At 37.0% G+C, this 61,966-nt stretch overlaps 3 protein-coding genes across 5 annotated transcripts; 1 reads left to right on the forward strand and 2 right to left on the reverse strand.

The window, feature by feature from the left end:
- Positions 1–5,195: 5,195 nt before the first annotated feature.
- Positions 5,196–11,277, reverse strand: LOC111811383 (protein decapping 5-like). Of its 3 annotated transcripts, XM_023698236.1 has the most exons (8): positions 10,978–11,277; positions 10,185–10,285; positions 9,757–9,828; positions 8,684–9,619; positions 7,714–7,779; positions 5,925–6,128; positions 5,704–5,814; positions 5,196–5,630 (listed from the first exon to the last, which is right to left on the reverse strand). In XM_023698236.1, the coding sequence occupies exons 1-8, from the start codon at positions 11,123–11,125 to the stop codon at positions 5,460–5,462; spliced, it is 1,809 nt and encodes a 602-aa protein (XP_023554004.1). In that variant the 5' UTR covers positions 11,126–11,277; the 3' UTR covers positions 5,196–5,459. The 3 variants fall into 3 exon arrangements, with proteins under 3 accessions (XP_023554004.1, XP_023554085.1, XP_023554162.1); XM_023698317.1 differs by lacking the exon at positions 10,185–10,285 and having other exon boundaries at positions 10,978–11,057; XM_023698394.1 differs by lacking the exons at positions 10,185–10,285; positions 10,978–11,277 and adding an exon at positions 9,991–10,152.
- A 3,686-nt stretch (positions 11,278–14,963) lies between these two features.
- Positions 14,964–15,839, reverse strand: LOC111796012 (transcription factor TCP18-like). The gene has a single exon (XM_023678732.1). It carries the CDS (start codon positions 15,837–15,839, stop codon positions 14,964–14,966), a length of 876 nt encoding a protein of 291 aa, XP_023534500.1.
- A 4,686-nt stretch (positions 15,840–20,525) lies between these two features.
- On the forward strand, positions 20,526–22,087 carry LOC111808145 (aspartic proteinase nepenthesin-2-like). Its single transcript, XM_023693963.1, has one exon. The coding sequence runs from the start codon at positions 20,546–20,548 to the stop codon at positions 21,935–21,937; it is 1,392 nt and encodes a 463-aa protein (XP_023549731.1). The 5' UTR covers positions 20,526–20,545; the 3' UTR covers positions 21,938–22,087.
- Positions 22,088–61,966: the final 39,879 nt, after the last annotated feature.

Here is a 61,966-nt window from a genome sequence, read left to right on the forward strand (position 1 = left end):
AATCAGCAGATTCCTGTAGATCTTGAAGAAGAACAAACTGAAGCCCCTATTCAGCCTCACTATGAGCATGGAGAGAGCTCATCACAAGCTCAACAAGAAGAACCAGTAGAAGAAGATCATGATCATAATCAAAGACATCCAAGAACAAGAAAGAGACCAAACTGGATGATTGATTATGAGATGGACTATGAATCAAGTGATAGTGGTTATTTTGCATTCTTTATGGATAGTGATCCAATTGTCTATGAAGAAGCAGTAAAGGAGAAGAAATGGAAGGAAGCTATGGACAGTGAAATCAAATCCATAGAGAAGAACAAGACGTGGGAGCTCACTGATCTTCCTAGAGGGCAGAAAACAATCGGAGTAAAATGGGTTTTCAAAACCAAGTTGAATGAAAACGGTGAGGTGGATAAGTACAAGGCGCGACTTGTTGCAAAAGGATACAAGCAAAAGTATGGAATTGATTATAAGGAGGTATTTGCACCAGTGGCACGTCAAGACACTATCAGGCTCATAATTTCTATTGCAGCACAGAAATCTTGGCATATTTATCAACTTGATGTGAAATCGGTCTTCTTACATGGAGAGCTTCAAGAAGAGGTATATGTGAGCAACCAGAAGGTTTTGTTCAAAAAGGCAAATAGGAACAAGTATACAAGTTGAAGAAAGCTTTGTACGGTTTGAAGCAAGCTCCAAGGGCATGGTACAGTCGCATTGATTCTCATTTTGAAAAGATGGGATTCACTAAATGCCCGTATGAACATACGTTGTATGTGAAAACTGAAAAGGGAGGTAACATTATCATTATTTGCTTATACGTTGATGATTTAATATTTACTGGCAATAATGAAGAAATGTTTGAATTTTTTAAGAAGAGCATGATGAAGGAATTTGAAATGACAGATCTTGGCTTGATGAGATATTTTCTTGGAGTAGAAGTTACTCAAACTCCCGCAGGTAACTTTATCTGTCAGAAGAAGTATGCTCAAGAATTACTTGAAAGGTTTAAATTGGATGAGCGCACATTTGGAACTCCATCAGAATTGGGTTTAAAGTTGCACAAGGATATTGACGGGCGAGAGGTTGATAATAGGTACTTCAAACAAATTGTGGGAAGTTTGATGTACCTAACTTCAACCAGACCAGACATCATGTATGCGGTTAGTATGATAAGTCGTTACATGGAGCATCCAACGGAAAAACATCTCAATGCAGCAAGAAGGATACTTCGTTATGTGAGAGGAACCTTTGATTTGGGGGTATTCTACAAGAAAGGAGATGATTCGAAGATGGTTGGCTATACAGATAGTGACTATGCAGGTGATATAGACGATCGTAAAAGTACTTCAGGAAGTATTTTCATGATGAGTTCAGGAGCTATTTGCTGGTCTTCAAAGAAGCAACCTATTGTAACACTCTCAACTACAGAAGCAGAATTTGTGGCAGCAGCAGCATGCTCGTGCCAAGCAATTTGGTTAAGAAAAATGCTTGAAATTCTTAATCATAAGCAACCAGGTACGACGGTTATATATTGTGATAATATGTCAACTATTAAGTTGTCTAAAAATCCTGTGTTGCATGGAAGGAGCAAGCACATCGATGTTCGATTTCATTTCTTGCGTGATTTGTGTAAAGAAGGCATTATTGAACTCAACTTTTGCCGAAGTGATGAACAAATCGCAGACCTATTCACAAAGCCCTTGAAACAACCATTGTTCGAGAAGCTTAGAAGAAAGATGGGGATGTGCAGAATCCAAGATGTATACCAAGAAGATGAAGTGAAGTCCTAAACTGATTTCCGCAGAATTCAAGGAGGGTGTTGAAGCTAATAATAGAAGTTTGAATTAGTTACTACAGAAGAGAAGGAGGAGGTGAATTCAATTTCATCCACAAAAATCCCAACCAACTCCGGGAATCCCCCTATAAAAGGACCTCCCTCCTCATCATTCAAATCACTCCTCCTCTCAATCTCACTTCAATTTTATGTTGTCACCAACAAACTCAGATAGGTATACATATGCTTCGAGTTATGAGACTATCATGAGACAATGAGTGTCCCAATAGGGCTAGGATACTATGGGATGAGAGTAGCAGTCCAGTAAGGACCTTAATAAGGCCAAACACTCAAGAGATTGAGAGTTAGAGGATGCACTGCCCTACAAAGCTCGCCTGGATAGCCAATGACATAATCACTTAGTCTTTAGCTATAACAAAAATCAATTAGAGGTGTACCCGTACGCTATTTATTGAATATTTATACTCACGCTACTTTCCTTTTTTTAGATAGATCGTGACGTAGCAGTACAAGAGCTATATGGCCATAAGTAGGTCAGTAGATTTAAGTTGTACTTAGTCTCTCTGGTTGAAAAACCTACCCGCGCATGAGCTTCTCTATGTGGTTGCACACGTGGAAATGCCTCCAGCCGCATGTTAGGATGTGTGGGGCACATGGGGAAGTTTTTTTTCACTCATTTCAACTCAAATTCAACTATTTTACCTCTTGATTTTATACCATACTTAACTTCACTTGAATTAGGATCTACTAGTTAATTTTTTTCAGAAAATTTGGAGCTTCCAATGAGCGGAAAATCAAGTTCGAAAAGGTATGTTTTATCTCGGTAATTAGCCATACGGACTTTTTAAAGTAATACTTGTAGAGATCAGTAGGACGTTAAAATATGCATAAACGATTAGAATATGTTTTTTGTGCTTTAGGTGATTGATAGAAATATCTTCCAAGTAAAGCATGCATGAGTAAACTAAGTTAAGATTAAGGCACTAGAGCTAGAGTGATTTTCACGTTAACCGAGAATAATACATTTCTACTAGACCGAGTACCTTAGGATTGTGAGCGGTGATCACAGTTCTAGACTTAGATGCACCCAGCGAATTGGCCTAGCCCCAAGGAGCTAATATTGAGAGACCTGAAAATACGAGATGGGATCTAAATTGCCTAGACGCCTTAAGAACCTAGTAAACCTCCACGACAAGGATGACTTAGAAGCCTAATAGGCTTAGTAGTAGTAAGAACAGTGTTACTTGAACCTCTAAGGTGATTAGATTTATTATTATTGTGTCAGGACGAATCATGGCTGAAGCTGCGATTCTGTAAATCAATACTAAGGAGGGGACTTGGGACCAACGGGTAGCTAGCTCTTTTATTGCATGTTGAAGAGGGATTTGGGACTACACAAGTAGTTAGTTATCTTAAGGTGAATGTTTCTATTGCGTGAGAAACTGATCAAAGTTGTCGTCGCGATTCTATAAACCGGTCTTGAATAGGGACTTGGGACTACTCAAGTAGGTAGCTGTCTCAAGGTGAATGTTTCCATTGACTACTCAAGTAAGTAGCTATCTCAAAGTGAATGTTTCCATTGTTTGTATGAATGGGTTAAGGCTGACGTCCCAATTTTGTAAACCAATTTTAAAAATGAGACTTGGGTCTACATGGGTAGTTATTAGGATGAGTATTTCTATTGCATGTAGAAATAAGTTGAAGGTTGAGGCTGCGATCTCATAAACGGATCTTAAAGAGGGACTTGGGACTATACAGATAGTTGACTCATGATAGTTCTTGGAACTTTGAAACCTACGCAGAAGCTCACATAGGTGTGGAGGCCCAAACTTCCTTGAGCCTAGAAAAAAACTCGTGGAAACCTACTCGGAATTGGATGTGATAAAAGCCTACAAGTAGGTTGATTATGGAGTNTTTTTTTTTTTTTTTTTTTTTTTTTTTTTTTTTTTTTTTTTTTTTTTTTTTTTTTTTTTTTTTTTTTTTGAGGTGTGGGAGTGCTTGGGAGATGTGGTGTCGTAGATAGATGTCGACCCAAGTATCATTCTAATTTGTATTTTTTTGGGTTGTAATTTGTATACTTTTAATCCCATTCTTGTTCCCCATTTGTAAATAACTTGAATAACACCTATATTGAATTTTTTTCGTTTTGGATTTTTTGATTGTCGTATGATTTTAATTTGCTCGAATTTTTACTGTATTTTTCAGTTTTTTTTTTTTTTTTTAGTTGTCTTCTTAGTCCCGGTGGGATGAAAATTAAATCAAGTGTGACAAAAAAAAAAGTAACATAAAAGATGTTATAGTATATAGATAAAGTTTGGTACATTAACATGGTAACATTTTTCATAGAGTCTACCTTATAATTGCTACACATGATTTTGATTCAAATATTTTGTGTGAAAACATGTGAGTAGGGTATTGAATGAGTGGGTGTAAAACTGGATCATAAAATATTTAATATTTAATATCTTTTTATAAATCTATTTAATCCATCCTTTGAGTAAAATATATGTATGTGTTGCATTTGATTCTAGTTATTTGAGTTTTCATTGTTTTAAGAGATAAATTTTATCATTTTTTCATAATACCCAATGTAACGACCCTAAATTTCTACATACTCAGAGTCGTTACTAACGTCTCATGTTGTTCTCTTAAATGCGGAATATAACTCTAAAATGTTCATCTCTTAATTAATGTAAAATTTAAAAACATTCAGAACACTTCAAACTTCTAGAAAACATTGTCAGTCTTACGTGTTTCAAAACATAACGTTGGAATTTAAAATTAAAGCAAACAAAAAAAATTATAAATGAAATAATTAAAATAATGAAATGCAAACGTCCTAATCTAACCTATGACTAGAAATTTAAACGTGCAACTACCCTGTGCAAGTGCCGGTCTCTATTTGTGATGTCGCAGTCATCCGTACATGGGCGCTTTGCATTTCCCTGTAAATGATATGGCACACAATCATCCGTACATGGGCGCTTTGCATTTCCCTGTAAATGATATGGCACACGGCCTGAGTATTTCTAAATGATATGGCACACGGCCTGAGTATTTGGAAAAATACTCCATAAGTGATTTTACTATAACATAGGCTAGAATTGTTTACTATAAAAAGTAGTCTTATCTTTTGTTTTTGGAATCTTATAGTTTTAATTATGATGTTATTTAAATGTAAGATTTTTTTTTTTTTATAGTCTTTCAAAGGTTGATGTAGTCTTTGGCTTTATGTTTTGATAAATTGAATAATGCTCTATTAATTCTATTCATGTGTTCATGTGCTTAATATATTTAATCTGATTACTCTAGATTCACAACAAAAAGATAGTGCCTTACACCACAACTTTCTTAGTTCTAATATGACAATGATTAAGACTTCATTTAACATTTTAAAAAAAGATCTTAAAGTCGTGTATATTATTAAAATCCAACTTGGTTTACAATTAAATCTTCCACCACAAACCAAATTCTTTGTTAAACCAACAACTCTTAAACAAGGTAAACGGGGCAATGATCAAAATGGGGAGAAAAAAGAACAATCTAATTATTTTGGAACAAACCGGGAGAGAGGTGCACTCTATAAAAGAACATATCCTTTCTCGATTCAATCAAAACGGGGCCATTTATACCATATGAGCCCGACCGATACACACTGGTTGGACTACGTATGATTAAATGATCGCCCCCGCCCTCGCCCTCGCCCCCGTCCCCGCCCCCAACCCCTGCCATTATAGCCATATCCTCTTCCATGGTAACCTCCACGGAAATACCCTCCACGTCCAGGACCTCGGCCACCTCGGCCCCCCCGATACCTCGAAAAGTGGCCAAAAGTCTGCAATAACAGTCAGGAAAACATAAAATGCAGCAATTTTAAATGTAAGAGGCACAACAACCAGAAAAGTTACCTCTGTGTCTATCTTTACTTGCTCTGAATATCTAGTCCGACCATTTTGAGGATCATTATCCATAGCGTTATAAGAGAGTGAATCAAAGAAGTCATCCTTGTTATACAAGGGCTGCAGACAAAGAACAACAACTAATATGTCATGGTTTAAAAATATTTGAATCCATCATTTGATTACACCTAAATTTCAATTACTCAACAGACTTAAAAGGATGTTCTCACCTTGATCCCAGCCTGTGAGAGTTCACCCTCGTCTTCTTCCCGAGTGTCATCCTCATCACTAACCGTTCCATCCACATCCTTATCCTTGAGATAAGATTTACTCCCTTTACCTAGACTTCCCCAAACTTCATCCTTGTTGAATTTCTCGTTCATTGCTATGAAATCAAAATCTTCTGTAAATTTGGTCACAGGACGGGAACTCTTCTGCAATGTAAAAAATGTGAAAATGTTGAACTCTAGGATCATTTGGATGTCCAACTTCAAACATAAATACAACTTACACCTACAAATTAACCCAACAATGATGTATTTTCAGGTTATGTATCCAACAAAATGAATACATTAATCATTAATCAATAACCTCAGCTCAATTATTTTTAATATTCAGCATGTTATTTATATTTTTCCTTGATCAGACAAATTTCTAAGTTCAAATGGCAATCTATGATGTTTCAATTCAAATTCTAGCAAACCAATCTAATTCCAGTCCAAATCTTATTCACACTCAAAATGAATGAGAAATTAAAGCACACAAATAAATTTATTCACATAACCAAGCTTTCATCGAGAAATATGAAAGCATATACAAGGGCATACCAAAAAAAAACAGCCAAACAAAAGGAGCCCAACATACTAGAAAAAGATGCTCCAATGCAAAAGAACAAAGTCTAACTGATAAGTATAGAAAATTGTTGCCAAGGCCCAAACAAAGGCATTAAACCTAAGTCTAACTGATAAGTATAGAAAATTGTTGCCAAGGCCCAAACAAAGGCATTAAACCTAATGACCTCCCAACAACTCCCCCTCTCTCTAAAAAAAATTTATGATTCCTCTGTCAAAATCCCCAAATAACAGTCAAAAGCAAGCCTGCAATAGCAATTTGCCCATCTCCCAACAAAGAAGAAACAAAAAGAACTCCCCCATCATAGCAGCCCTGCAATCCCTCTTCCGCACTAGAGAGACTTCAAAAGTTTCCAAGAAAATGGGTCCAAATCTATTGAGCAAACTAGAGCTCCAAAGAACAAGGCTTTGAGGGCCTCTGACGTACCTCTACAAATGGAACTAAGGCCCCAAAAAGAAACTGTCTCCACCCGGTCTATAGTATTACCTTTCCCACGAAGACCTATCATGCAAAGAACTTTATGTTCCTAAGAATCTTAACCTTCTAGAGTAAGGAAAACACAAGGGGAGAGCAAAAGAAGAGATGAAAAAGAAGAGATGAAGGTGAGAGAAAAGTAACACACAAGGTGAAAACATGAGCTAAGAAAAACCCTGGTAAGGGTGAAGGTCTGGAACACAGGCCCCTCCTTTCTGACCAGCAAGAACATTCCACAAAAGCAGAAGTAGAAATCTCCAACAATTCCCCATCCGTAGAGGGATGGAACCCAAAGATAATAGAAGACTCACCCAAATGCCGCATGAAATAGGCCATTGACTACCACCTCATATCTAAAGGGTGGCACAGATGGGGGAATGATACAAAGGAGTTTCTCCCTCACCCAACAACCCTACCAAAAATAGGTGTCTAAGCCATCACCTATGGAGTATTTATAAAAAAACTGGAAGAGATAGTTTTCCATGAGCTTTTAGATCTCATCAGCCTACATCCAGAGATCCACCAAAGAGGGTGTGGGTAGTATTTACTCAAATGACTATGCTACAAAGCCCTTGGTTGCCAAAAGAAAAAGATGTTAACATCAAGTAATTCATTGTTAAACTCTGATTAGAACTGATCAGTGATGTCTACACCAATTATTACTTTATTATTTAAAAAAACCGTACACATTACCCCAGAGCCTCTTCCTCTTTCACGTCCTCGGTAAAAATGCCGAGCCTGAAAATGAGCACCATTTGACTGATACCCAGTAAAGGGGAAAAAACATCAGTGTCTCCATAACATAAACTAACAAGGGCAAAAAAAAAAAAGGCAGCCATTGAGACATCAATTTGTATTTCCACTTATCTAAAACTATGGTTGTGTAATTGAACATACGAATAATGAAGCCCGGATAAAGGTATAAAGAAAATATGATACTAATCAGATACGATAACATACAACTGTTCACGAAATGGAAAAGATTTAAGTAGCAGTTCCAGCTGTAAACTAAAAAACCAGAAATAAGCAATGGTAAATATATCACTCACTATCTGATGCAATAATTAATATGTTCAGTAATCTCCTAAAACACAGACTTTCACTACGAAGGCCTCTAGAAGAAAATTTAAGTGATAGGATGACCAAATCCCTGTCGGTAAATATATAACTAACTCACTATGTGATGCAATAATTATAAGTGGTTAGTCTCTCCTAAAACAGACTTTGACTAAGAAGACCTCTACAAGAAAACCCAAGTGATAGTATGACCAAATCCCTGTTGGTAAGTATATAACTAATTCACTATGTAATGCAATAATTTGAAATGTTTTGTAGCCTCTTTCCTGGGGTGGGGACCCCTTGTCCTTTTGCCCTTTACGTTGTCACTTTTGATCACTTCATTCAAATGTAATCTCCTAAAACATAGACTTCGACAGAAGAGGCCTCTGAAAGACAATCCTTATCATACCTAGAACTCCAATTTGGCTATCAAAATTAAACGTGAAATCAATCATAAGTTCAACAACAATCTTCAAAGAGCCTATCGTGCACAAAGGTACACTTAGAGGAGGAAAATTAAAGAGACAACAGAAAACTAACAAATCAGACACAAAAAAAAAAATTAATAAAATAACAATTTGCATTTTATGAACTAGTAAAACACCTTCTGGACAGGCCTTGACTGTACAGGTAGTGGTAATATTGGTGGCTGAGTCTCTGTTGTCACTGGCATAGAAGGTTTTAATGATGATGACTGGACCACTTCCACATCCTTATGCACTGTATGTGAAGATTGGGATGGAACCACAGCAGTGGGCGCAGACTGCAATAGTTGCCCAGGGGTAACTAGAGAAGGTATAGAAGATTCTGTGCGAGAGTTAGATATTCCAACTACAGATGAAGTTGACTGGGACGCACTTTGATACTGTAATGAAGGACCAGAAACTGCATTGGGTTCATTAGTGATTGGTGGTATGGCAGAACTGACATCCGCACTTGAAGTAGAAAATGAAGACAGTATCGGACCTACTGGCAAACTAACACTGACAGGGGCTCCGGGAAGGGTAGCAACATTTGTCTTATTAGCAACTGAACTTGGTATCGTTTCAGAAATAGAAACAAAGGGGAACGTTGGCAAAGCTGTTGAAAAAGTTGGAGGAGGCAGAGCAGTGGAGGTCAAGTTAGGAGAACTATTACTAGCAGGGGGCAAGGGAGACGGAGCTTCTGGTTGTTTTGAAGATCCAATGGGTAAAGATGCATTAATGTCCAGATACTGCATTGACTGTTGCATGGATGAAGGTATTGATAGACCAGGAGGACGTATTATCGACTGCTGGTGTAACTGAGGAAGCCCATTTGGTGGGCCATAATACCCTTGCCAATACAAGGGCATGGCAAGTCCACTGCCATCTGAACTAGGAGGAGGCGGAGGAGAAGCTCCCCATGACCCCAAGTTGCCTCCAGGTTGATACGGAGGCAAACCACCTTGAAAATTAGACGGAGGGAATCCAAATGCCGTGTGGGAAGTATGATCAGGTAATGACCCACTGGCAACAGAATGCATGCTGGTAGATGGGGAAACTGAGGCGGGGTAGTGAGACTGCATAAGCCACAAATAAGAATAAGGTCAACATCCTTTCGAAAATAAAAATAATCATAATAAAAGCTAACACGCCTTAATATACTAAAAAATTAGAAAAAAAAATACAATCTTCTTTAAAAAAGAAAAACACGCACTTGAATAATTGCTGGATCATTATTTATAGGTGCTGTCGGCTGAACAGGTGGAGAACATTTAACCTGCAAATCCTGCCAAGAGCACAAAAGAGCTTCTTATTGATCAAAGCATTGGAAAGGAAATGAATCCAGGTCCCATCTCGACTCTTCAGCATACAATATCAAAAGAAAATGAAAAAATGAAAGCAGTAAGAAATCCGTAAAAATAAATAAGCATGCACAAAACAGAAGTACCACATTGAGCCAGCAGGCTCACATAATCGGATATTCAAGTGGTAATCAGCAAGAGACAGAAACTCCAATCGTGATATCTGCCATTCACTCTAAACAACAGGGAATTTACCGATCCTATCTTAAAAAAAAAAAAAAAAAACAAAACTAGAGGACCAAAGTATCATATCAAACATAATTTTCAATGCATTCGATACCTTGATATCACTCCCACGGAATAAGATGTACTCAAAAAATTTATCGCTTGGAGGGACTTGGGGACCATCCTTCTTTCTTCCTTCTGTTCCAAAGGATCTCACTACCCCAAATAAAATAAATAGTAAATTAGCTTGGTGTTTGATGTATAGATGTGAAAACAGTAGAGAAAACCTTTTAGATGCCAGAAATTTTCATTCTGGTGGTACATGGTTCTCAAGAATTCCAATTCAAGACCTATATGAGGAACAATCTACTCCCCAAAGGAAGTAATAATAACTCGCACTCAATGCTTGCAAAGACAACAAAATATTGCCCGCAAACAAAGATACAGAAAACCGTGGTTTACAATCTTGCCCGCACTAATCAACCGAGAACAAGAAAGCATTTCGAAAGAGAAGATTAAATCAGTGGTACGATAAATGATAAATTTACACATAAATAAAGCACAAACAACTTTTTACTTTCGACCAGGCTATTGGGCTAATAGAATACTGTGTAGAAAAAGAAAATTAAGAACAAGGGTAATTTGTGCATTATCGGATATCAAAGTCAGTTCAAGCCACAAATGTTAACCCTCAATTACCTACTCAAAGCCTCGTTATTATGAAACCAAAACGAAATTTCATAAATAAAAAAAAAATAAAAAAAAAAATCTCATTCTCTAGCCATAAAGAAATGGAAATGTCCATGCATTGACAAAATCAGGAAAGTTAAAACCCAAAAAGAAAAGCGGTAAGCGACACGGCCCCAAATCTTGAGAAGGACTGCGGAAAAAATAATGTAAAAAAATACCGTTTCTCAGTCCAATACTCGACTCTTCCGTGTTGATGTTGTACAGAACGCCTTCGTATCTAATTTCACTCTTGGAAGTCAAAGTTATGAAGCTTCCAAGGTAGGAATCGGCAGCAGAAGTCGCCTTCGAACCAGCATCTGAAGCCATATCTATGAAACTCGAACATAAACTAACACAATGAGGAGCGAGACAGTAGAGTTGTAGGTTTTTAGAGGCGAGACCTTTGGCCTCGGATTCTCAATTCTTTTTTCGGAAGAGGGAAAGAACCCAATCTGTCGAGACTACTTTGTTTGGGTAATCGGTCAAAAATGCCCTAAAATTAGTTTTTAAAAATGTTTAGATTCACATTAACAGCCCAACTTAATTCGATTTGAACGGACTACTTGCTTATTGTTAGTAAACAAATCATAAGATAATGATATTGCACTAATCAAAAGGTATAATACGCGCGGATTTGTTCATTCCACGAACCACCCATGCCAATTAAACATGAAGTAGTTGCATGCGACTCAGGCGCAGGGTGGGTGTTGGTTGCATGCCATTTAAACGTTATTCTCATTTCTCTTATGTAACTTCTTCTAATTGTTGTCAACCAACTCAATTGTGTTGGGAGCATCCTAATTAAGTCTTAATCTACCATACTTTAACATCTTCTTTACTTCTTCTTCGATCCTCGACTAATTTATTAGGTTCATCGGCTTTACTTGCACCCCTACAATAATAACCTACTTTTCAAGAGATTTGTGCTATGAACTACCATGTACCGGCGTAAAGTGTTTAAAAGACTCGATAAAATATTTTTCATTTTTAAAGTAGAAAGAAAAGCAAGGATTTCATAATCCCAATTTTGCCTATGGTTGCTACGACATTCTCTACTTCCCCACGACACGATTTGGGTTCTAACATCCTACAAGGATATTTAGATCGACCATTCCATTACAGTGAAGAAAATATATGATCCCAATTTATCACATATCAAGAGGTAAAAATTGACTTAGGGCATAAGGGAGTCTGAATAGAGTGGTATCTAGTAGTCTGCCTGTCCTAATAGACGACTTAGGGCTTGGATGGTGCATTTATGGAAACCAACCTACTTAGCTCGGCTCTTTAACCTAGAGCATAGATGATGGTTCATAAGCTTATAGTTCTAGCTCTAAGGGTCCATTATAAAAATTTTAAAAGGCATAACCTCATCTCATCAACCCTTTATAAATTCATGCTAAAATCATACATAATGCCATTATTCATGGGTGTCATTAGAACCATAAATTCTCGTAAAATGTTCATTGAAGACATTTTTGTCATTTTCTACTTTAACGTTGATTTATGACTTAAACATAGTTTTATGATTGCACAATCATTTATATACTTAAAAATAGGTTTCATAAAATTTCAAGTGATTTAGGATCTATTTAAACCATGAAACATCCTAAAGACAGTATAGATATTTGGGTCATTTTACCCCGATAATTGGTTTGTCTTAAAGGTGCTCTTATACTCTTTCAATTCATCATGTAACATTATTCCATGATATTAGGTGATAATTTAAAATTTCATGTAATGGGATGTCATTAAGAGGGTTATTTCCTTAAATTACTCCGTATTGGGTCGTAATAGGTAAATCCCGATTAAAACGTCCATTTTAGGTTCTTTAAGTATGGTTCTTAGTCTAATCTCTTCCTATTCCCTTAACTATGAGAAATATTAACTCTCTAGGTAAATTTCAAGTGATTCCTTTAAGTAATTCTTATGAAAAGACCAAAGTGATTACTTACTTGTTTGGGTGTGCTAGGGGATCGGCTCAAGTCCTTCCCAAAGTTACTTTCCCTCAAATTCTCTTTGGGAGGTCCCTTAGTGAATCAACTCATTAAGAGGGTTAATTTTGAGAAAAATTAATTAAGATCGTGTCATATAAACCATGGTGAGACTAGTTCAGTTGAAATCACCCTCGTCATCATCTTCTTCATTTAACTAGAAGAAGTTGTTGCCGACGCTTACCTCTACCACAACTTACAATCATCAACCTTCTATTAGTGGTTATTTAGGGTTGATTTCTTCATGAAACTTGTAGTCTTATCAATCATCGAGCATAGGAATTGGTTCCACATAAAATGATGCATGATAGCTTGAGATATCGAGTGGGGAAGAAGGTTACCAACCTCGGTTCATTTTTCAAAATTTTCTTTCCTTGTCGTCTCTGCTTGAAGGCTAGAGAGCTCTTATCGTCACAACCTGATTTTCAAGTCATGTCGTGATGACTTTGTAAAAATTTAAAGGTAAAAGACATAAATAATAAAGAACGATAAAAAATTTCGTGTTTAAAACAAAACATAAACACATTTCATTTGCAAAGCCAAATTAAAGTTTGAGTACATTGGACCTCCGATTAACAAAACAACTTAAAACATTAAAATAGTTGAAGCACAGTGTGGCTCTATATAACACCTACTCCAGATTTACGTCCATTCTCGACCAACTTTTTCTTGCCGCCTAAAAACCATGAGAGAATAGAAATGAGCACAAAGATTCAGTAAATAGTCTACTTGTAGGCTATTAATCGTGTCCTTAAAGTGTGCCAGGGTGCTACACTTTTTCTTATCATGTGCTTGTTTCTGTCTTGAAAATTTAAGGCCCTTAAATTCTGGTCTTGAGTTCTAAGTTCTTGTCATGATCTAGCCCAACGACCTTGATCTTGGATTTTGAGTTCTTAAACTTGGTTTTGATCCAAGGACCTTAGTTTTGAGGTTATGGATTCTTAGTCTTGAGAACTTAGAATCTTGGTTTTAGCCTTAATTTTTGTTTTTGTTCTTCTTTTATTCCTTAAGACACTCACACGTGTGGGTCCATACTCACACATGTAGACCATATGTAGAACCGTAAATACAGATCCAATTAGCCCATTTAGGATAGCCGCCTAAGTAAAATAAACTATTATTACAGGTTCCATTCATGACATTGCATGCGTTTGCATTTAACCCAATAATTAGATCAGTTACTAACTATCTCTTAAAATACTCAAGCTACTTTTATTTCAAGTAAAGGCAAGACATTGTCACAACCTACTAAGCAAGCCTGGTAAAGGAACTCTATCAAAATTTCGACTCCAAAGGACGGTTTCGAGTAGATTTCAACTTTCTCCCTCTACAAAACCGAAAACCCCTCTTTTATTTTCTCTATTTTCCTTTTTCCTTTTTCTTTTTTCCTCTTTCTTTTCATTTCTTCCTCTCCAATGACTAGGGTTCTTTGAGACCCCTAATTAGGAAAGGTGGGTCAAAAAGACCAATTTACCTTTGACTGATATTCCCCATTTTTCATTATTTTCTTTTATATTATTCTCTTCTACCTCATTTTCAAATTCGGTCTCTAATAAAGACGGGCTAATCATGAACTAAAATATAATTTTTAATCGTTGTTAAATTATAAAAACAAAACTGAGACAAAATTAAATCAACAAATGAATGAAATGAAAAAAAGTTGATGTAAAAGGAAGATTTTAGAAAGAAAAGTGTAAAACATAGATCTATATTAATGAATAAATGAAAATTTAAAATTGGAGTTCCCACATGAGTATAAGGTTTGATTGCAATGAAAATTAAGTATCAACCCTATGTCTCAGGGCTAAGATTTGAGTATTCTTTTCCCATTTTGTGCTGTTTCGCTGCAATTGAAGTAGAACGAACATACATCAAAGCCCAGACACCGCAAGCCATATGCTGCATCATACTTTTCAGATAAACTTTGAATTTTATAGAATACAACAGCTTTGTACACAATTTGATGAACCAAAATGAAAGAAATCCACTTTAATTAAACAAGTGTTGGCTTATGATGATGATGATGATGATATGAAACAGATGGAAGAAGGTAGATCTGGATCATGATATCACACCCTTTGAATTAGGGTTATTTATTTAAGATTGGGGCAATTAGGGCAAGCAAGTGTTGAAGAAGAATCAGGGTTTTGCGATGGGGAATTATGATTACCTCACAAAATACTTCGGATTGATGCAAAATCCGAGAGATCATCAACAACTGAGCTTACATCTTGGAGATTGGAAATGGGTTGTTCTGTTTTTTTCAACATTGTTCTTTGCCTTGCCCTAGCTCTTGCCCTATCCCTCGACTCTCTGCCCACCCTACGTAATGCCCTGCTCTGTTTGTGTTTGGGAGTGCCCATAAAAGCACCTTCTTTTGCAGCTCCGCCACCACCATTATTACCCCTAATCATCTCTGACACGCCCTCGGTCGACCCACAACACACACTGCCACCATACCTATGCCCGCTGTTGTTGTTGCTGTTGTTGGCTAAGCTGTGTTGGAGATCCTTAATTGCGGAGGTTGAGTTAGAGAGAAGCCATTCGATGGTGTTGCTAGCTTTGTCAAAGCCTAGCATGTCTTGAAGGTCGAAGAATTTCCTCGCAATTTGAAGGGACAGCCTCATTCTACGGTCTCTTGGGCCCTGTGCTGTGTAGATCTTACTATGTCTGTCCTTCTTCCCTGTTTTCTTTCCGGAGCTTCCATTTTTTCTATTACCACTGCATTTCTTCTTCTTCTGCTTCACTACTTCAATCCTTGGCTTCTCCGAATTTTGCTTGGTCTGATCATGGTCTTGGTCTTGTTCTTGTTCTTGTTCTTGTTCTCGTTCTTGTTCTCGTTCTTGTTCTCGTTCTCGTTCTCCCCAACAATCCGCACCAATGAAGAACTGTTGGGACGACAAAATGTGGGTTAAAAACAGGTCATCGTGGTCGAGAAAAGGATGTGGGAAATGTAGATACAAATTCTGCTCATGTTGTTCCTGATGTTGTAAAGCAATGTGATTAGTTTGGGTGGTGTTGTTAGAACCAAACATGTTTGGGTTCATGATGGGAGATGAGCCCTGAGAGGGTATTGGGAGATGGGGGCAGGGGAGAGGGAGAGGAGACTGTGGGAGTGAGTGGATAGGAATGATAGGAAGGCATAGGGCGTGTGGGTGCAGCATTTGCAGTGAATGCGAGAGAGAAAGAAAGGGAAGTAAATTGGTGAGTGAATAGGGAAACAAAAGTAAGCATAAAAGTGCAGCAGCAGCAGCAGCAGCATCTGAGTGGTGACACTTCACGTGGGTTCAGGTCCGACAGGTTTCTCACATTTTTTAACCTTTTTTAACCTATCACTACTACTACTACTACTGTTCTTTCTTTTTCAACACAATCATAGAGATAGGGATAGAGATAGAGATAGAGACAGCGCTTTCTTTGACTGTAAGACCAACTCTCCCTACTGTTAATTCACTCTCTTATTTACACTTCCCTTCATTCTATATACTTCTTCTACAATTCTATATACTTTTGATGTACTAATACCACTTGTTGTACCTAAATGTGACAACTTAGTGCTTTGATACCCAATTGTTGTAGCGGAAGTGGGAGTAAGATCGATCGCATTCATACACCCACAAACAAAAAGTAAACAGAGAGATACAAAAATTTACGTGGTTTTGGAGAGAAGAAATTCATCTACATCCACGGGTGGTAGCCAATCACGGTAACTAAAGTGTTTACAAGTGTATCTGTCACACTCTCACACTACAAAGTTTCTCTTACAAAGTTTCTCTCAATTGACTTTAGTCAAATACAAAATGAAAATGACTCAACACCTCAAACCATCAAACAATACTAGATAAGTCTTTGTATAGGTACAACAAGAGAGTTAATAACCAAAATAAATGAGAACATAAAAAAAAAAAAAAGGTTATGAACTAGATGAGAGTTAGTAAAATTTGAACCAATTAACTAAAGGAAAGTTAGGACAATACATACTAACCCTCTAATGATAAATGTACTTATCATCAAATCCCATGCTTAAAAGTTTGGTTTGTTCAAAATTTTCCCAGAAGCCTATCAAGTTGCACATCCCCATGAAACCTGACGAAATAGGGAGAAAACTATAAATAATCAATCAAGGGAATCAAGGGAAATCTGGACAGAAAAGGAAGTGAAGGCATTAATTTAGGAGAGAATGAAAAAGGAAGAGGCGTAGCTGACACTAATCTAAAGCAAAGAGTTAGGTTTGTTAATGGCGGAGGCCTTGTTTCTGAGCAATCAAACACAACCAAATTGAAGCCTCAGCTTTGCCTTTGTGGGGCACTTCAATCTACTGGAAAATCTTGGCCTCCCACCAACCTCCCTACTTATTTTCTACACTAAGTTTGGTTCAATTTTGTTTATAATTATTGGCTAACCTCGAAAGACAAGGATGACAAGGATAGTAATATTTTGTGAGGTTCCACATTGTTTATAAGAGTGTGGAAAACCTCTCCTTAGCACACGTTTTAGCCCACGTTTTAAAAATCTTGAGAGGAATCTCGAAATAAAAAACCTAAACAAAATAAATATAGTTTAGTAATAGTTTAGTGGTTGATATTTATTGGAGGGGTTTGCAAATGAGAGAGGAACACAAAAATGCAGTTGATAAGCACTCCAGAAAATGCATGTGCGGACCCCTCCCATGAAAACCATCTGATCAGAACGAGTGTGACAACTGATTAGCCAACAGTGGAAAGTTGGTTTGGAAATGATGAAACCAAAATAACAAGTTTTGTTCTCTCTTTCTTCCTAGATTACTTTTTTTTTTCATATGATTTTTTAATGTCTAATGTCTAAATAATCAAATCGAAGTGGAAACATAAGAAAAAAAGCACGCTAATCTTTTAACTTAAATCGAATTTGGATTGTCTCATTCTATATTCTTCTATGCAATAATGAACTTAGCAAATTTGAACTTAAGAAGCTTCTTAGTTTGACTCATCGGAATGATTTTTGTTCTCCTAAGTTAAACAATTATCTAGGTGAGATTTAAAATCGTGAATAGTAGGGATGTCCTTCTTCTGTCTGTGGAAGACATTTTGAAAGACAAATAACAACAATAAAAATCTTACATTTCGGATTCTTATGGCCAACACTATTCAAGGATGCTACTAAATGAACCATTGTGAAATACTAATAAAAGCGATCAACTACCTAACCGGAAGCGAACTTCAACGACAGCTAGAACAACTTTCGAAGAACGGAAGCTAACGTAAATTAATTTAGAGGGGGTGATCATGGAGACCCTTACCCTCTTCTTATTTAGTTAAGTATGTTGCGGGTAAGTGATGCAGATGACATTTTTATTTATACAAATAATTGGCAATAACTCCTCTCATACTTTTATACATTCAATGTGTTTTCCTCCTTAAAATTACCTAATTTAATTTTCCACACCCTAATTTTTAATTAACCAAACTAAAGCCCTAAAGAATTTTAAGCACCAACCTCTAATTTTATTATTTCTCTAGTCGACCTCTCGTGAGCGTGTCCCTTGTCCATGTCATCCTTATCCAATTTAATCCCCTTATCTTTTGATCCGAATCAAAATAAAAGTAATGGAATCCCCAAAAAAAAAAAAATCATGTAAATACTTTATTCAAGTAGAAAGTGAGAATATTTGTTGAAACTACCCCATCTAAATAGTCGATAAAAGTTCTCTATTTGCGGTTGAGAAGTTGAAGAGCGATTTTGGAGAAGTTGAGAAATACTTTCATCATGTAAATACTTCATAACTGCAGAGAAGTTAAATACCGATTTAAGAGAGGAAGGATCAGTAGAGTACGAGAGACAAGTCTATGGAACCATTTTTGGAGGAGAATAGCTCAGAAGCCTCGACCAAGAATCACGAATCCGCAAGTAAAAAATGCAACTTTTGAGCTTGAATTTACTCGTTGGGATGAATCTAAACTTGTTGTTTTTGTTGCATCAACTTTGTAGGAGTCAAAGATAGGTAAGATAGGTACGATTTCGTGTGTTCATCAAATCGATCCAAACTGTCTATTTCACGCATTTTGTCCATCTTGTAAGACCTATTTGAGCAGTTTGGCAAATTTTGAAATTTTTTAAGGAACCGAACTTGAACAATAAGTATCATGCTTACCAAGTAAGTGGCACATCGAAACATCAGATTTGGCAATGTTTGTAGTATGTATGAAAGTATGATATATGAAGAATGTTATAGAAATTTGAGCCTGAACTAAGTTGATTGGATCTATGAAAAATATGTTGAATTTATATGATGCATGTTTCCCGAAAAATAAATTGTTGAGCTCTGATTTGACCGTGATTGAAAATACCTTTAGTACGATTAAAAGCATGTTATAGGAAGCTTATTATCAATATTTGAGCATGGGATGAGCTAAGTTGATGTATGTAAGAGCATGTTTGAGCATTATTTGTGCACGTTTCCCAAGTAATGAACAAACTGAACTCTTAATTGAACTATGATTGTGTATCCATGTGTAGGTCGCTATGCTATGTCTCCATTGTATATGCATGCGATTTTATGTAGTCATACGATGGTGATTAAGGGCTCGCCAAATAGTTCTTAATTGTAAACTCGACTCAAGTATCAGGGTTTGAATAACTATAACACTAGCATATGATGTATGGGTGTACTCTCTGGTAATTGTTCGGGAGATTTCCAATTAGTTTCCTTTTAGTCTAACTATCACAAGTAGTATGTGTCTACAATTGTACCTTTCGAGTTGGTTGAATTTGAGACTTATGATGGTTTGTTTATGCATGTGACTTTATGCGGTTATACAGGGACGACTAAGAGTTTGTCAACTAGCCCGTATTTGTAAACCTAACTCGATCATCAGGGGTCCGGATAATTATAGAATTGGCTTATGATTTATGACAGTGCTTTGTGAATTAGGGAGTTTGCCACTTAGTTTCCAACTTAGTGAACCTGTTAGGAGCAACCGGGGTCCAGAGTAGTACCTTGAGAGTTGGTTGAACCTTATAAGGCATGAAACTTATGACTTATAAGTATGATGATGATGAGAGAGTAGCAAAAACGACAACTTAGGAAACCTAGAGAACTCAAGAGAATTTATGAGGTCTCGAGGTCCAGATATGACTAGGAATTAAGAATTTGAACTAGTTTCCGCTTAACTACTTTAAGTTGAACTTAGGTAGAATGAATAAACTTAGGGTATAGCCTTGGAAGAGGCTATATTTGAGATCGAACTCCCAAATGTTTTGAAACGAGAATAAGACACTGTACGAACAAGTTAAGATCAATAAAGCTTAATAACGAAGTATGAATTATTATTGATCATATTTTATATACTCACCCATAATAATTAAATCTTCTTTTCAATGAGGCGTGACAATGTGGTCGAAGTAGAGGTGTAGTCGATATAGTGTTATGAAGTTTTGGGGTAGATGAGTATCTTTGTACCCTTATTGATATGTTTTTTTGTATACTTTAGATTCTATGAATCCTGTGGGTTTAGATTTTGGGGTGGGAGTGATTTTGGTATGTCAGTTTGTATCTAAGCATTTTAAACGTGGTTCTTTTTTGTTCTTATTTATTATATTTTATTGTTAATGAAAATTGATTCCCATTGGGCATAATTCATAAGTCTGTTCATGTTGTAGAGTTTGGGCCCAGAAAGCGAGCCCAACAAATTGAAAGCACAACCACCTATTTCACCCTTTTACAGACAACAAAGCCTTAACCCTTCGCAGTTAGCTCATCTGTACCAAAATTAGAATGCCGTGTGTTTCCCAATTCCTCCATCTCACCTTCTTCCTCCTCCTCCTCCTCCTCCTCCTCCTCCTCTCATCCCTCACGGATCCCTCCAATGCCATTCCCTCTCAATACCTGAAGTTCCCATTACTCCACACTAACCCCTTCTCCTCCCCTTCTCAAGCCCTCTCCTCCGACACCCACCGCCTCTCCCTCCTCTTCTCCTCCCACCGCCACAGCCCCACCCTCAAGTCCCCCCTCATCTCCGGCGCCTCCACCGGCTCTGGTCAGTACTTCGTCAATCTCCACCTCGGCACCCCTCCTCAAAGCCTCCTCCTCGTCGCCGATACCGGCAGCGACCTCGTCTGGGTCAAATGCTCCCCCTGCCGCAACTGCTCCCACCACCCTCCCTCCTCTGCCTTCTTCCCCCGCCACTCATCCTCCTTCTCCCCTTTCCACTGCTTCGACCCCCACTGCCGCCTCCTTCCCCACCCCCCTTCTCACCGCTGCAACCACACCCACCTCCACTCCCCCTGCCCCTTCCTCTACTCCTACGCCGACTCCTCCCTCTCCTCCGGCTTCTTCTCCAAAGATGTCACCACCTTCAACACCTTCTCCGGGACCCACACCCAGACCCGTCTCAACGACCTTTCCTTTGGATGTGGCTTTCGGATCTCGGGTCCTAGCGTTTCGGGCGCCCGATTCAATGGAGCACGTGGAGTCATGGGATTGGGCAGAGGCCCGATCTCCTTCTCCTCCCAACTCGGCCGCCGATTTGGCAACACTTTTTCTTATTGTCTTATGGATTATACACTCTCTCCGCCGCCCACCAGCTACCTCATGATCGGCGGCGGCCTCCGTAGCCTACCGGTGACGAACGCCTCAAAAATCAGCTACACCCCCTTGCAGATTAACCCTCTGTCCCCGACATTCTACTACATTGTCGTGAAGAGCATCACCGTGGACGGCGTGAAATTGCCCATCAATCCCAACGTGTGGGCCATCGACGAGCAAGGCAACGGCGGCACGGTGGTGGATTCCGGCACGACATTGACGTATCTAGCTGAGGCAGCATACGAGGAAGTGTTGAAGGCCATGAGACGGCGAGTGAAGCTGCCGAGAGCGCTCCAGTTGAGTCCAGGGTTCGATCTGTGCGTGAACGCATCGGGCGAGTCGCGGATGCGGAGTCTGCCGCAACTAAGATTCCGGGTAGGCGGCGGAGGTGTATTTGCGCCGCCGGCAAGGAACTATTTTGTGGAGACAGAGGAGGGGGTGATGTGCTTGGCGATCCGACCCGTGGATTCGGGAAATGGGTTTTCGGTGATTGGGAATCTGATGCAACAAGGATTCTTGTTGGAGTTCGATAGAGACAAGTCGAGGATGGGGTTCTCAAGGCGTGGCTGTGGGCTTCCTTGATGCATCTCAACTCCACTGCCCTTGGATCATTGATTTTTTTGGAGATTGCGTTGATTTGTGTAGTTGTTGCCTCCCCTTCCCATTCCACTTTCTTTTTCCTTTTAACATTCATGTTCTACCATTTTTCAATTAAATGTAAACCAAAATTAGCTCCATTAAAATAATGAATAATGAATGATTTTAAATATTTGTGAACAAATAGTAATCTAACCCTCTCTATCTCTACTTACCTACCGACTCTAGGTATCACAACTCTATATTTTTACTTAATTAAGACTCTCGTCACACCTCATATAATCAATAAGTTATTCTTAGATGGTGTGGAGGTCTATAGGTTCTTAGAGCCATCTAGGTGGCTTAATTCTCATCTCGCGTTTCTGGGACACTCGAGACTAGCTCCTTGGAGCTAATACAATCTTTTAGTACACTCAGGTCTAGATCTCTGATCACCTCTCGTAATCCCGAAGTGCATGGTCTATTGGAAACATACTAATCTTGGTTAACGTGTCAACCGGGGTAGTTGTAGCACCCTAATCTTAACTTGGTTCACTCGTGTATGTTTGTTAGAGAGATATTATTATTGATCGTCTAAAGCACATAACAATATTTTAAACATCACCATTGTCATCTCTGAGTGCAGAGGAGGTCTACTAGGTTCCTAGAATAGATAGTTGGCTTAACTCGAACTTTTGACTTCAATTTATTTTATTCTAACTTATCGAGTCTTTCTTAGTCTAGAAGAATTAGGGTCTAGACCCTCTAACCACCATTCACCATTCTAAGATGCTTAGTCGACGAGAAGCGTCTTGACCTAGGTCATCGTATAGCCAACCTAACTCTAATGCCTTGGTCCTAGCTTTTTGTAGATAAATACGCTATATAGGGAGAACACACAATGAATCTCCTTGGAGTTAAACATACTATATTATGTATTTATACAAGCTCAACGGAGAGTTAACATCCATCAATCTCCCAAAGGGCAGAACACAATATACTATCTTCTATTCTAACCAAGCATAAAGCATTAAAATCAGGAAGCATTCTAAGGGTATTTTGATAATTTTCTATAACAATTTGTATGCTCGCACATTCTAGTGATCCCTAGCAGCATTATTTGAGAAAAGTTTGAACGGTTACTTACATGGATGATGCAAGCCTTTTGAAGCTAGCTTTTCACGTGTTAGGAGCTTCAATTTTTTTATTTTTTTTTAATTTTTAAATTTCTTGGGTAGAATTCATGTCATGGTAATGTTAGTTTCACGCATGGGTAGCGACGTCCTAGGAGGGAGTATGCACGCTAATTGTGCGACACGTGGAGCACTAGACTCAAGCCACCTTCTCTTCTTTCTTAGTAATCTCGTAAGGGTTCTTGCAAGAAGTCAAAATTACCATTTTGTTCTTGAGGGTTGACTTCCATAGTTTTTACTAATTTTTCACTATTTTCTTTTATATTTTTCTTTTAAGTTTCTAGAATTTTTTTTAAGTATTTTTTTTAAATTATTCTACATTAAATTCGTCCTCTAAGACCTTCAATAAAATGGTAGAGTTTAGAACTTCAAAAAAGAAATCGGGTACTTATTTTTCGTCAGAGCTTAGATGTTACAATTCAGCGGAGCCTAAAAGACAATGTCTAAAGAAGACAAGATTAATAAAGTATACACCCAAATTGTATTCGGTATGTCTAGCCTACAACCAATAAAGAAACTACATTTATTTCAAAAAATTATACGAACATAATCTTCAAAGTTTATCTTTTGTATACAAAATTTAGACTATTTTTGTTGGGTACACGTGTTTTAAATCAAGACGATAAGTAGCCACTAGTGTGAAGTTGTTCTACAAATATGTCCGGTTGAGACACTCCTTGTTTGAGCAAGTGTTTAAAGAGATTTCATTTTTAACGCTAAGACGCTCTTTTGGTATAACACCCTGAGTAAGTATATAAAATAAATAAACAAATAAATAAAAAGGGGGAAAGAAAGGGGAAGATGTGTGGTAGACGCTATAGTACACTGTCGTCGACTGTGCGTCACAAGTTTGGCGGTGAAAGGACTCAGCTGTTGATTTTCGAGGCCACTTTACAAAAAAAANAAAAAAAAAAAAAAAAAAAAAAAAAAAAAAAAAAAAGGGGGGAATAGATAAGGATATAAGGAGGGGTCGAGCTGGGTGGAAGGACACCATTTAGCAGGAAGCCTTGCACCTAAGAACGCCGGAAACCTTGATCGTGTGTGAACGAAGAGAGACAGAAGATCAGAGTTTCATCTAGATCTACGAGGTTCAAGGACGGTGATTGTCGGAAGAATCAANGATCGTAGAGGTAAGAAGAAAAAAGAAAGGGGAAATCGGGGAAGAGGAAGGCTGCCTTTCCCCCGCGTAGCCCGGCTCGACATGGACGCATGGCCCGGCACGGACCCACGGCCCATCAAGGGCGCGCAACCAGCTCGTGCCGCCTGGACGCGCAGCCTAGTAGGGGCCCAGCCTACAACGGTCGGCCTAGTGCGGTCTGATTGGGTTGAGCTCTTTTTGTGTAATTCATCCGTTTTAACTCCGATTTTGGCACCGTTTTCACCCGTATTCCTATTTTTTTCTAACGTATATATTATTTGAGGAGTTTGACAAATTTTGGAACTCCTGTCGAACAGAAAAAAAAAGAAAAGAAAAGAATATCACGCTGCCCAGGTAAGTGGCACCTCGGAACCTTGGATTTAGCTATACTCATAGTATGCATGAAATTATGGTATAAGAAGTATGTTTTAGAAGTTTGAGCATAGAATGAGTTGAGATGACACATGTTGAATGTGATTAGGTATGTTTGCTGAAACTTTAGTGAAACACGTATGCAACTACCTTTTGAATTGAGATTCATGACTAGTTTCCCATGATTAGATCATTAAGTTATACCTCTGTCACGCATGTTACAGTATTAGCGGTTATCCAGGGACGATTAGGGGTTCACTAACTAGCTCTTAATCGTAAACCTGACTCGATTGTCAGGGGTCTGCGTAACCATAGAACTGGTTATTTTACTGTTAATGGTACCTTGGGGGGGGGGACTTATAGAAAGTTTGCTAGTTAATTTTCTATTGGTCCATTGGAGAAAGTTTTCTATTGTTGATGGTAACGAGTGACAGGGGTTCACATTGGTCCATTAGAGTTGGTCAAGAGATATTGCCCATGCCTATGAGTTAGCGGTTATCCAGGGATGATTAGGGGTTCGCCAACTAACCTTTAATCGTAAATCTGACTCAATTGTCAGGGGTCCGCGTAACTGTAAAACTGGTCATTTTATTCTTGAGGGTACCTTGTGGGGACTTGTGGGAAGTTTTCCAGTTAATTTTCTATTAGTGAGTATCACGAGTGACAGGGGTCCACATTGGTACATGAGAGTTGGTCGAGATTTATTGTTCATGCATATGAGTTAGCGGTTATCCGGGGACGATTAGGGGTTCGCCAACTAATCTCTAATCGTGAACTTGACTCGATTGTCAAGGGTCCGTGTAACTATAGAACTGGTCATTTTATTGTTGATGGTACTTTGTAGGGACTTATAGGAAGCTTGCCAGTTAGTTTCTTTTAAGTGAACTTGTCACGAGTGACAGGGGTCTACAGTAGTACACTTGAGAGTTGGTCGATTCCTAAAATGCATGAACCTTGAGTATCGAGGTCGCACCTTGAGGTCCTTGAGATTTGATGATGAAGGAGAGACTACTAGATACAATTAGCCTAGTGGCCTAGAGAACCTAAGAGTATTCAGAGGGCTGGAGGTTCAGATAGGACCATGAACCAAGAGAAAACTAGAATGAGAAGAACCTAGGGGTACCCACACGGGGGAATAAACCCCCACAGGAAATAAGATAACAAACACATAAGCAAGATCAATAAGACTTAAAAACCAAAAATTTACTATCAGCAAGCTGCTTACTGAGTATATCTTATATACTCATTCTTGCTACTTTGCCTTTCTTTAAGACGAGGCATGAGGGAGCGGTCGGGGAGGAGGCGCACACGAGCTGGGGGGGGGTATGGAGTTTTGGGCTGGTGTCTTGTGTCTCATTGATATGTTTTCTTACAAACCCTTTTCGTTTCGTTGGTATGGTTAGGTTTTATGAACTTCCTATGTTGTGTCCCTTTGTGTGCATGTAGTGTGGAGTGTCGGTCTTGTGGAGTGTTGTCAGACGTTGATGTAGATGAACTAAAATTCTTTATATGTATGTATGTTCAAAATTTTTAAATTTTACGCACTTTTTCATTATTTCCTAGGGGCTGAGAGTGAAACTCATAGAGCGAAACGCACTTTTTCATTTAAATTTTACGCACTTTTTCATCATAGAGCGAAACTCATCATACACCGTTTTGTTGTGGCATACTAGGGGCTGAGAGTTGAGACGTTATTCCATGTTCAATCATATAGTCCTGGAATCTTAAGTCCATATACTCTCCACCTCGATCTGATCGAAGTATTTTAATAGTTTTTCCTAATAGATTCTCAACCTCAGTCTTATACTCTCTAAACTTTTCAAGAGCTTCGGACTTGTGATGCATTAGGTAAATATAGCCATACCTTGAATAATCATCAATAAAACTGATGAAATATTCATACCCTCCTCGTGCTTTGACATTCATTGGACCACAAAGATCTGTATGCACGAGTTCTAAGATTTCTCTGGCTCTATAACCTTTTTCGGAAAAATGTCGTTTAGTCATTTTACCCTCAAAACAGGACTCACATGGAGGTAAAGAGTTGTCTTCTAACTTATTTAGAAGTCCCCTTTTAACCAATCTCTCAGTCCTATTGAGATTAATGTGGCCTTGTCTTAAGTGCCAAAGATAGGTATTAGGAGAAATCTTTGTCGTTTATTTTGAGTTTCAGTTGTTTTAAACATCACGGTATTTAAAATAGCTTTTGTTTCGCTCAGTTTTAACATATATAAGTTGTTTTCTAGTTTTGCAGAACAAATATGAATACCTCTTTTGCAAATGAACAACTCATTAATTTCAAAATATACTCTATACAATTGTTCTAATAAACAAGAGATAGATATTAAATTTCTTTTTATTCTAGGAACAAAAAGTACATTATCTAATATAATGAATCTATCTCCAAAAAATAACTTTAAATTTCCTACCGATCTTACTGAGACAACTTCTCCAGTTTCAATCCTGAGTGTTATCTCGCCTTCTGCAAGCATTCTCCAGGAACTAGTTTCTTGGAAAAAAGAACAAATATGATTAGTGGCCCCTGAATCTAATATACAGGTTGAGTGATCATACTCTATGGAACATAATTCTACAACTAGTAAATCATATTTACTATGTTGTGCCCACTTTTCTTGCAATGGAAACATCTTCCATTATCTGCATTTTGAACCTTGCATTTGCAGTCAATAGGAATCTTATATTTCCCCTTACCCTTTTTGTCATATGCATCCCAAACTGTTCAGTTTGCATTTGAGTCGGGGTTTAGGGGACATTCCTCAGCTAAAACAAACCTCAAATCATCATTTGCAAGTATTGTGTTTATGTTTGATTTCCTTGTTGCGTAATTGTCGCCGTTTAATTTCTCAGAAGCGAGTAATTGTACTATTGAGCTTGACATGCTGAGATTTAAAACAAATTCTATTAGTGATTTGACGTAATCCTGTTTAATCCAATCAGGTTTAGCAAATGTAATAATGTACCAAAAAATTATTGATTTGCAACGATACTTTAGTGAGTTAAAGCAATTGCTTCCGAGGGGTAGTCAATCACTCCTTCACTAAACTAAGACATTCTTGACTTAAACACTAATCCCAGAATAACTCTTATTCCTATAGTGTTTTAGTTATCGCTGCTTTGGTCAAGAATATACTAACTCTTGGTAATTCTTCGTAAGTGTGACCCGCCATTTTCAGACCTCAGAGATCGGCCCCAACAATGCTATCGAATGAAAAAAGCCAAAGTTGGGAATGGATCTAAGAAATCCTATCCATTTCTGGAGTTTGCGTTGTTTCGACTCCCATGTTACGACCCCCCGAATGGGTAGTTGCTCTAGGGCAACATGCAGACGGAACATGGGAATCTCACGGTGCAACCTAGTGGTGGAGATCATAGGACATGTTGATATACTTCCTTCTCCCACTTACTATAAATACTTTCTCTATTCACCTTGTTATTGACTCATGCAAATACCTTCCGAATGGAGGCCGCACCCAAGGCGACACAAGACCGAGCATGAATCTCACGGTATGAATTTTTCAGAGAGCGTAAAAAGAAAACGATGTATCTCATATACCTTTTCCCTCCCACTAAGTATTTTAGACGGTTGGGTATACTCATTACTTAGGTATATTCCGGCTAATTAAATATAACTTAAGTCTAGGTGATTTTTCTAAAACTTACATCACTCACTTGGGCTAACTAAGCTCAAGTACTGGTCCGATCTCCAGGTAGTAGGTGTTCCGTAAACCGTCAACTTAAGTACCTCTAGCCTTAGACAAGATCGTGCCAGGTGAGCTTTCTTGTAACTGCAATTTTATAAGATAACGACCTATTTTAACTATTAAAATTGATTGTGCTTGGTTGTTAACCTTAAGTGAGCATGCATTATTCTTTGTTATAGATTTTAAGGTCTATCTCATTCTATGACGTTGGAAATAACCTATAATATGTATCTAACATGCTTTATATAACAATTATATAATCANCACTAAACTAAGACATTCTTGACTTAAACACTAATCCCAGAATAACTCTTATTCCTATAGTGTTTTAGTTATCGCTGCTTTGGTCAAGAATATACTAACTCTTGGTAATTCTTCGTAAGTGTGACCCGCCATTTTCAGACCTCAGAGATCGGCCCCAACAATGCTATCGAATGAAAAAAGCCAAAGTTGGGAATGGATCTAAGAAATCCTATCCATTTCTGGAGTTTGCGTTGTTTCGACTCCCATGTTACGACCCCCCGAATGGGTAGTTGCTCTAGGGCAACATGCAGACGGAACATGGGAATCTCACGGTGCAACCTAGTGGTGGAGATCATAGGACATGTTGATATACTTCCTTCTCCCACTTACTATAAATACTTTCTCTATTCACCTTGTTATTGACTCATGCAAATACCTTCCGAATGGAGGCCGCACCCAAGGCGACACAAGACCGAGCATGAATCTCACGGTATGAATTTTTCAGAGAGCGTAAAAAGAAAACGATGTATCTCATATACCTTTTCCCTCCCACTAAGTATTTTAGACGGTTGGGTATACTCATTACTTAGGTATATTCCGGCTAATTAAATATAACTTAAGTCTAGGTGATTTTTCTAAAACTTACATCACTCACGCATACTCATAAAACTGGGCTAACTAAGCTCAAGTACTGGTCCGATCTCCAGGTAGTAGGTGTTCCGTAAACCGTCAACTTAAGTACCTCTAGCCTTAGACAAGATCGTGCCAGGTGAGCTTTCTTGTAACTGCAATTTTATAAGATAACGACCTATTTTAACTATTAAAATTGATTGTGCTTGGTTGTTAACCTTAAGTGAGCATGCATTATTCTTTGTTATAGATTTTAAGGTCTATCTCATTCTATGACGTTGGAAATAACCTATAATATGTATCTAACATGCTTTATATAACAATTATATAATCATCCATTCCATGCAATAATATAACAATTTATATCTATCCCTCATGGAACCCTAAACATGCATACACATTATAACACTTATAACATACTTGTAATGCATGAAACATGCTTAGCCTATAGTGGGATTTTAAATCTATATGACATACTTTATGCATATACATTTTCTATTTAATTAAAACATACCTTCACAATGCATAATTAATTAAACACACTAAAGTGGACTGGTTTTGGCATTTTAAAACAAGCAATTAACTAAATTATTACATTAATAATTTGAAATTAATGTGAACCGCTCCTGAGGATCACGAACTGGCCTAACCAACCCTTAAAAACGTTGAACCGGACCCCAACTAGCAAAAAAAACACCCAAACCGCCTCTTCCATCTTCTTCTTTGGTTCAGCTTACTTTTGTTTCCATTATCGATCAATTACAACCTAAAATGGACTCTAATGACTTCATAAAAATTAGAGACATTTCTTCACTCGCCCATACACATTAGGCCAATTACAATAATTGTATCAAAAGGAAGCATAAAAAAAATGCCAAAACCATAAACATCCACTTTAGCAACCACAAAATTTCATTCATGAAATGATACCCACCATGCTCAAATTAATGTAAATAAAGTGCCTAAAGCTTGCTCCGATACCAATTGATGGTGTTATTATAACACGTGCAGAAGCAATTTAGATCTTAGACACTCCAAGTACATCCATTATAGTAAATTAGCTAGCATGTTCAAAAGCATTAAAACTCAATGAGCATGGTTTATTAACCCTTTTGTAGTTCAAATTCCCTTTTTCTCACAAACCGATTTTGAACCACCACTAGTGTCTTCCCTACTATGCTCCGGCTTTAGAACGAAATTGTGGAATCCGATGAGTGACTAAACTTCATAGGAATTTAGTTATGTAAAGAGAGAGAGTTTGCGAGAGTTTTTCTCAAGGTTTTTCCAAAGAAGAAATTCCATGTACCTTGATCACTCTATTCATAGAGTCATATTTGCATGTTTATGCAATTTTGAAATCACCAAATGGATGGGATTATGTGGCAAGCATGCAAGTTTGAGTTAACCAAATTTTGACACTCAAAATTTCAATCAANTAAAATTCCACTCAAATGTTTGGGATTATGTGGCAAGCATGCAAGTTTGAGTTAACCAAATTTTGACACTCAAAATTTCAATCAAATTTGTGAGGTTTACTTGGCAAGTATGCAAGTTTGGTTAAACCAAATTTTGACACTCAAAATTCCGCTAACTCAAACCTGGATTTTTCCATTAAGTGAAGTCAACTTTTTTACTTTCTTTGTTTTAATTCAACAGTTAATTTGAATAATTAATTTCAAATTAAGGTAATCTTAAATGATTAATTAAACTATTTAATTAATATTTAAGATTAATTCAAATGTCAATCTCAATCAATTTTGACATTTATTTGATTAAAATATTTAAATCTTATTTAAATATCTCTGATTCTCTCTTTTTGTTTAATTTGTAAATAAAACAAAAATGCCGTTAAATATTTGGTATATATGTAGCGCATATTCCCTAATTTAGATTCGAATACTTCGAACTCACTCGTCACACTGTTCTATGGTTTAGTCCGATGTGAGCTAGCAGGGCGACTTAATGGACCTATAGATCATGGGTTCCAACGATCCAAGATTAACTGGCTAAACTCATTAACCTTGTTAACCAANGCAGAGGGACCTAATGGACCTATAGATCATGGGCTCCAACGATCCAAGATTAACCGGCTAAACTCATTAACCTTGTTAACCAACATTCGTTGACTACTAGAACATTCCACTATAGCCTAGTAGGTGCACTCCCCTCACTATAGATATATTTCTGTTCATTTGATATAACCATGATTAGTAAGTCGATCCTTCATAGGTTGTTCGTAACTAGAGCTGGGTCAATTTACTACTTTACCCCTGAAGTTACTTATTGTTTCTTATGTCCCACTAATCCTCTAATGAACAATTGGTTTGTGGTCCAACCAGTAAACCGAATCCCTCTCAGGCCAATGAGAGGGTGGGGCCCCTTGTTCAAGACCTGGAGTCCGTACTTAAGGGAACTATCTCTCTTCTATGCCTAAAAGTGGGTAGGAGTGAATTCCATCTTGCACCCCTCATCCCCAGCCATTCACCCAGTCTTACCTATGAAATGGGAGGCCTATTAAGTCGGCGAACTCGAGCCACTCTCACCCATGCAAATCTAAGGATAATTCTGAATAAACAGGAATTCATGGTTAGCTCAGGATTAAGATCGAGTTACCTTGGTCATCAAATGAAAAGAAATCAGCCTCAACAGTAAACGACATTATAAAGTGAGAGTGGTTTTCTTCATGGTCCGATCTTATGCAATACTCATTGCATAGGACGCCCCCACTCACATGTCTCCACATGTACAATTTAGTGATCACATTGTTTATATCATATACAAAAGTGAGCCGCATCCATAGTGTCCCCAGAATAAGGTACTCAGTCTTATCCCTGTACTATAGATCATTTTGACTATATACTTGAACTTGATCTACTCTTATATCTCTACATATAGTTCAAGTAATCATATTATAGCCAGAGTGTTCTTAGTTTATTGGATTTAGATTAATGATCGTAACATTCACTTTATTCAATAAAAATCTGTACTGAATAAACATCAATAATCACTTTATTGAAAACCGAATATGTTTTTGTTTACAAACTATGAGTTTTAGGACACAAAACTCAACACATAGGTAGCACATTTTAGGTAATATCACATTGATCCATGGCTAGAGTATCCTTACCTTGGCTTCTTTTATTCGGTTGTTGTCAATATTGTTCATCATCTTGCTCATTCTTAAATTTTATAGGTCGATTTTGTAAGCAAATTTTTTTTCTTCACGAATGGTCTCAATTTCATTGCTAAAATCAAGACAGGAATAATACATCTTAGTTTTACGTGACATCAATGGTAAACTCATTTGATTGAGGGAAGAACATGGCATGCACACAATATGGTGCGATACTACAAAACTTAAACTAGTTAGGAAATTTTAAGTATACCGAAAATAACTTATGAGTTTACTTTTTGTATATTTCGAGTAATAACTGAACCTAAGAAAGTCTCTAGAGGTTAAGAGCTGCATGATGCCTTTCCTTTTGGAAGGTCGACCCTAAACTCGATCTCTTGCCAACGCCAAGGAAGGGAATTTTGGTAAAGCCAACCATGGGTAGGTGCTGGTTTCAAATTTTGAATATCCTTAAATGGTAGGGAAGTGGCACCGAAAACATGTTGAGAAAAGAGTCAAATGGACCCATAAAATTTCGTGGCAGTCGCATTAATTGTTGAAGCCAACAAGAAAAAGGAAGGACTGGTGTTATCATTATGTACCCAAACACACACACATGATAAGTAAATAAATAACCAAAAGAGGATGAAAACCCATATCCCACTTGCTATATTGTTTTTAAATCTTTTGTAGCTGTCACCTTTTCTGGTTACTACAAATCATGTGACTTCTATTATGTACCATAAATATTATCCAGTAAATATTGAAAAATTTTAATTCAATTTTTTATTTTTTTTCTAATTTCAATAATTAGGAACATGTTGATTATTTTACCACCTTAAACTTGATTCGAGTCTAAGACCGATCCAATGCTTTTAAAACTTTTACATGATCCACGGACATCATTTAGGACCTCTTATAAAGTTCATGACATTTTTGGGGTCGTTTGAGTCTCGATCTGAAGGTAAGTTCCTATTGGGACATTATGGTCATTTTACGTCATTACTTGGTTTAGCCTATTATCCTTATCTAACAACAAAAAAATTTCATATATAGCTTTAATATGTCATAGTATTCCTAGCATTAAAATTTCATGAGCAGAAAAGTTTATTAGTGAGTTATTTTAATATTACTTGATTCTAGAGTAAAACACTCTGTTTAGGTCCTTAACTCACAATTCTTGACTTAATTGTTCCCTTAACTTAAGATTCATATTGGAATCCAAGCAACTCCATCAGGTATAACTTAAGAAAATTTCAAATTTGCTATATCTCATCATTGATGCTTGGGTCCTTGGTTCTTGAGCTTACGGTATCTAAATTGTTCCAAATTTTATTTGGTAGGTCCATTTTTTTGGTTAGAGACATTTTTGTAATTATTTTGAACTTAGGTATTTTTTTTTGTAATTTTTATTGTTTAATATTTTATTCTTAAAAATCCACTTGTTTTTTTTTCCTTCTCTATAAAAAATTAAATATCTGAAAAAATTTCTTAAATTAAGAAAATTACATTTTTACCCTTTAGTGTTACACTTGGGTCACTAGTCTAAGGACCTTAGTCCTTTGTCTTTCTTAGTGGATTAGAGCTTGTGTTGTACTTATTTATTATTTTGTTCTTATCCTCGGAGCATTTTCTAAGTTGTCATGGATTCTTGGTTTCTTGCTCTCGAAAGGCACAATTATGTCGTATGTCTTATCATAAATTTTTAAAACCTAATAATAACTCCTAAGGGATGAACATTAGATTCTACGTAACTATTCATAAGGTCATAAGTAAGTCATAACATTAGAGGTTCTCTAGGGACTTTGAAAACACATTAGAGTCTTTATAGGAGTATTAAGTCATTTACTATACTAACCGTGATTTAGGTTCTAAACTTAATCCAAATATCTTGAAATCTTGGGTAAACCTTCATGTTCTTATATATGATCTTCGGTCATTTGGACTTCATTTGGCCCATGAATTAATATTTAGGTATCATAAAATTTTATATATTTTATCTTTAACCTATCATAGGATCATTTTGATCCTAAAATTCATATATATCCTTAACATATCATATTAAGCTTTCTATATAAAAATTTATGAGCAACAAACTTCCATTAGTGAGTTATTTTAATGTTATTCGATTCTCAAGCAAAAAGCTCGGTTTAGGTCCTTAACTCAAAGTTCTTTACTTAATTCTTCCATATTCCTTAAATCTTAGTTAACTTATTAATTTTGAAACCGAGTGATTCTTACTAGTATGACTTGAGAAAATTTTAGTTCGATTATTTACCTCTTTTATGATGTTTGAGACTTTGTTTCTCAAGCTTTTGGTTCATGAATTTCTCCAAATTTTCTTGGTAGGTTCTCAAAGATTTTAGTTGTTGGAACCATAAAGAAATTCAACCGAGACTAAATTAAAGAAAACCTAAGTGAGGGTCATCGTTTTGGTTGAGTCTGCCATTGGTACCCCTAAAATTGACATCCTACAGCCTTAATTAATGATGGAGTTGTAATGAAGAATTTGGGACCGAGTTTTTTTATCTTGTCGTGAATTATAGCCAAAGTTATGACTTTGAGACTTATTGCAGCTCAATAAAAGCCTCTTCAACTCACAATTTCTTCATGAAACCCACAAAGTGAATGGTATTCTTTAATTTGAGTTTAAAGAATCGTATATGAAGTATTTGGAGTTTCCCCAAATTTATCAAAAACAAACATGATAAGGAAGTTTTCATGAAAAATGTTCCTTCATATCCTAGAAAGTGAATGGGATGGGTTGGATTAGCCACCGATTGCATTGTTGAGTTTTGAAAGCTCAACCATTAATGGTGGTGGAATTGATGGAATACGTTTGGGATATTTTCAACTCACAAATTGTTCCTAAAATTTGTTGAAACCTCATTTAGAACCTACGAATTTGTTGGAGATAAATTGATGGACTATAGCTCCCGAAAAACTAAATTGATGGACTATACCTCCTGAAAAACTCGAGAGTTAAAAACCTAACAACTAAAAGCAAATTATTTGGTGTTTAGGAGTTCTCTTTTTTAAACTTTCTTTAGAGGATTTGTATCTTTGTAAAACCTTGCAAAGCATCGAGAATCCCTTCCTTGAGTTCTTAATCTTACTTAGTCTCTTAGGCTCTTTTTCTAGATTCTTTGAACTCTTGAGGTGACTTAACTTACTCGAGTATAGGATCTTAAAAAAAAAACTTTATCACATATTTTTATTCTCGAGTTTTACACGAATGTCAGTGGTTCAAGGCAAGTCATTACAAAATTAGAGCAAACAAACTTCAAAATCAATATTAGGTTCAAAAATTGAGTCAAACAGGTCAATTGACCAAAATTTATTACCGAGGAGCGGACCATTGATCGAGCCGACTACCGTTGACCAAGCTGATTGGAATTGCACATGAGCCGCACGCATTCGTAGCTGCAATGAGCTGATGATGGGCCACACGCATGAACTGAACTAGTGAGCTACTATGCTAGAATTATGTCCGACAGGGATGAGCCTAAAGGAGTGTTGGGCTTGTGGGCTGGGTTGTTGGATGTCGGCCGAAGGATGAATTGGGTTGGGTTGACTTTCTGGATAATGGATTGAATCGAACCAAGCTGCACGAACCAAACCAGACAGAGATGGACTACTTCTTCAACCTCATGCGAACCAGTCGCCTACTGCATTTCTAGTTTGATTATTAGGACAACTTTAATAGCGAAGTAGAAGATGAGTGATGAGGATATCTTGTAACGATCATAAATTTTTTACTTAACTCAAGGTGGTACACATATCATGAATCATTTCATGAACATTGAACGTAGAATTAACTCTATTGATACTTTGTAATGAAATCAACCTTAAACTTACCCGTTTCATCTATTACCTTTGGATAAAACTAGTACAAAGAAAAATTAAAACAAAAAACAATACAAAATGAAATGCTCTATACTAATGTACTTGCTACTAAATGGAAATGCAATTAACCTCTACTAAACTATAGTCTACTAAAATTAAATACGAATCAATCTTATGCATATGCCACAGTTTCGGGGTTTGTGATGCCACCGTTAACTTTGCAGGAGCGCCTTGCCTTTACCTGAAAAATATAGTAGCACATGGCTGTTAAAATATCATCACTAGCCCAATAGGGTTAAGCCCAACATTGTATGAGTAATTATATTTATGATTTAGGATTTTAGAAATAAATGTAGGAAAATGATTTAGAAATTTTAGGAATAAAGTTAGGAAAATGATTTAGGTATTTTGGGAAAACATGGAGAAATTTTAGGAATAGATTGACTATCATTTAGTATAAATACCCCTCCACTCTACTTAGTTTATCATCCCAAGAAATACCAAGCAATACAAAGTAGTAGTTTCTACAGGTGTTTTGTAAATCCCTTCTCGATTGGTCTTAATAAAGTGTGCGAGTGTTTCCCACAGAGAGTTGTGTTCTACAATCTGGTATCAGAGCGAGGTTAGTGTAGGTTATCTAATCTCTTGGAATTCTTAGTATGCTCTGTGGTTGCAGCTCTGTCTCATCTTCCACATCAGAAACGATTTCTTGAGATTAGTAGTGAGTAAGTTTCTTTTGTGTCGTGAGTAGTCTGTAACTCTGTAAGTCTTGTGTCGAAAGAGCTTGTTTGGTATTACTGAGGTATAGCCAACACGATGGGTGATTTCCAAATCGTTGGAGGAATCAAGAAACTCAACAACAACAACAACTACAACACGTGGGCAACATGCATGATGTCCTATATACAAGGACATGATCTTTGGGAGATCATTGGCGGGTGCGAAACTACACCGCCAGAGGATGATTCTAATGGCGCCTTGCGCAAATGGAGAATCAAAGCAGGCAAAGCAATGTTTGCCCTAGAGACCACAATCGAAGAAGGGATGTTAGAACATATTTGAGATGACAAGACACCGAAAGAAGCATGGGACACGTTCGCGGTGTTGTTCTCAAAGAATAACGATACGAGGCTACAACTTCTGGAGAATGAGTTGTCAATTTCACAACGTGACATGACGATTACTCAGTACTTCCACAAGGTCAAGTCAATCTGTCGGGAGATTACTGAACTAGACACGAAGTCCGCCATTGTAGAATCTCGAATGAAGAGGATTATAATCCATGGATTGCGACCATAATATAGAAGCTTTATTAGTGCTGTACAAGGATGGCCCACTCAACCATCACTTGTAGAGTTCGAAAATTTGTTAGCCAGCCAAGAAGCCATGGCTAAACAAATAGGAGGCATCACATTGAAGGATGAAGAAGAAGCACTCTACACAAGTGAAAGCCGGAGCAATAATAGGTCGTCTACCAAAGGTGGATACAATAGTGACAAAAGAAGAAGTCACCAAGGAACGGTACAACCAGGAAGAGCTCAGAAGAACAATTACAATAACTCTCAAGGGAAGAGATTTGAAGGCATTTGCTACAATTGCGGGAGGAAGGGCCACATATCCAGAGATTGTTGGTCCAAGAAAAAATCTGTCGAGAGCAATGTGGCATCCTCCAACATGGAGATGGAGGAGGAATGGGATGCAGAGGTATTGTATGCCATAGAAGAAGATGAGCAAGCACTCATGGCAATGATGGGAGACCATATCGATTATGAGAATGATTGGATCGTTCATTCAGGATGCTCAAACCACATGACTGGCGATCAAAGGAAATTGCATGACAAGAAAGAGTACAAAGGAAGTCGTATGGTACGCACAACAAATAACACACAGTTGTCAATTGCTCAGATTGGCAATACGACAATCATGCATGGCAATAAATCTGATGTAGTGTCACTACATACTGTCTATCATGTACCAGGAATAAAGAAGAATTTGTTGTCAGTATCACAACTAACAACATCAGGAAACTATGTCTTGTTTGGGCCAGAAGATGTAAAAGTCAAAGGTCTACCTCAACTTAAAGTCAAAACAGACGTTGTGTGTACTGGATGCCAATATGGTAAAGCTCATCGATTACCATATAAAGAGTCAAGTTTCAAAGCAAAGAAACCATTAGAGTTAATTCACTCTGATTTGTTTGGTCCAGCCAAACAAGCATCGATAAGCGGAATGCGGTATATGGTGACGTTCATTGACGATTACTCAAGATATGTGTAGATTTTCTTTATGAACGAAAAGTCTGACATGTTTTTAAAATTTTAAGAATTCAAGATGATGGTCGAAGGAGAAATAGGAGAGAAGATCTGTTGTCTACGTTCAGACAATGGTGGAGAATACACGTCAAATGAGTTCGATCAATATTTACACGAGTGTGGGATACGACGTCAGTTTACATGTGTCAACACGTCACAACAAAATGGTGTAGCAGAAAGAAAGAATCGACATCTTGCAGAAATCTGTCGAAGCATGTTACATGCAAAGAATGTTCCAAGAAGATTTTGGGCTGAAGCTATGCGAACGGCTGCCCATGTGATCAACAAGCTTCCCCAGCCAAGGCTAGGGTTTGTCTCACCATTTGAGATACTAAGGGACATGAAACCTACAATTAGCTACTTCCGAGTATTTGGTTGTGTTTGCTATGTATTTGTGCCTAACCATCTACGTAGCAACTTTGACAAGAAAGCAGCCAAGTGCATATTTGTCGGATATGACAATCAAAGGGAAAGGGTGGAAGTGCTATGATCCAACAAGTGGAAAATTCTATACATCAAGAGATGCAGTTTTCGATGAAGCATCTACATGGTGATCCCCGGAGAAGAAAGTTTTACCATATCCAAATAACATCGAAGAAATTCTACAACAGAAGATGGGGGAGCAAATTACACACACTCAGCCAATTTTTGATGTATCTGAAGACTCCAGTGACATTGATGTTGATGAGGAAGAAATGACTCAATCAAGCGAATCTGTTGAAAAGGAAACATCACATCAACAAATTAGGCGGTCAAAAAGAATCCAAAAGCCAAATCTTAAGTATGCTACTGCAGCTATTGTAGAAGACAGAGTTAATGAGTCGGAGACATATGAAGAAGCATCACAAAACACAGCTTGGCAGAAAGCAATGGAGGAAGAAATTATAGCTCTGGAACATAATCAAAGTTGGGAACTAGTACTAAGACTAGGAGATGTCAAACCCATCTCTTGCAGGTGGGTCTACAAAATAAAGCGTCAACCGGATGGATCAATCGAGAGGTACAAGGCTCGACTTGTAGCTTGAGGGTTTTCTCAACAATATGGACTAGACTATGATGAAACATTCAGTCCAGTGGCAAAGATCACTACCGTACGAGTTCTGCTAGCACTCGCAGCAAGTAAAGATTGGAAACTGTGGCAATTGGACGTGAAGAATGCTTTCTTGCACGGAGAGTTAGACAGGGAGATTTACATGAACCAACCAAAGGGATTTGAGAGTGCAACTAATCCTAATCACGTATGCAAGCTTAGAAAAGCTCTTTATGGGTTGAAGCAAGCACCAAGAGCTTGGTATGGTATGATTGCTGAATTTCTTACCCAAAGTGGCTATTCAATTGCACATGCAGACTCAAGCTTGTTTATCAAAGAAAGAGAAGGAAAATTGGCAATTGTGTTGGTCTATGTGGACGATTTGATTATCACCGGAGATGAAGAAAGAGAAATTCATCAAACAAGAGAAAATTTATCAGTACGTTTTCAAATGAAAGAGCTAGGAGAGCTTAAACACTTTTTGGGCCTAGAAGTTGATCGCACAGATGAAGGATTGTTTCTCTGCCAACAAAAGTATACAAGAAATATGCTTCAGAAGTTCAGCATGTTAGAATGCAAACAAGCTTCAACATCGATAGAGACAAATGGCAAGATTTGTGCACATGAAGGCAAAAAGTTGAACGATGAAACGACATACCGACAACTGGTAGGTAGTCTTATCTACCTAACTTTAACTCGGCCTAATATTTCTTATGCAGTTGGAGTCATGAGTCGGTACATGCAAAATCCAAAGAAGCCTCATCTGGATGCGACTCGACGGATCTTGAGATATGTCAAAGGTACAATCAACTATGGTCTTCTGTACAAAAGAAGCAAAGACTGCAAGCTAGTTGGATACCGTGATACTGATTATGCAGGAGACCACGATACTTGAAGATCAACCACTGGGTATGTGTACAAGTTGGGTTCGGGAATAATTTCTTGGTGTAGTAAAAGACAACCAACAGTATCGTTGTCAACTACAGAAGCAAAGTATAGAGCAGCAGCTGGAACAACTCAGGAAAGTACGTGGTTGAAACTCTTGATGGAAGATTTACATCAGATAATTGACTATCCAATATCACTTCATTGCGACAACCAATCTGCGATTCGCCTAGCAGAAATCTGGTGTTTCATGCTAGAACAAAGCATGTGGAGGTACACTACCATTTCATTAGAGAGAAAGTCCTGAAGGAAGAAATCGAGATGCAACAGATCAAGACAGATGATCAAGTGGCAGACTTGTTTAAGGGCTGAATACTGGCAAACATGAGAGTTTTCGTTGTCAGCTCAACATGGTGCAGCGAATGAGGACTAGTGTTGAGGAGGAGTGTTAAAATATAAGCCCAACCATTTTTTGAGTAATTATATTTATGATTTAGGATTTTAGGAATAAATGTAGGAAAATGATTTAGAGATTTTAGGAATAAAGTTAGGAAAATGATTTAGGTATTTTAGGAAAACATGGAGAAATTTTAGGAATAGATTGACTGCCATCTAGTATAAATACCCCTCCACTCTACCCAGTTTTGTCATCCCAAGCAATACAAAGTAGTAGTTTCTAGAGGTGTTTTGTAAATCCCTTATCGATTGGTCTTAATATAGTGTGCGAGTGTTTCCCACAGAGAGTTGTGTTCAACAGTGGCTTGAGTATTTTAAAGAGTTGTGTTCAACAGTTACTTGAGTATTTTAAAAATACTTAGTAAGCGATCCCCTGTCGAGGTTATGATGCAAAGACATACAAATGCATAGATGGGACCTATTATAAGAGTTTGTTTTCATCCTGTGGTCATCCTAAGGGGCAACTTGGATGTGTAATTAACTTCATACACATGACCCACACATGTGAGTCTAGATCCACCAGTCGGTTCGTATACCTCCTGGACCCCTTTTTGGTCGAGCGAGCATACTCTAGGAGTTGTTGATACCAGACACCTGTTAGGAGTAGCGACCGTCACGGCAACACTATGTCAAACATAATGATCGTGATAGAATAGGAGTATCCTCCAATGCATGAGCACACAATAATGCATGAGGTCCCTAAATCTTTCCATTTTAATTATCTTTAATACAACCCCACTAGCATACTTTTCATATCATAACGTTTTTCATACCATTTCTCATGATATTTATCATATCATATATCACAACTTTCATGTGTATGTGAGGATTGTATTTCATCTATTTTTCGTTTTTCATGTCAATCATATCATACCGTTTATGCAATTTACAAGTCATAACAGAACGTTTTCATGCTTTCCGACATAACAGTTCATATCGTGCATATATCATAGCATATATTGTAACAGTCACATAATAAATTCCGAATACGTCAAAAATACATCACATCACAACATATCATAACGTAAAGCATAGCAATTCATCAAAATACGGCATAACAATCACATCGAATAACATTTACGTGTTATTTCATAACAATCTACATACACGATCTATGCCACATACAAAACCACCTACATGTGTCATCATACAACATTCAATTTATAACCTAGCGACATTACTTGGTTGGCCTTAGCTGGCGCTCCCTAATTAATTTACGTAAGCTTCCGCTCCTCGAAAGCATTCCAAGTTAGTGTTGGTTGTCATTTCCTATTGGACCGTTCGTCACCTTTCGTTAGTATTTCATAATTTAATAATAATTCCAATTGAAACTTGTGAAATACAACATTAAAACGACCTCTAATCACCTTAATTAGGATTGAAAATAGATTCGGGAGGGTTGGACCAAAAATGGAATCCCGAGCCGTTAAGCCAAGAACCGAGCTGTAGAGCCACCGAGTCGTTTGAGTCGAGGGACGTGTCGCACTGCAGGTGTGCCACGTGAAACAATGGGAAGCCACCGTGTGTGTAGGTCCTTTCGGGTCGAGGCACGGGTTGCGGGTTGGGGTCACAGGCGGTTGGGTCGTCTGCGTGTTGGATCAAGATGACACAGGGTGGCTGCAAGCATCTTGGTCGGGCCGAGATGTGGGTTTAGGCGGTCATGTCTACAAGCGCATTTTCGGTTTGGATTTGACCCGACCCGAAGTCCACGGACTTCGTCTTCTCCACCTGACTCAGGCAATAATTTCTGACGATTTTTCTCTCTCTTCTATACGTCATTTTCTGTCCCTTTTCCTCCATGTCCTCTTTGTCAGCCCCTCTCCTTCCTTTCCACGAAGTTTTCGTGATGTTTTGGTGCCTATAACCACAGATCCGAGAGACTCAATAGCACATTAGCATGACGTACTTCTCCTGTTTGAACCGGGGTTTGAAACCAAACTTCTCCTCAGGAGGATAGATGGGTCGATTCAGGTGAGATCCAATGTAGATCCAACTTTCTATTCACTCGTGGGATCCGGGCGGTCCGGGGGGGACCACCTCGGCTCCTCTCTTCTCGAGAATCCATACATCCCTTATCAGTATATGGACAGCTATCTCTCGAACACAGGTTTTGGTTTGAAATCCGACGAAGTGCAGCGGTATTAGGGCATGTGAGGCTTACCTCTCGTAGTTGTATGAACAGACTGTCCTTTCCGTAATGTAGGAGGGTTGTTTCAGCGTTGGGATTTCGACAGATTGTTGTTTTTCGACAATCGGCAAGTGAAATCCTTTTCGGTGAGAGGAAATTGTTTTTCGACGAAGTGCAACGATGGTATCGCTGCATACCGAGCTCGTCGCAGTACTTACCAAAGCTCGCCGAGGTGAATTCTCTGCCTCGGTCCGTGCGCAGCACCCACATCTTTTTCCCGCATTCTGCCTCTGCTCGTGCTTGAATGCGCGGCTTTTGTCATCGACCAGGAGGAAGAGGGTCTCTTGGGGTCGCCGGCTTGATGGGCCCGCAGATATCGTCGTGCACGAGCTCCAATGGCTCACGGCACGGTAGGAGTGTTTGCCGGTGAGGCACCCGTCGGACAGCTTGTTCACGCATTTGATTGCCGACAAACCGTGCACCATCTCCTCCTTGTGTAATTTTTTTAGAGCAAAAAAGTTTAGGTGCTTGTACCTTGCGTGGGCAGCTGTCATCGATTACCTCCGTGGATTTGAAATCGAAATTAGGGACGTCAAGTAGGAGATGCTGGCACTAGGCGACGTGGAGGAGTGAGCGAGCTTACTCGGGATGGACCACTCTTGGGGTCGCCGGCTTGATGGGCCCGCAGATATCGTCGTGCACGAGCTCCAATAGCTCACGACACGGTAGGGGTGTTTGCCGGTGAGGCACACATCGCACAGCTTGTTCACGCATTTGATTGCCGACAAACCATGCACCATCTCCTCCTTGTGTAATTCTTTGGGTGCCCGTACCTTGCGTGGGCAGCTGTCATCAATTACCTTCGTGGATTTGAAATCAAAATTAAGGACGTCAAAGTAGGAGATACCAGCACTAGGCAGCATGGAGGAATGAGCAAGCTTGCTCGGAAATGGACTCCCAGAAGTATGTATTTTCGCGCTTTGCATTTTCTTTGACTCAAACCTGAGACCTGTGCATTGTTAGGTCAATACTCTAACCACTTGAGCTATTCAGCTTGACTGTTGATAAGATTGGCTCCTTTGCAATGATATACCACCGATGGCTTCAACCTGGCTACTTGTTGTTTTTCGACAATCGGCAAGGATAATTGGCGAGTGAAATCCTTTTCGGTGAGAGGAAATCGTTTTACGGGAGTTGTTGGAAGAAAATAAAAATGCGAAAAATAATAGAGAGAGAATTGCTGAAGACTTTTGCTTAAAATGAGGTGATAATTTCTCCTCAACACATTCACCTATTTAAATAATTAACTATCCTAAAAATGATCGGAGAGTGGCCAACTAAATCTGTACTATTTCATTAAGAATGGCCACCTACAAAATTGGTAATCCATTTCGACGTGTATGTCAAACGGTCAAAGGAGATATTTAATTAACTAATTAAAACGTGTAAATCTAAATAAGGAAACCTCAGGCTTTTATCTAACACAGATAACTTGCTGGCAAAGGTTTTCATTTTTTCTTTTCCCTTCCCTCTCTCTCATTTTTTCACTGTGCAGGGTACTCTGGGGCATGGGCTGAAGGTTGGGATGGAGCGTAGAGATCCGTGGGCATTGGGGAGGCGCGTCTTGGGGTGTTGGAGATCTGTCATGAGAGGGGACGTAGGACTATGGGGGTAATCTTACTAGTTGGCAAGCACAAGGGGTCGCTCCCCCAACCTTAAGTGACTAGATGGTCCTGTGGGCAGGGTTCGCCAGCTAACCTCCCATGGATGACGAGGGCAGACTAGCACACACTATGTTGTCCCCACTAGAGAGAGACAGTTACGAGGTAGTGCCTCGACACAAGACACCGGTATACTCTACTTAGGCAATACAAGCTACCTAAATATAAAAACAAAAAAGTAGCTCACCTAGAGATGAGATTTGTCGCCAGAAAACTTGCGACGCCAGAAATGGATGAACAACTCCTTTAGTACCCAGAGTTGATCCGTGAGTAGCTAAAATACCGCTCGGAACTTTGAGGAACCTCATATGCTCAGATTGTAGTAGAGACTAGGCCCGAACTTCCAAGCCCGTAGATACTACTTCTTGTAACGCCAGAAATTTGTGAATCACTCCCTCAGTATCGAGAGTGGACATGTGAGTAGCTAAAGTACCGCTCGAAATTTCAAAACACCTCAGATGCTCAAATAGTAGTAGAGACTAGACCCAAACTTCTTAGAACCCAGAGTAAAGCCCTCGATACCACTTTTCCTTTTATTGAGGTTTTTTTTTAAAAAAAAAATAAATTTGAATCACACCCTCTTATAATTAAATTTTACTTTGTAATTAATTTTGGGTGTTGTTGGTTTGAATTATTTATTTAAACTTTATCTAATTTTTATATTTTATAGGTTAAAAAATTGAGTTGTGACAGTTAGTGTAAATGTCCAAGCTCACCGTTGGCAGATATGGTTTTTTCTCGACTTTCTCTTATGATTTTCTCTCAAAGTTTTTAAAACACTGTCTGCACTGTTGTAAAAAATATTTTGTTTATTTCTCTAACCAATGTCTCATAATTAGTCATACATGATAATTTCAATTAAAATATAATTTGACATAATGCAACATCTAAGGAAGATTTCATGAATGTAATTGCAACCGTTGTCAAAATTCAAGGGGGTGAATGATTGTAACGAATCAACAAAACAAAAAAAAAACGAACGTTGGAATTTTTGTTCTCACACGACCCACGACTCCGCTCAACTTCTGGATCACCACAATGCCAAAACTCGATCCTCAGCCACCTCCAAACGACCTGCAAGAAAGAAAGACAGTGAGAAAACGAGAAAGACGGAGAAAACGGATGAAACTCTGGCGAAGCTAAACCATACAAAATCGATGTGGAAACCTCAGATTTACGCCACAAAAACCATCTCAGACCTTCACACACACTAGGGATAGATCTCGACGCCTCTTACACGTTATACACCATCGTATGAGGAAGTCTGACCCTTGGTTTTCAGATCTCCCCAGATTTGGGAGTTTTTGACCTATACAAGTCAAAAGGACGCCATAAAAGAGAAGACACNAAAAAAAAAAAAAAAAAAAAAAAAAAAAAAAAAAAAGGAGGAAAACAGACGTCGGAAACCAAGTTACAAAGAGAAAGAAAAGTCACCAAAAATTCCCTAGTAATCGGGCGAAGAAGACGAGTCTCGACCCGAGATCCGGACCCGCGATCCGAACTGAAACCAACCCAGTCCAGTCCAGACCCTTTGGCCCAACAAAACCAATTGCGACCATCTCCTCGGCCTAGCCCCAATCAACATACGCCAGCCCAAGCACCACAGCCGTGACCCGAACCACAACCTGCAAACCAAAACCAAACCCACAGCCGGCAAACCGCAACCAACCCGCGAACCGAAGGCCTGAAAGTGTCTCGGCCCAAATCCATATCCAGCCCAGCCCACCTGCAACTGTTTCCTCTCGGTCCAAACTCGGTCCACTACACGCGGTCAACCCAGACCCGCAACTGCAACTTGTACCTGCGTACGACCCACGCCTTGACCGAGACCGCTTGCACACGCGTCACCTTCTGGTTCCACCACGTGTCAGCGTTTGGCGCAAACACTCCCTCGGCTCTGGTGACTTGATCGGCTCGACGACGGCTTATTCAGCCTAAGAAACCTATTTTTCGACCTATTCGGCATTGTTTCAACTCTCCCGGACTCGATTTCGATCCTGTTTAAGGTTAAATATGTCATTTTAAGGCTGTATTTCACAAATTTCAAGTTGAAAATTAATTATGTTTGTGAAATACTGACAAAGGTGTCGAACAATCCAATAGGAACCAACCACCAATGAAAGTGTATGACGCATACGAGTAGTTAGGAGCTTACATATATATTTTATAGAGTACTTCGGCTAAGGCCTACCAAGTAAGTGACCCTACCATCATAGTTTACACAATTGTATGTTGTATATTGGCACGTGCCCGTGAATCCGCACGTGTCATTAAATTGTATGTTAGAATGTTACGCTTTAATACGTAAACTTGTGAAATGTGTGCATGTGCTGTTTTTGCATTGATTTGACGTGCAGTATAGTGTGACGTGATGTGTTGTGTTTAGAATGTTTATGTAATCTTTAATACGTAAACTTGTGAAATGTATACCATAACCGCACGTATGGGCTGTGTGTAGAGTATATGATACACATCCAAGCTGTCCGTTAGGATAGTTCCTAGGAAATATAGACTGATATAATAGGTCCCGGCGTTGCATTTGTATGCTCATGTTGCATAACCATGATAGGGGGTCTCTTACTGAGTATTCTGGAAATACTCAAGCCTCGTGCTATTATATTTTCAGATACAGACAAGGTACACATGTGAGACCGACGGAAGCATCGCAAATCTCGTGACCGTGGCCTAAACATTGGAGATATCGAATGGGTTGGAGATCAAAACTTTTAACTATTACACTACTTAAGTTTATATTAGGCTTACAAGAAGACGGGATAAGTGATATTTCATCAAACATGTTTATCCCTTGCCTACAAACATACCACTTCTTCTTCATGAGTTGCATCTACACAACTTGCAATTTCAATGTCTTTTTATCAAGAACATTTTCCAATAGCTGCTTTTCACAATGATGTCCATGCCACTCAAACAACATGTAAGGATGTATTAATTTTTGTTTCCTTTGGATAAGGATGCTGAGGAGGAGACAGCATGGAGGTGTGGATATGGATGTCAAAATAAAGTGTGATGTTTTGTGTTCCTCTTTTGTTTCCTTGAGAAGAGTAAAGCTAAAAGGCAAGAGTGTCCTTTCCTTTACTTTCCTTTCCAACTCCAAAATCCAAGCAATGCCAGGTAATGTTCACATTCACATGCTTTTCTTCTCCATTACAGTTGGTATCTACCCAATATACCCAACACAAGTGGGGGATAACATTTTGTGGTAACAAATTCCTCTGTGTCTCTTGATGTGATCGACACAGCTGTTCTTCTCAAACACTTTAATGCTTCATAAAATATTTTCTTCAAATCAGGATATGTACGAACAATTATGAAAAAAAAAAAATTAAATGATTTTGACTATTCACAGGATAAAAAATAAAAAATTCATCCAAATATTCGAGATCTAATACTATTTCAAAATTCCTATCAAGTAGACATAAATCCGTTTTAGTTTTTAGATCAAATAATATCAAATTGAATTAAGATTAGTAAAGAAGGGAATTCCTTCTTTTCATACTCTAATTGTTTTATTAAAATTGAAATTAGAAAAAGAGGTGGCACAACATCTTGGTTCAATTTATAATAATCTCAATACGTCTATCTTGCACTCTCTCAATCATGCCCTCTTGGCTCGATCATCTAGGTGTGTCTCATAAAGGGCTTATTTGTATGTACAACCCATGTGGCCTCTGTGGCCCACGAGGCAATATGAACTCGGTGGAATCCTCATTCGACCTATAATGAATGGTATAATTAGAAAATGATAAAATAACTTTGTAATACCCATAATTTTTCATATTTAATTTGGACCCATAGCTAGAACTTCTAAAGATCTGTCCTAAATAGGTGGATTGATTGAAGGTGAGTGATGTTGGGCGACAATGAAGTTGTGTGGGGTAGGGGTGACAATCGCTCAGTTATGAACATGTGACGTTTGAGTTAAAACACAGCTCAAACTCCCATGTATCTATCCTCTGTACCCATATGCTTACTTCTCTTATGCTTTCAACAAAATAAAAGGCAGCTGCTATTCAAAGTGAACCAATTTAATGCCAACCCTAACATTTATAGTTCTCCAAACGATATCTCTTTGCCGTTTGAAAGTGTGAGGCCAGGGATATGAATACACATATCTATTGCCAATTTATATCTAGTGGGCTTGCCCCCTTTGAATCTGCCCTCACTATAAACTCTTTAAATTTCATGACAAAACTTTTTAGAATTCATTGAATCCATTCTAGTATTGCTTGAATCTCAACAAGATGAAGGTGCTCCACTACTGTCTTTTCCTTTTTCTTTCTTTTCCTTTTTCTTTCATGAATATCAACCCACCTTTTTCAACTATGTAGATAATAGCTCACCCACTACTTGAATTGATAAGCTTCAATTCTTGTCCTCTAGTCGTTCAACCAACGATCCAATTCAAATTAAAGAATACTTCATTTGTTGGAGGATTTTATATTCATATGGTCGGATCAAGAATAACTCCAGCATCATAGGTCTCCAATCTTATCTAGCTTTCACTTTTAGATTTGACATGTCAAAACAACTCGATGAATTTAGTCAATTTGTTTGTGGAGGACCTTCGATCATGGTTAGAATATGCATGAAAGAAAATAAAAGGAATAAGGTNTTTTTTTTTTTTTTTTTTTTTTTTTTTTTTTTTTTTTTTTTTTTTTTTTTTTTTTAACTTTTTCATTAAAACTATAAACGGTGAGATTCCATTTAAAATTCTTTCACAAAACTTGCTCATAAGTATGTGGAGACTTAGTATGGACTCATGAATCATCAAAATTCATCAAAAAAAAGAAAGAGGAAGAACGAGAGATAAAAGTTTCAAGATTTTTAGATTTCATTTTTCTTTAGATTCGAGATTATTCTATGAAATTAGTCTAAAATACTTTAGAAACATTTTTCGCTCATGAGCAGAAATCACTTGAAGCTAGAGTTTCAATTGATCTTCAAAAATAATGAGTTATGATTTTTTAGGGTTTATTTCTTTCCATAATAAATGAAACATAATGAAATTAATTTAGTTGGAAGTTAAGTAGAAAAGATACCAAATTTAGAAGAAAATAGAAGAACTAGAACAAAATCTAGAAAATAATTAAGGAAATTTGTTTGGTAGATACTCGGAATAGGTTCGAACACAAGCACTCGTGTGATGAAAAAGAACATGTGTCATGCTGTAGTAATTTAGAGAAAATTGTAATGCTGGAGAAATTCGAACTCGTGTCGTGGGGCTCGAAGAGACCAATCTGTAGGCGCCACCTTTCAAGCGGTAGGTGTGAGTTCCCCTCGGTAGGCTCATGGCCTATTCGTGCATGGTTGACCTTGCAGTTGCGGGTGAGTTGTGTGAGGACACGTGAGGATGAATTTTTGCCCATTTCGACTCTCAATTGTCCATTTTTGCCCTTCGGAATATACACATCACCCAAGCAAGGAGACCATTCCATTTTTGTTTAAGTAATACTCGTAGGTATTGCTAAGACAGGTTAACATGTAAGCATAACTTGTCTTACATGCTTAGAACATACATGAATAGGACTAGAAGGACAATTTTGGATGAGAACGTAATGTATCTTATGAAAAATTACTAAAATGCCCCTAGTATGAGATGTTTAGAGGCATGTTATTTTAAAAGCTTTTCGTTTTGATAGAAAGGAGGATGAAATATTTTGATTAGTGCTCTAGATGATTAAGAGTCATTGTCTCTTGAGCTTGCATGGATGATTAGTTAATGTATTCCTGCTTTTGGTGACTCATAGGCTTATCTCTCTAATAAAGCATGCATGAATATACTAAATTAAGAATAGGGCGCTAGAACTATGTCAATTTCACGTTGACTGTCAAAACGTTTTCAATAGATTGAGTACCCTAGGATCGTAAGTGGTGAAAAGTGGTTAAGACCATAGTACTCCTAGAAATTTTATTAGTCCGAGGAGCTAGCCTCGAGCATCTTGGAAATGTGAGTTGAGATTTTAAGTGCCTAGATTCCCTATAAATCTAACAAACCTCCACAACATTTAAGAATGACTAACAAAGCTTACCAAGTTTATATAATTAATGTGAATAGTATCCTTAGAGCCAATATTACTCCCTATTTTCTCTAGTACACAATCAGTGCAATCAGTGACCTAGATTGCTGCTAGTAGTGCCCATGTCAGATATACCGTAGAGCTTGACCTAGATTGATCAAATTGGATAATGTGAAGGCTACTAAGTTACTATTGCAGGTAAAAATGGGTCCAAGGGCGAAGTCGTGATTCCCTAACACTTGTGGAAATAGTCTCAGACCTCTTATATTAACTTTTCACGGATAAATGTCATACTATCTTATCAACGAGGTAGCGTCTCTGGGATTTCATTCACATAATGGAAGTGTTGGAATTGGAATAGAATTATACTAATAAAAGTTAAACATACTCACATAGAAAAAAAATATGGAGAAAAGTTTGGGTAATCTCCTTGCTCCAGCTCTTCTAACAGATGAATTTTTTTCTTAAAGTGTTCTTCGTTATGTCTTGAACACAAGATCAAAGCGAGTGGGAGTCTCTTAAAAAAAGTTCACAAAAGGATTGAAGGAGAGTTTTAGAGTGAATTCTCCTTGAGAGAGTNTTCCTTTATATCTGTATTTTTTTTTCTTTTTCAATTTTGTTAAATTTTTTATCCAATAATATATTTGAATATCTAATATATTAAGATATAGTATTTGTTTAAATCTTATTTATATCCTAATCTATATTTAATTCATTTAAATTTTAAATATATAGTTTTATTTAATGAAATATACCTTGAATTATTTTAATATTTAATCCATCAAATATAATAAATATACTTTTCCCTTCTTGTTTTTAATATATCTAATATTAATTTCAAATTTTCAAATTTTCAAAATTTTTTTTCAACTAAATTGATTCTTTTATTGTTAGGGGAGAAGGGAATCTTATGAACCTAAAGATTATAAGCTCAAATGATACAAACATTACAAGCCCTTCATCCGTAGTTCATAATTATAGCTGGTCAAAAGTTTATTTTAGCTCTATAATTAAATCATCCTTAAGTACCATTGATTCTTTAACAAACAATTTGTTTATGATTCATCCATAAATGAAGTCTTTTTCGGGTCAGTAGAGGGCGGGCTCCATTGTTTAAGTTTCGAAATCAACACTTAATGAACTACTCATCTATTAACTCTATGTGGGAAGGAGTGAATCCCATCTCATGAAATTATGTTTCGCGCGCCTATTTGGTCAATTCTCCACAATAGTAGACAAATTAAACCGACTACAAAAGTATACTACATCTGGTCGTAGGTACTCAAACTATGTCACATATTCATGCTTCACAAATACTTGACCGACTTGGATATGCGTTCTACCCTACAAAACTTTACAGATAGACAAAGACCCACGTTATGAGGACAAAAGTTTTTTTAGAGGTATATGATGTAACAACTGTAAAAAAAAATAAAGAAAAAAAAAACTGAACACCCCTCTTTTAATTTCTCCACCCTTCTCTAAAATATCTCTCTCATCCCCTATCAATAATTCACTCCGTAAACAAAACAAAAATAGAAAGAAAAGATTTTATGGGAAGAAAAGGTTAGAGAGACAATGGAATAGAGATGTTTTGAAAACGTTAGTAGTCAAATTTTCTTTTTTTCATTTGTTGAATGATATTAATTTGTTGCAATTATTTAGATTTGAGTTAGAAATTATTAGATGTAGCAAAAATAAAAATCTATTAAAATTGGCCGGAATATTCTAACCCGAGTAAAATGAGAAAAAAAAAAAGAATATATAGAAGAAAGAGAGGAAGATTTGGAAAATGATAAAAAAAAAAAAAAAAAAAAGAAAGAAAGAAATATCAAGATTTGAAAAAAAGAATCAAAATGAGAGAAAAAAAAAACAGGAAATACACAGAAAAAAAAAATATAGAGAAGATTTGGAAGTAACAAATCAATACAAAATCTAGAATAGAATTAAACTACCAAATATAATAAGAATTAAGAGAAAAAAAAAATATTTGGGGAAAAAGATTAACAAAATTCTGGTTCCATTTTGACTAATTCAATCCAAAATTGCATCGAAGTGAAAATGGGATATAGAAAGAAGTCAAAAGCCTGCAAAACTCTAACGGGATAGGGAGGAGTATAACGGGATAGGGAGGAGGAGTATACCATTGAGGATTAGGGTTATTTACATTTGAAAGGTTAAATTGTTGTACATACTGGTTAACTAAATGATCGACTGTCTTTCCCGTAAACTATTATGAGTTCGAGCTTGAGGACGAAGAAAAGAGATAGGATGAAATTTTGCTTTCTAATATCACCTTCCGTGCCTCTCTAACAACTATTCATCTGGAAAGATAGAGGAAGAGAGAAAGATTTTAAGAAAGAGAAAAAAAAAGAAATACATAGATAAAAAGAGAGAAAGAAATACATAGATATAAAAAAAATATATATATATAGATAAGAAAGAGGGGAAGATTTTAGGAAAAAAACAAAATTAAAATTGATTTGGAAATGATTTCTGTTCATAGATTTTAAGAAAGAAAAGAAAATTAGAACGATTGAAAATGTCGTCGGTTAATCATTTTTAAGGAAAGAAAAAAAGTCCGTTAATCATTTTTAAGGAAAGAAAAAAAATTAGATTTAGTTGAAAATATCGTGATTCATTCATGATATTTATAAACATAATAAATAAAAAATGATGATTCATTCGGATACTTTTTGGAAAACAAATAAAATCAGAATCAATTAAATTGGGCAAAGTGATTTACACTGAAGCAAAGTATAACAGAGGAGAGAAACAGAATACGAGAAATTATTATAATTTGTACCCACGAATATAATATTATAACAAACAATATTTGGATGGAATGATCCAAGCAACATAAAATAATATTGACATATTTTTAATTTAAGTTTTATTACCTAACACAATTTAGAAACAATAAAAACATGGAATTCGATTTTTTCTGAGGACGTTTTAGAACCGTATTTCACATTCTTAGTTGGATTATTAATAAAAATATGAAATATTAACAAAAGATGACGAACGACGCGATAGAAAGCGAACCTCGACAACTTTTGGAGTAGCTCTCGATGAACGAGAGCTTACCTTAATTAAATTGGGAGTACTCCGACTAAGGCCAACCAAGTAAGTGACCTTACTCTAGGTTAGGCTAAAATTGTATGAATTATGATGATGTATGAGCTATATCATATGATGTCGTATACTAGTATATGATGATGTGTGAGTTATGATACTTGATGATGTCCGTAGTATATATATTTCGATAAATGACGTACTTGATATGCTTGATGCACTTTATGGCAATATAATGAGTGTGATGATTGCATGACGTTTCACTTAACATGATGATGTTTTCCATATTGAGCATGCTATATGATGATGAGTGTCCTATTGCATCATGTCGTTAGATCGACATAGGACACAATCCTAAGAGCATGAATGATATTAACATAAATATCCATGAGCATGTGTTACCTAGAGTAATAAAGAGATGAGACTAGAGTGTTGTGTTAGAAGAGACATTATGATGGATTTAGAGGGACCTCATGCATATTGTATGTTCATAAGCATAGGGCTATTTCTCCGGGAGATGATGAGTGCGAATGTGTATAGTATGATGATGAGTGTGAATGCGCACAGTATGATGATGAGGGTGTTCATGAGGTGCTTTTCACTATGGGGTTCTATTGACCTCCGGACGTCGCTATAGATTAGCTTGACTAGAGGGTCCAGGGGGTGCGCGAGCGCCCTAGGGATTCACACTCGCACGTGTGAGTCGTGTGTAGGGAAGTACTACACATCCAATTTGTCCGAGACTGGAGGTCACCCTTATGATGTTAGAGATAGATCCCTAAATAATGATTGCATGTGTTTATATTTGCATGACCCCTATAGTGGGGCCACTTATTGAGGACAACGACATCGCGAGCAGAGATTTTGGCATGTGCATAGGGTAGATTCATATTTAAATTTCTAGTTTTAGGTTAGAATAGGTTGTTATGTATTTCATTCCTTTCAATTATTGCTTTTATTCAGTATTTCATATTTAAATATGTAAGACCATGACCGTGTTTTTCAAGTATATTTTAAATGTTTTCGACATTTATACTATAGATGAAGATTTCTTTTAAGAGTTATATTTACCATTAGAGATGAGCATGAGACAGTTAGTGGCGATTCTAGATCCTTAATCCGTTCTCTAGATCCTTAATCCGTGCAAGAACTCTCTCTTTCTTAATCAGTATCTTCTGTGCAACTCCAATCTTTTCCGGCAATTCTTCTTTCAAATTCCTATCAAAATCATTTTCTCGGATATCTCTTAGTTTTTTCTGTTTTCCAATTCGGTTTCATAAGCTTTCTAGTTCCCAATGCAGTGAATCAACCTTAGTCAAGGCTTCGTTCTTTTGTTCAATTTGTTTTTCTTGTTCATCTGCTTGAATTTGAGCATGCAAGGTGCTCGATTCTTCATTATGTAAATACTGGAAACTACTATTGTTCATTTCCACTGATGAAAAGTATTTCGATTCAGGGTCGGAGCTGGAGCTTGAAGATGAAGAAGAGACATCTTCGTTATCTTTCGATTTTTTTCCATTCTGGATTTAACGGTTCTCTGAGCTTCATCTCGAAGATGACCATGTTGTTCATAAATCATATGGTAATTTTTATATAGACTTCAATCCTCATCTCGAAGATGACCATGTTGTTCATAAATCATATGGTAATTTTTATATAGACTTCAATCAGACCAAGAACTTTTGTTTCCTTTGTAAAAATATTCTATTTATCGTCAGAAAATGTAATTATTAAAATAAATTAATGGTATAGTTTACTATTCATTGAGCTTTTACATTGCAGAGTTTTGCTCGGGAGTCTTCATCCCCTCCATTTCAAACTGAGTCACGACACATCTCGTGTCTGGACCATATCTCAATTCTTTATCAAAATCTTACAAAGAATCCATTTTTGGTCAGAAGATTTAATTATTCTTCTAAATTAATTATATAGTTTTATTAATGATTGGATTTTCGTATTGGATAGTTTTATTCTATAGTCTTCATCCCCTCAATTTCAAACTGAGTCATGCTCCATCTTAAATCTGACCCATGTCTTAATTCTTTATCAAAATCGTACCAACAATTCATTTCTTGTCAGAATATGTAATTATTAATGTAGATTAATTATATAATTTTATTAATTATTGAGTTTTTGCATTGCCGACCTTTGTTATGCAGTCTTCATGCCCTTCATTTCAAACTTAGTCACGCCCTCATGCCCTTCATTTCGAACTTAGTCACGCCCCACCTTGAGTCTAACCCACGTCTTAATTATTTATCAGAATCCTATGAACAATTCATTTCTAGTCAAAAAATTTAATAATTAAATATAAATTAATTATATAGTTTTATTAATCATTGACTTTTGCTTTGTTCCCCAGTCTTCGTCCCCTCCATTTTAAACTTAGTCACGACCCTCCTCGATTTTGACCCACATCTCAATTCTTTATCAGAATCATAAAAATGATCTATCGTAAGAAAATGTAATTATTAGTATAAATTAATTATATAGTTTTACTATTCATTGAGTTTTTGCATTGCAGAGTTTTGCTCGGGAGTCTTCATCCCCTCCATTTCAAATTGAGCCACGCCCCACATCGATTCTGACCCATCTCTCATTCTTTATTAGAATCGTACAAACGATCCATTTCTTGTCAGAGAATGTAATAATTAAATATAAATTAATTATATAATTTTATTAATCATTGGGCTTTTGTATTGCAAACTTGTGATCTCGAGTATTTCATCCCCTTCACACCCTTCTCTGAGGTTGACCCAGATCTCAATTCTTTATCAAAATCATACAAATAATTCATTTATCATCAGAAAATGTAATTATTAATATAAATTAATTATATAGTTTACTCTTCATTGAGTTTTGTTTGGGAGTCTTCATCCCTTCATATCAAACTGAGTCACACCCCACATCGTGTCTAGACCACATCACAATTCTTTATCAAAATCTTACAAACAATCCATTTCTCATCAGAAGATTTAATTATTCATATAAATTAATTATATAGTACTATTAATCATTGGGTTATTGCATTGGAGTTTTGATATATAGTCTTCATCCCCTCCATTTCAAACTGAGTCACGCCTCACCTTGAGTTTAACCCACGTCATAATTCTTTATCAAAATAATACAAACAATCCATTTCTCGTTAATAAATGTAATTATTAATATAAATTAATTATATAATTTTCTTAATTATTGAGTTTTTGCATTTGAGAGTTTTGCTCTGCCTCTTCGTCCTTTCCATTTCAAACTTAGTCATGTCCCTCTTTGAGTTTGACCCTGGTCTCAATTCTTTATCAAAATAGTACAAATAATTCCTTTATGGTCCGAAAATGTAATTATTAATATAAATTAATTATATAGTTTTACTATTCATTGAGTTTTGCTTGGGAGTCTTCCATCCCCTCCATTTCAAACTGACTCACACTCCACCTCATGTCCGTACCACGTCTTAATTCTTTATCAAAATCTTACCAACAATCTATTTCTCAATAGAAGATTTAATTATTCATATAAATTAATTATATAGTTTTATTAATCCTTGAGTTTTTCCATTACTCTATAGTATTCATCCCCTCTATTTCAAACTGAGTCACGCCCCACCTTGAGTGTGACCCACGTCTTAATTCTTTACCAGAATAGTACAAGCAATCAATTTCTGGTTATAAGATATAATTATTAATATAAATTAATTATATAATTTTATTAACCATTGAGTTTTTACATTGCAGACCTTTGTTATGCAGTCTTCATCCCTTCATTTCAAAGGGCGCCTTGAGTCTGACACACGTCTTAATTCTTTATCAGAATCGTACAAACAATCTATTTCTCGTTAGAAGATGTAATTATTAATATAAATTAATTATATAGTTTTATTAATAATTGAGTTTTTGCATTACATACCTTTGTTTTGTCGTCTTCATCTACTCCATTTGAAATAGTCACGCTCACCTCACGTCTTACCCACGTCTTAATTTTTATTAGAATCGTACAAATAATCCATTCCTCTTCAGAAGATTTAACTATTAATATAAATTAATTATATAGTTTTATTAATCATTGAATTTTTACATTCAGACTTTTGTTATGTAGAGGTACAGAGGCCGATTGCAAAAAATATGGATAAATGGAGAACGAAGATCTAGAGAATCTTCCTATTTCGACCATCTGATCCACGCCCCACCTCCAGTTTAAAGAAGTATAGGCGCCGTTTGCCAAAGATTCGTGAAAATTGAGAATGAAGATCTTGAGAATCTTCCTAGTTCGGCTGTTTGATCCATGCCCTGTCTAAAGAGTCTAAAGAGTCTAAAGAGTCTAAAGAGTTACAGGCGCAGATTGCCAAAAATCTGTGGGAGGGAATACTGTGTCTAATTCTAAACTTAAGCCTATTTAGAATTTGCTTAATGAAAAAGAAGAGGGAAACACAAGAAACTCTTCTGATTGTGTTGTTCTAAAGGTTCCTTCACCCATACCCATTGAATGTATGAATTGGCTTTCCTCCCCTTGCAACCTTGCAACAAGGAGGATGATGCTCACAAACAGAAGTCTGAAAATGCTTCACCTCATTCTCAGAATCTTGCTGAATAACAATTTGTTTCCTTGAATTGCCATCATCCATCAATGCACTTTCTCCTCACATATACAGTCCTCCATAGTTTCAAGGTGTCTTGAGCCATTATCCTTTGAGGATATCTCTCCCTCGTGTGCTCCTAATTACTTGGATGTGATTGTAAAGGAGAAAAAAAAAACAAAACAAAAACAAAAACAAAGGTAGGTATGAACTCAATGGTGAGAATTCCCCATTCTTGATTGATAGTGAAAATATCATCCAAACGCCACAATAAGACATGTGTTCATCTCAAAAAGTTTTCCCTTCATGGTCAACGACTAACATACATGAGAAACGTGATCGGAATTTAGTGTCGGAATAGTTTTCACTAGCAAATTTATCACGAGATAGCCTTAAAGAAATAAAGAGTATAACAGATTTGGGTTTAGAGTTTAGGGTTTGATCTATAGTCTTCGTCCCCACCATTTCAAACTGAGTCACGCCCCACCTCGAGTTTGATCCATGTCTCAATTCTTTGTCAGAATCGTACAAACAATCCATTTCTCATGAAAAAAATTTAATTATTAATATAAATTAATTATATAGTTTTATTAATTATTTAGTTTTTGCATTTAATTATTAATATAAATTAATTATATAGTTTTATTAATTATTTAGTTTTTGCATTTGAGAGTTTTGCTTGGCAGTTTTTGTTCCCTCCATTTCAAACTTAGTCACGCCCATCTTCGAGTTTGACCTAGGTCTCAATTATTTATTAAAATCGTACAAATAATTCATTTATCGTTAGAAAATATAATTATTAATATAAATTAATATAGTTTTACTATTCATTGAGTTTTTACATTGCAAAGTTTTGCTCGGGAGTCTTCATCCCCTCCATTTCAAACTGAGTCACACCCCACCTCGAGTCTTCATCCCCTCCATTCATTTCTTTTCAGAAGATTTAATTATTAATATAAATTAATTATATAGTTTTATTAATCATTTGGTTTTCACATGGTAGAATTTTGATGTATAGTCTTCGTTGTCAGGAGTGAATAGTCTAGTTTTTTGTTTCAAATATAGTTTTAGTCTGTAGGGAGTCATATTCGTTAGGACTTAGGATTTTTCTGTTGATATTTTTATGTACGTTACTTTTTTGTGGTTTCTATCTTCTTGTAAAGGCTATATAATGTCATGCTTAGAATTAATAAAACCGCACTTGAGATCCAATTGTTTATGTTCTCTATTCTAACAATCTGCTGCTAAACTTATCAATTGGTATCAAAGCCAGTTGGAAAGAAGTTGCAATCTTCAAGTGATCGAACACTGAGAGAATGAGTGACGACAAAACATTAACGAAAATTTGTCACTTCGATGGTCACTATAATCATGGAGTGAATTGATGGAGAACTTGCTTAAAGCAAAAGGCTTATGGAAATTGGCGGAGAATGGTTTTTTGGAATATAAGGGATAGAATTGACTACTGCACAACAAGAACGTCTTGATGATGTTAGAGTCAAGGATCATCAGGTAAGGGATTACCTGTACCAGGCGATTGATCGAACAGTCTTTGAACAAATTTTGGACCGTCGCACATCCAAGATTGTTTGGGACTCAATGAAGAGAAAGTTTGGTGGAAACCAAAGAGGGAAGAAATCACTTCTTAATGCATTAAGAAGAAAGTTTGAGGTTCTGGAGATGAGAAAGGATGAATCCATCACGAGTATTTTGCAAGAGTGATGCAGGTTGCTATTAAGATGAGAAGCAATGGGGAGGAAATGCCAGAAAAGTTTGTTAGTGATGAGTTATACTATGTTATACATACATTGTAGTATCCATTGAAAAATCAAAAGATACTTATACTATGTTCATTGATGAGTTACAAAGTTTGTTAGTGGTGCATGAACAGAAATTTCAACGTCCTAGCAACAATGATGAAGAACAGGTGCTGAATGTTGTAGGTCGATCAGTATGATTGTCCAAAGTGGATGAATGAAGCAAATTATGCTGAGCATGACGAAGAAGATGAGATGTTGCTGATGACCTATGTAGAATTCCATGGATCAAAGAGAAGTGACGCCTGATTCTTAGATTCGGGTTGCTCAAATCACATGTGTGGTAATGAAAACATATTTTTCAAGCTTAGATAAAACTTTTACTCACAATGTCAAGCTTGGAAATAATATCATAATGAAAGTGTTTGGAATAGGTACGGTAAAATTGTTTTTGCAAGAAAATTGTTATACCATTAGGAAAAGTATATTGGGCATCTGAACTAAAAAGTAATCTTTTGAGGTTGGACAACTTCAAGAAAAGGGAGTAGATGTACTATTAAAAAATGGAGTATGCAGTATTTATCATCCACAAAAGGAGAAAATAGTAGAATCAATTATGAGTGCAAACTGAATGTTCATTTTGCTTGCAGAGTCATCAATCACAACAACTGAAGGGAGCTGCCTCCAAGTCTCTAATACAGATCAATCAACACTTTGACACTATCGTTATGGTCATCTCAGCTATAAAGACCTTCGTATTTTGAAACATAAAAACATGGTGGGAGGTTTGCCGCAAATTGTTGATCTAAGCATCACTTGCGAAGCATGTATAAAGGGCAAACAACATCAGACTCCGATTCCAAAATGCAGTCAGTGGAGAGTAACTAAAAAATTGGGACTTGTTCATGCTAATTTGTGTGGTTCGATTACTCTACCTTCAAGCAGCAGAAGAAGAAGGTATGTGTTCTGTTTTATAGATATTTTTTTAGGAAGGCATGGATATACTTTCTTCCCAAAAAAAAATCAGAAATATTTTACCATTTTATATGTTTCAAATTACAGGTGGAAAAAGAAGTTGGAATGCCCATAAAGTGCGTGAGAACAAACCGAGGAGGAGAATTCAATTCGACTAATTTAGTGACTTTTGCAAGCAGCATTGAGTGAAGAGACAACTTACAACAGCTTATACTCCACAACAAAATGGAGTAGCTGAACGCAAAAATTGTATTGTGATGAACCTCATAAGAGCTGTGTTAACAGAAAAGAAAGTACCAAAGAGATTCTGGCCTGAAGCTGTTATGTGGGTGAATCATGTCTTAAATCGAATACCAATTCTTGCCGTAAAAGATGTGACATCAGAAGAGGCTGGGGAGTGGAGTAAAACCATCAGTCAACTATTTTCAAATTTTCGTATGTGTGGGATACGTTCATATTCTAGATGCTAAGAGTAAAAAACTTAATATAAAAGTGTAAGTTGTGTTTCATTTGGAATCAGTGGTGAATCCAAAGGGTATAGAATTGTGAGGGTGAATATTATTTCTACAGATCAACACGAGTCATTCCAATATGTTTTGTCCTAACTTACATGCATTCTAAGGAAATTGTGAGGAGGTCACCCTAGATACAATTATTACAAGGAAAACACACTAACGTTTGAATAGATAATAACTTGTAATTTTTTAAAGCTTTTTTTTAACATCCTATCCTCAAGATTATTTTCATCTAGACATAGCCTCCATTCATTCATTTACTCTTTTATTCGGGTGTCACAATCTTTAATAGTTGTAATTTATAGGACCATACATAC

Source organism: Cucurbita pepo, chromosome LG01, assembly GCF_002806865.2.
Source record: "Cucurbita pepo subsp. pepo cultivar mu-cu-16 chromosome LG01, ASM280686v2, whole genome shotgun sequence".
Lineage (NCBI taxonomy): Eukaryota > Viridiplantae > Streptophyta > Magnoliopsida > Cucurbitales > Cucurbitaceae > Cucurbita > Cucurbita pepo.

Excerpts from the sequence above, each read along its gene's own strand:
- LOC111811383 (XM_023698236.1), bottom strand. The coding sequence starts at position 11,125 with ATGGCTTCAGATGCTGGTTCGAAGGCGACTTCTGCTGCCGATTCCTAC. Across the intron at positions 6,129-7,713 it reads AAAGAGGAAGAGGCTCTGGG|AAGAGTTCCCGTCCTGTGAC; the intron begins GTAATGTGTACG and ends TTTACATTGCAG. Across the intron at positions 5,815-5,924 it reads TCTCACAGGCTGGGATCAAG|CCCTTGTATAACAAGGATGA; the intron begins GTGAGAACATCC and ends CTTTGTCTGCAG.
- LOC111796012 (XM_023678732.1), bottom strand. The coding sequence starts at position 15,839 with ATGAACCCAAACATGTTTGGTTCTAACAACACCACCCAAACTAATCAC.
- LOC111808145 (XM_023693963.1), top strand. The coding sequence starts at position 20,546 with ATGCCGTGTGTTTCCCAATTCCTCCATCTCACCTTCTTCCTCCTCCTC.